Raw genomic sequence first — 72,089 nt, forward strand, 5'->3', positions numbered from 1 at the left:
TTAAAATTTTCCGACAACATCGTTAAACTCAAAATAATTTTAGGATCACAATGTCACTAACTATACGCAAAACAGACGCTTTTTAAAACTAAATATTTGGGGTACTTTTCATACACGTTGATTTTGCGTTAAATTTTTAAAAGTCGACAATTTCATAGCGAAATGCGATGCACATATATTGTTAATTTAAAATAACATTTAAATCTTTCACGGGTTATACTTTTTAGTTCGACTCGAGTTGCGCTTCAACGACATCATCGTTAGCTACGAAATAATTTTACAAACTAAACGCAATAAAATACATTGAAAATTGCCGGCGCGAAGCGAGAGTTCGAAAACTAGTTGAGATGAATCTATATAATTGCCACGATTGGTATTTTAGATATCACGTCACATTCTATAGTGTCAATAATGTCAACAGGCGTCCCTATAATCCTTGTTTTGCATCACCAGTAGTCCACCTAAGAAATTTTCGTTAGTTATCTTCGTTAAGTTGTGATGAAATGACTTAAATACCCATCTGTCTTCTTTCTAGAAAACAAACCACCCACCTCACCTTGTTATCCTTAAACCCTAAACTACACATTTCGTTTTCTCAAACCCTAATAATTTCAAACAAGAAAAACCCTAAAATTATCACAATTAGCATCATCAATCAACAAGCCTTTCATATCATTAGATAGATTTAATTTAATGCTTCATGTTGGATTTAATTTAATCTTCTCGTAATATCGTAATCAAGATTCAAAATGATGCGTCCTTTAACTTCTTCAGCCTTAAAAAGGTTAAATAAATCAATCGCTATACGAAAACAATTACTAAAAAACCCTGGCTGTGCAGATTCGACCCGGATCCATATCCGTCAAGTTCTTAACGCTTTTAGGGCTTCCAATGATGACGGTTAGTAAATTCACATCATTTTTATTTCAAGTATTTCTTTTGTATTATATTTATTAGTTACATATATACATATATATACATAAAGTATTAATCTTTGTAATAATATGTGTATATATATGTATATCAGTGTACACATTTGATGCCACCCTTTCAAAAGATGACCGTATTGAAGTTCACAAGCTGTGTGTAAAAATGGGCTTAAAATCTGCAAGTAAAGGGTGAGTTTTATTTATTATATTATTTTAATTTTATTTCAAAATATAATTACGAAAGCCTTTGCTTTATTTGAATTTACGATTAATTGTTATTGTCGGTGGGTGCATGGATTGTTGAATCAAGAACAGTTCTTTTTAATAAAAATGAGTTTGTTTAGGTCTAAGAAAGGGAATGCGAGACGGGTTTCGGTTTACAAGCGTAAAGGGAAATCGAATAATAACAAAGTGAAGAAGAACAACATTACTTCTTTTACTTTTTCGGAAGAGGGAAAAGTAGTTTTAAAGGACTTTTTTTCTGTGTATCCGCCTTGTGATCATGTGGAGGCTGAAAACGTTGCATCTGCGTCTAAAAAGAGTAACAATAACAAAGGAAAAAAGACGGATAATATGCTTTGTAAACCTTCAATGAAAAAGGATGATATTGTGAAGAAGATTGAGTCAGATGTTGCCCGAATGGAATCCAATTCCAAGTTGAAACAGGTTTTTTACGATGCTTTTAAGGTTATATGAAGGAGATTAGGATACAAGATACTGTCTTTTTAGTTTTTAACACGTATTATTGCTCTGCAGATCGCAAAAGATAGGGCTAAACTTCCGATTGCATCTTTTAAGGATGTTATTACATCAACAATAGAATCTCATCAGGTTTCACTCTCTACTTGTGTATTGTATTGTTATATCTATATTGTGTTGGATCTAAAAATGAAATAAGAGGAATATGAGAGGCTAATCTCAGCCAAATACATTGTTGTCTGCGGATACCTTATAATATTTGTATACTAAAATATATGTAAAAGAAATAAATACAAAATATTTGTATACTTAAATATATGTAAGTATATGACAGTTATCATTTGTGTACCATGCAACAGGTAGTTCTCATAAAGGGTGAAACTGGATGTGGAAAGACTACACAGGTTGTCATTCTTTTCTCTGTTCACAATTTACGTAAAATGATTAAATGCACTACATGTTTCTTTTAAGTTTATTATATATATAGGTATATAAATAAGTTTGGATTTAGGTGCCTCAATACTTGATGGATTATATGTGGAGTAAAGGTGAAGCATGTAAGATAGTCTGCACCCAGCCTCGGAGGATCTCTGCAATTTCAGGTATTTATCACTAAAGGTTTGGAACCTTGTTATATTAGTAACCCTATAGTTTATGTAGTATATCGTGTTTCTTATATTTTCTCTGTATCTTTGTATATTCATGATATCCATGGTTGCAAATAACGCTAATCAGAGAGCAATTAGTCAGGACCTGAGGGAGTAATCGGCAAATCGGGGATTAATCGGATGTTGACAGTTTAATTTTGACCGATTTTGACCAATTGACCTCTACTTTGACCGGTTATTTCAATTAGTCTGATTAATCCCGATTTATGGTGACCGATATTAATCCGATTAATCTCCCATTTATGGTGAACGATTAATCGCAACTTTGACCGATTAATCCTCATTGACCGTGGGTTGACCAATTTTGACCTCTTAAAACGAGTAATTGTCTAGTAATCTCGAGTTCTGCAACACCGATAATTTCTTAATGTGTAGTTGCTGAAAGAATATCCCAAGAAAGAGGTGAAACTATTGGAGAGAGTGTCGGATACAAGGTATATATGTTATCTGTTGTCGTACTTTGTCTTTATTGTTTGTTTATTATTCTTACGTCTTCTATGGTTAAAAACCGTAGATTAGGTTGGAGAGCAAAGGTGGAAGACATTCGTCTATTGTATTTTGTACAAACGGGGTCTTGTTGAGGGTCTTAGTAAAGGCGGGTAATGGTAGGTCCAAAAGAGAAGCCTCTACCAAAACGGCGAAGTATTCATTTCCTGACATCACACATATCATCGTGGTATGCATCTAGCTTAAGTATGGTCTGCAAATATCGTATTAATAATAATTATCAATATATCTACTTTATATGCTAGTATACAAAGTGCTATTTTTAATTTTTGTAAGATAATGTGTTTTTTTCTTGGCATATAAAGATAATGCATATGATTGCAAATTTATGCAAAGTCCTATGATTTTGAGGAATTACAAAATTTTGCAGGATGAAATTCACGAAAGAGACCGATTTTCCGATTTTATGCTTACAATTGTCAGGTACTTTTTCCTTCAAAGTTGGAACCTTAGTTTTGCACATAATCACTATATATATAATATGGGTTTTCTTTTGTAGAGATATGCTTCCTTTATATCCTCATCTTCGTGTGGTTAGTACAACTCATGATCTTTTATTTTTATTTATGTATATATATGTACTTCTCGGGTCACCTTTTTTTTTCTTTGAAGATTTTCAAGAAATAAGTAACGTTATTATTATTTGAAAGGTATTGATGAGTGCGACACTTGATGCTGAGCGGTTTTCTCAATACTTTGGAGGCTGTCCAATCATAAGTGTTCCCGGGTTCACTTATAATGTAACTTGTTTTCCATACCCTGAATCATTTTATTATAAATATATAGTATAAGTATACAAGTTTCGCTTATGACTTTTTGCATTCGCGTTTTAGGTGAAAAGTCATTATTTGGAAGATGTACTTTCGCTTATAAATTCTAAGTCAACAAAAGCTTGTCATCTTGATTGCACTACAAAAATTAACGCCGATGAGGACTCTGAATTAACCGAGGATCATAAACGTTCCTTTGACGAGGCTATTAGTATAGCCTGGTCAAACGACGAGATAGATTCTCTCTTGGAATTAATTTCAACTGCTGAAGGAACGGGTATTGTTAACTTTCAGCATTCGGTGACTGGTGTCACACCGTTAATGGTCTTTGCTCGAAAAGGAAAAGTGGGTGATTTGTGCATGCTCCTGTCGTTTGGTGCCAACTGTCATTTACAAGATAACGAAGGAAAAACGGCGCTTGCGTGGGCTGAACACGAGAACCAGAAAGAAGCTTGTGAGGTATTAAGAAAACATATAAACAAAAGTACTGTAGATCCAGAAGAAGAGAAGAGAGTACTAGATAAATATTTAAAAGATGTTAATCCCGAATTTACTGACATTATCCTCATAGAGAAATTACTGAGAAAAATATGTACCGAATCTGAAGAAGGGGCGATTTTGGTATTTCTCGCGGGGTGGGATGATATAAATAAAGCCCGAGACAGATTAAGTAAAAGTAGTTTATTTAAAGATTCTTATAAGTTTTTGATATTACCGCTTCATTCAATGGTCCCGTCGATAGAACAAAAGAAAGTATTCCAAAGGCCACCAAAGGGTTGCAGGAAAATTATTCTTTCGACAAATATAGCGGAAACTGCAGTCACAATCGACGACGTTGTTTTTGTTATCGATAGTGGAAGGATGAAAGAAAAAAGTTATGACCCGTATAACAAGGTGTCGACTCTTCAATCATCTTGGATTTCGAAAGCGAGTGCGAAACAGCGAGAAGGACGAGCGGGGCGGTGCCAGGCCGGCGTTTGTTACCATCTTTATTCGAAACTTCGAGCTGTTTCGTTGCCTGAATTTCAAGTGCCCGAGATTAAGAGAACACCTATTGAAGAACTATGTTTGCAGGTATTCATCGTTTCTAGCATGATCACTTTTAATAGCATATGATAGATAACCCATTTACTTTTGAATGGGTCAATTTGGGTTGTGTTTGATATCAAACGGGTCAAATGTTTGAAAGTCTTCCAAGGTCTATTTTTGATACGTACTGTATAAACTGTTTTCATCCATAGATTCAGATTATCTTCGTAAGTAGAATTAACACATTAATGATTTCATACAAAAGATCAGTAAGTGGAAAGAAAAATGTTTTTACTCAACACAACCTTGCTCGCTTTGACCCGTTACCATGCTCTCCCATATTATCTTTCAGTGTTGCAGAACTCGGAATTACTTGGCGAGCACTCGTTTTTTGCAACTCGGGGAGTAGTCGCCAAGAATTCAGTCAAACTTGGACAAACTCAGTCAAAAGTTAGGATTACTCTGAAAATCGGTTAATATCCGGCTTACACGGAAAATCGGTCAAAACTAATTCAGAATCGGTCAAAGTCACACATGGTCAACATCCGAGTATTCCCCCGAGTTGCCGAGTACTCCCTAAAAATTCTTGAACGAGTACTCTCGAGTAGCGATTTTTGCAACCTTGTTATCATTTGTAATGTGTATTATGTTTCTCTGATAGGTGAAGCTTCTTGACCCAAGTTGCAAAATAGAAAATTTCTTGAAAAAATCTTTAGATCCGCCGGTTCCTGAAGCCATGCATAACGCGATTACCGTTCTTCAAGATATTGGGGCGTTGTCAGCCGACGAGGAACTTACGGAGCTTGGGGAAAAACTCGGTTCAATCCCGGTGCATCCGTTAACAAGCAAGATGCTTCTTTTTGCTATATCGATGAACTGTCTTGACCCAGCTTTGACTTTAGCTTGTGCTAATGACTACAGAGACCCGTTTACCCTTCCAATGTTACCCGATGACAAAAAGAAAGCGTTCAACGCTAAATACGAGTTGGCTTCGTTATACGGTGGCCACGGTGATCAATTAGCCGTAATAGCAGCGTTTGAATGTTGGGAAAGTGCCCGAAAAAGGGGCCACGAAGCGTATTTCTGTTCTCAATATTTCGTGTCTCGAGGCGTCATGACGATGCTATGTGGATTGCGTAAGCAACTTTTAGTTGAACTTCAGAGGAACGGGTTTATCCCGGAAGGTTCGACCCGTTTTAATGAAAATGCACGTGATATTGGTATAATTCATGCTGTTCTTGTTGCGGGTTTGTATCCTAAAATAGGAAGGTTACAATTCCCTAAAAAGAATGGACATAAGTTTATTATAGAAACTGCTAACAATCATAAAGTATGCTTACACCCTCAGTCGGTTAATTCTAAGTTAGCGTTTAAGAAAAAAGACGTACTTCCTTTGGTTATATACGATGAGATAACACGTGGAGATTCAGGTTTGCTTATTAAGAATTGTAGTATTGTGGGCCCGCTTCCTTTATTATTACTTGCTACCGAGATTGCTGTGTCCTCTATTAATGATGATAACGTTGATGATGATGAGGAGGAAGGGGAAGCAAAGATGAAACGTGAAGATAAAGTGATGTCATCTCCCGAGAATGTAGTCAAAGTGATTGCAGATAGGTGGCTTTCGTTTAAGTCAACAGCTCTCGATGTTGCGCAAATTTACTGTTTGAGAGAAAGGTTATCTGCTTCAATCATGTTCAAGGTACATATTCTTGAGGTATTAATGATAATTAATTATTAATTATATTAAATGATGTAATTTTGGATAGTAAGTTTTCTACTAGCTGCTCAAAATGCTACTCGCCCTGTCCCAAAATAACTGTCAAAAGTCTTTCTTTTTCAATTTTTGTTTGTGTTATATAATATTTACTTAAAAGTTATACCAATGAAAATACATTTAGAACTCAATTCATTCATATAAACTTAATCAAATATTATATAGCACAAATAAAAATCTTTAAAGTCAAAGTTGAAAAACAGACATCAAACGTCAAAATGGGACAGTATGATTTAAAAGTTAAAAAGTTGTCTTTTACGGTTTGCTTTGTCTTTTACGGTCATTAAGGTGAAGAATGAAGATAGCAATTTTTATTTTTATTTTGCATAGGTTAATTATTATTATTTTTGCTGAAATTAACGAAAACTCTTATAGAAACGAGGTCGTTTTTTATAGGAAAACGCCCTCAACAGGGAATACAAAAGGACCTAGGAAAACGGGAAAACTCGCACCTAGAAAGTAACCATCTAAACAGAAACTATCTATAAACGACCCTTTTAACTTCCTGAAAAAACTACGAACAACCTAATCAAACAAAAACCCGAGAATAACATGAAAATACAAGGAACATACTAATCTTGCATAGGTAATGATATTAATATATGTAGGGAATAAATATGGATGCTAATTAACAAAAAAACTGTTACAGTAAATTGTTATTGCTATGTTTATGTATTTTTCAGATTACACACCCGGGAGAAGATCTTCCCGAACTTCTGAAAGCCTCCATACATGCAATCTCGAATGGATTATCTTATGATGGCCTCTCTGGGATCAACGCACCACCACTTGAACCAGTGACTTCTACTGTTAAAGAAACCGATATTGGTGAACCTAAAAGTGATGCAAACAAAGGGCAGATCGGGAATTCAATTAAGTTTCTTAGATCACTTTTAGGGTCACAAGATCAAATTTCACAGGGGAATGGACACTCCCATAAACGGAAGCGTGCAAACAGAGGTTAAAAGTAGTGGTCAATAGGAAGATGTATTACATGATGTGAATTGCTTAGATTATTCTAAAATGGGGGTTCCATTAGTGTCAATTGTATCATTTCTTATGTTTTTGGTACAATCTCATTTTACTTTACTTTTTATAGGATATAAGATTTGCAAGTTGAACTTGTTCACATATTTTGGAACATACTGCTGTTTATCTGCATATAAACATTCTAAGAATGTAGTCGGTCATCACGACCTAAAATCCAAGGCATATTGTATGACTGTGTGCGTATGATGGAATGAGCCCACTTGTTCGGTGTTTTGCATTTATGGAAGCATTTTACAACTAATCGACCCTGGTTTTGCTGCGATGGATTGACACTTTGGACTTCAAACTACAAAGGTAGTCTAAACCTTAAAGTACTTCATGGCCATTGTTGATAGTCCTTCATATTTGCAAATATAAGTTGTTTTATGATAAACATTAATTATAATTTTTCATGTTTAATAGTAGTAATTTATTATTTTTGCTTCGTTAATGACAATATATGAAATTCATTATTGGATGTAGTCGATTACAATACTTTGCTGATCTTTCTAGTTTTTCTCCTTTAACAGTAGATAGCTTTATCTAATGATGAAATAAAACTAATGATTGTACATCACGGGACTTTTTACCACTGCAATTGACTACAATATGTATAGGGGTGTATGTCTTTGCGTTTAGAACTTGATTATTTTTTATTATCACGTTTCAAATCGTAAATAATGAGTTTATAGTATTTGGTAAGTTAAACAAAAATTGATTATTTGCGATTTGAGAAACTCAAAATGTGAAAATGAAAATGAAAAAACAAGTGACCCTTTACTGTAGCAAAATGTGATTACCCGATTATTGCGTTTTACTTGTTAATATGACATAACAGATAATCAAATTTACCAAACACTTAATTGACTGATTATTAAATTATTTCGTTGTCAAATACCGAACACTATTAGTTTATAACACGTTTTAATACAGCTGATTAGTTGATTCTAATTATCTTAAAAACATAATCAATTTTCAAAACACTTCCGTAATTTACTCTCTTTTTTCCATAAAAACAAGTTAGGCATATATTAAAATAAATAATACTTTCAACCTCAATTTTCATCTGCAAACATTTTATGATCTACGGTTTTCATCGAGTTTTTATATAAAAAAAATCGAGTTTTTATATAAAAAAAAAAGTATCTGTCTCATAAGTTATCCAATCAATTAACTTCTTTAATTAACTTCTTTAAATATAATATATAATTTACATTTATATTAAAATCTTATAATCAGCGCGATTTTCATGAGTTTTACCATATATACGCAAAAGACACAAATCTTATATAACTATAATCATGAAATATGCCCATTGAACAATCTCAAATGCATCAATGTAGTATTAGAAATCCTGAGGGTACAAAACTGATACTTGACTATGGGGTAAAAATATACCCAAATAATCAAAGTACTTAAAAATGGTCTAAATAGGATTATATCATATATTTAGTTTAACCAACTCTCCCCTAACCAGTTTTCTAAGACGAAGAAGCTCAGTGCTCGTTCTGTATGTTACCTTAGTTAAATCACAGTTCATCATGTTCGCTTGACTCGTCATTTGTCTCCTCTTTTTTGGAGTCACTGATGTCATCTTGAGATGAACCTGAAGTTTTTGGTTCGTCAGTTGGATTCTCAGTTTCATTCTTTTTGGCAGGCTTTTCAACTTTCGGTTTTGGCTTTGGTATTCTGTTTGTGCTTGCAACCTGGTAACAATAATAATACTCACTTCTCAGCACATGAAACAAGAAGATTATATGTTGACCATTTTGACCCATGTTCAGATAGGTCACATAAAAAATAGCTAAACAAAATAGACAGTGCCAACTGGGTTGGCGGTTAAGAAGTCGTTCAAAAATCAAAATGTTTTTTTTTAATGGATAAAACCTACAAAAGCCTATTAAAAAATAATAGAATAGATAATAACTAAAAAAATGATTTAAAAAAAAAAAAAAAAATTTAGAACATGCCTTGTCTTGAAGATCGAGTAGCTTGCTGATAACTTCTTGAGATGTAAACGCTGGAGTGCTGGACGCAGATATCCTGTAGATGGAATTTTATAAGTAGGGACTTTAGGACCCATATTTATTTCATTATATTTTTATTTTTTTAAGACCCTTATAAATCCATGTTTCGGTGGTCTGTTAAATAAATAGCAATGTAGCACAATCAGTAAATAAAATGTAAAACTCACTTTTGTTGCTCAGCCTCCTTATCATTTAACCACTTTTTAAAATCTTCGGCCCCACGTTGTACCTGAAAAAAAAAACGAGCACGATGTTTTAACATACATTCCTCAGATAACGCATAGTGATCTAATCTTAAAATGATTATAAATAACAAAACACCAATGGTTAAGAAATGAAAGCAATCTCACCTTATCAATTTTCTCCTTTGAAATCCATGGTTTTTTTGACTCCCACTCACTAACAATCTGCACATATAAATTTCCACATTAATTAACATCTCATAATTAGAAGTATTCACTTCTATATCGCGACATACAACTAGATTCCATAAGTTCATTTAATTAACCTCTACAAGGTCATGTGTTTTGTAACCAAAAATCATAACACAAGCATAGCGTTTCACAGCTTGAAACAATATGATTGGAAGATATTTACCTCTTTCAGCTCAGTAAAATACTTTGTAGCACTTTGTAATGCTTCTGGCCTTGCTGTGAGTTCCTTGTATCTACAGTAGATGTTTATGAGAGTTAGTTTTACAATGTGACAGTCACTTTCTTATGTCAAAAAAAGTGATTCAATACAAACCTGAAAAAGATAGGGTCGCCAATAGCTTTCAGTTGATCTAAGCGTTCTTGAAATTGGGTAGCTGATGCATCTTCACCATCAGTGTACAACCAGTCTTGTACCTAAGTAAATGTAAGTTGTTGTCAGACAACGATGAACGTTATGCCGACAACCAAAGACAACACATTCAACAGTCTTGAGAGAGAAATTAATTAGCGTTTTGTATCATGACCCTAAACTGTTGCTTTTGTCAAAGTTGCAAAAATAGCTACTCGGGGAGTAGTCGGTCGGGACCTTTTAGGGAGTACTCGGCAACTTGGGAGTAATCGACAACTTGGGAGTAATCGACAACTCGGAACTCGGGAGTACTCGGATGTTGGCCAAGTTTGACTTTGACCGATTTTGACAAATTTTGAGTGATTTTTCGAGTAATTCCAAGTTTTGACTGATATTCCAAGTAATCCCAAGTTTTGGCCGAGTTTGACCGAGTTTTGACAGAGTTTGACCAAGTACTCCCCGAGTTGCAAAAACCGAGTATTCCCCGAGAACTGCCGAGTAATTCCGAGTTCTACAGCACTGGTTTTTGTTGTAGTCTAGAATAAATATACTGTATACACACATACAAAATATACACACACATAATGAGTAAGAGAGAAAGAAAGAACCTCATCAAGCTTTTCAACAAATGATTGTCGTTGCTCACTAGAAGAAACTGTTTGCAATTCTTCCAAATAATCAAGCTGCAATACCGCAAAATGAAATTGGCAAAAAAAAAAAAAAAAAAAAAAAAAAAAAAAAAAATTTAAAAACACGACTTCAGAGCACATTGCAAGCACCACACCGTCATAAAAAAGCGAAAAAGCGAACCTTTTCTCTTGTCGCATATATGTAGCCTTCAAGATCATTCTTTAACTCTGCAGTCCTCCTTCTTTCTGCATCCTTTGCGTCTAGTGCATCCAATCTGAGCTTACCTTCATAAAGAGAATCTTCTGAAAGAGGTGCAACGGACCCGACGCTCTTTTCAGATATCTGCAGCAGTTAATAAAATACCCAAAATGAATGAGAAATGCAACAACGATATAAGGCTAATTTGTCAATAGAGTTTAATGAAATTAAACCTTTAGAGGAATTCTGAAAGTCCGCTTCTTTAGTTTCTTTTCTGTAACAACTTCTACAGTATTTTGCTCATTTGTGGTGGAGTTAACCGAGTTGCTAGTTGAATCATCTGAATTGGGAGTATTGTTAACTTCTTCTGCATTTGGAGAATCGGTTTCAACTGTTAAGTTAACGGGAGCAGAATTATTCTCTAAAGTCTGATTCTTTTTTGGGACTTCGACCCATTCAGAAATTTCAATGACAGCATCTGCTCGATCCAAAGAAAGTATGCCGCTTCTACTAAGAGAGAAATGAAGATTCGCTTTTACAGGGGACGAAAGGTTGCGTGACATGTACCTGAAGAGTTAAAGTGTAACTACTTTAAAAAAAAAAAAAAAAAAAAAGGATAACTGAGTGTTAGCATGAGATCGAAACTGAGTTTACGGTACTTACTTTTCACTAGCATCAGCGAGACCAGAGACTGAATACTTTGCAAATGCACGTGAAGTAACACCAGGGGGCAATAGGTCTTCACTCTCATATAAAAGTGAAACATCGAAATCCTTGTTGTGAGTGATTGACCTAAACATCTGTTAAAATATGATTATTCTCATGAACAATTATTGGCAGCTTTGTTGAAAAAACAGGACTATCTGATCAACTTTACCTTGATTGGTAACTTTTTCAACCGTGGAACAAGTAATTGTGTGGTGGTATCATCTTTAACGAGTCCAGGACCATCTAGATCCATCATGAATCCATACATAGAACCATCAATCATACCAAGTTTACGATTCAATTTGATTCCATCACTGAGATTTGCAGCATGTAATGAAGCACCTAAAACTGTGGCCTCATCTGCATCCAAATGTCTGTCAATATCGCTCCTTCCAAGAAATTCTTGAAGCTTAGCCTGTAAAAAAGTTTACATTAGTTTAAGTGGTTGAAAATATAATCCCATACTATAACACATAACATATTTTATTAAAAATAGAATAAGACTAACAAGGTATATAAAGGTCTGCAACATTTTTAGCATGCGCGTAATAGAATGTAAGAGAAATAGCAAAAGACCTGCAACTTTGGTACTCGAGTTCCCCCTCCGATTAACTCGAAGGCATATATTTCATCAACCTTCAAACCTGAGTCTTTAAGCAACTCTTTGACAGGGATTACAGCTCGTACCCACAGATCTTCACACAACTCCTCAAACTTCTGTCGAGTTATTGTGCTCCTGCAACAGGTTGAATATGAATCATAAGAAAGATGTTATATTCAGAAAATTGCAATAATTGGCTAACTGTATCAATAAACCGGAAGCTTTATCCTTTAATTATTGTTATTACTCATGCAGATCTCATACCATAATTTGCTAAAACCATTTTAGAACATAAATAGTTGATATTCTATCTCTAGTCCTCGTTTAGGCTCACCCCTTGTGATCACTTAAGTCAGCTATTTGTACGGTTGTACCCGAATGTTAATTTGCTATTTTGCTTTTATTATCTGACTAATTTAATTAAATTTTAGAATGAAAAACTATCTCAAATGTTGAACAGAAAGAAACATGTAATATCTAATCTAAGGAAACAGGGGCAGATTACGTATGTACCTAAAATCACGATCATCCAAAAGTGACTCAACTGAAATAGGCGCTGCAGTATTAGCACTAAGAATCTCCTTGGTACGTTTAACCTGCTTCTTCAATTTGGCTATTGCCTTAGGATATTTTCGAACATCAACACCATTCCCAACCTGTTTGTTGAACTCATCTGCAAAGTATTCGACCAACCGTAATTCCATATTTTGACCACCAAGCTCTGGATCCCATTTAACATCTTTTACCTGCATCACATGCGTATTTTCTAGAATAATTATATTGTCATTGATGTTTTTCAATTTTTTGAACGGCGGAATTATACCAATGTGATATAACTTTTTATTTTTTATTTTTTTATTTTTTACAAAGGACACATTAAATAGATAGCTTTCTCAATAGAGAAACTCTCAGTTGGAGAAGACTCATATACGCTAGAGGTTTATTACTTTCCATATCGGGAGTATCAGAAGGGTATACTCTAGGTTCTAACTGTTGCTTCAAGACTTCACTCTCAATATATTTAAGATTTCAATTTAACACAACTTTTGACCATATCGACAAATCCATTTTAGATTACATTTCGTAGTCATAAATCTAAGGCAAGTTTATTACTTTCTATCTCGGGAGTGTCAGTAAGGTATTCTGTAGGTTCTAACCGTTGCTTCAGGACTTCATTTTCATTAAGTTTTCAATTTAATTAAACTTTTGACCCTATCGACAAATCAATCTTAGATTACATCTCGTAGCCATAAATCTAAGGCAGGTTTATTACTTTCCATCTTGTGAGTGTCAGTAGGGTATTGACGTAAACGAATGCTTGCAAGACCAGCAAAGCCCTACTTATTAGAAGGGGACTTTTTTTGGCACCTTAAAAAATCCCTTTACCTAGGGGATCAAGTGGTAGTTAGTCAATGCTCTCTAGGTTCTAACTGCTGCTTCAGGACTTCACTCTCAGTACATTTAAGTTTTCATATTAATACAACTTTTAACTCCATAGACAAATCAATCTTAGATTACATCTCGTAGTCATAAATCTAACGAAAGTAAAATATTTTCTATTACGGGAGTGTCAGTAGGGTATTCTCTAGGTTCTAACCGTTGCTTCAAGAGTTCACTCTCAGTATGTTAAAGTTTTCGGTTTAATACAACTTTTGATCCTATCAACAAATCAATCTAAGATTACATCTCGTAGTCATAAATATAAGGCAGGTGGTGAACAGATAATACTATCATCAAATGATTGTAGTTGGGCATACTTTATTACTCATATATAATCAACTTTTACCAATCATATACCAAACAATCCGTAGCAAGAACAAAAAACATAATGTAGCTTAATGTTTAAAACCAAAACCCTACTCTCTATCACTATATCATAAATATCAGCATATAAAACAATAGCACTATATACCAAGCCTAACACATGACATCTACTACTTATATAGCATACAGACATGGTAATCTCCTATCTATTTCCATTTCCATAACTGATAAAAATATTAAAACTTGTCATCGATCGATAAATATCATTCATGGAGTTGTGAATTTACAGAAAAGGCAACATTATATCACAAGAGATCATCATAATAGCGAAAGTTAGTACCTGAAACTGATTGACAGAAACAGTCTTACCATACTCCTTCGCATTATAAGCCGAAAAGTAAACAAGAGCCGCGTAAGTACTACTCGATCCCATATCATAAAAAATAACATGTCTAGACCCATTCGAAAAATCCTTATCAATCCCATACTGAAGTGCAGCACCAGAATGCTCATTAACAAGCGAAAGCGCATTCAATCCAGCCAATTGCGCAGCCTGAAGCAAACCTTTCCGCTCCGCCTGCCCAAAATACGGTGGCACAGTAATCACAGCATCCTTCACCACCATCTTACTATGAAACTCCGCTAATTTCATCCCATAACCTAATATCATTGCACTCAATTCCTCAACCGAATAAACTGTAACACCATCATCAATCTTAATCCCAACACCACCTCTAGAATCATCCACCACATTATAAGGCAGATACATAGACTCTAAAAACTTATTAACATAATTAATAGGCTTTCCAATTAGATCACGAACTTGTGAATAAACCTTATCAGGATAACGTGCAACAAGTCCGGCTGCTTCTTCACCGATCAAACGATCATTCAAATGAAACGCAACTAACGCCGGCGATTTACGTTTCGACATTTCATTTATTGCGATTGATATCGGTGCTTGACCGGGTTTTAGATTCACTACGGCGACTTTTATCCATTCAGAACCTAGATCAATGCTCGATACCGCTGATTGTGATGGAATTGAATTTAATAACAGTAAGCACACAAATAAACCTAGTCTGAACCGCATTATAGAACTGGCGGAGTCAGTTATTGAATGACTTAAATTCCACCAAATTCCGTAAAACCCTAACTAAATCGAATGTGATATTGAAATTTGGGGATATTGTTTTGGAGATGTATTTAAAAAGGTTTTAGCTGTAAGAGCAATATATATAAATACAAATTGTAATTGTAATAGCACGAGGACTGATCTAATTTTTGGGAATGGTATGAAGTTTGACCTACGTGGTCAGTGGTATTGGCTACCAATTATAAAACGCCACGTGAGATAATTGACACATGGAGGTTTAATATGCACTTGGTGTGTTGTTACTTTATTTAGTGTAATTTTGACCTTTATATTATTAGAAACTAGCCTTGAGCCCGTGCGTTGTACGACGACTCTTAATCAAATTAAGTGTAAACGTAAAAATGTTATGCCAAAAGAATCATAAACACAAATGATAGTGGTTATTGTGATGAATAAAAACTACTGTGATGATCGTTGTGCAACATAGATAGTAGAAAAAAAAAATTAATCAAAGAAGTTAAGCCATATTAATTTTATTCTCACCTGTATTGAAAGCAAAACAATATGATATTAAGCTTTATCCTAATGAAGCAAATTTAGTAAATAAATAAGATAGGACATTAACATAAATAACTAAGGTAATTCAGTAAGTATAAAACAAAGTAAAATGCAGTCTCTTCCTTAATTATATGGACAACTACACCATGTCTTTGTCGTGGCCCAGTATGTCTTCCGAAGCCCAACAACGACATATTTTTGTCTGATTTGAGGCCCATCGATAAATGCAGCCAATGTTAACTGGTGTAGCGCACAAGGATTATATATATAAACAAAGAAAAAGATCAAAGTAATATGAACAATCAATTGGCAGTGTATACAAATTAGAATATATGGATTTGTAGTAATAGGCATATCTATATTGAATCGTCTTATAACTATTTTAATAATTGAGCCGTTCCGGAATTCAAAAGGGTCCGAAAGTATCATTCTTAACCGAAACAATAAACACTCATTTATATAACACCAAAACTTGCAAACTTACATAACTCGATAGATTAAACATGTTGATGCTAACAATCACCCATTTTGACGCTAATAAACCCAAATGGGTCAAATGCCCAGATAGTCATCAAAACCACCTCTTATTGTTTAGACTATACTTTTACTCCTAAAATTGTCACAAATCAAATATATATACCATATTAAGCACATTTACTGATAGAAACATATTATATTATCATATCAATATAATACCATCTAAAATACTTCCACATTTTTGTATACCCCATACAATAACAATCATATGCAATAAGCTATTAAAACAATAATAGTGTAAGAATAATTTTATACCAAAACTGTAACAAATTACGTAGTAGAACAATAGTTTACATATCAACTGAAGTAGAATTGCAATCTGTATCGCTTCTTGGAAATATATAGTGAATCAAAAACGCTTTTCAAGTTTACATGATAAATGGATCAAGAATTAACAAATGAACAATGTCAACAAACTTTTTTGACTGCATTCACTTTCTAATAATGTAGTACTTGTTAAAAGCATAAGCTAAAAACATAGGTGATAGTGTCATGCCTTTCTCATGGAAGAGAGTAGCCTTGTGTATTGATTGTTTAGCATTGAAACCTTAGGATACAGAGTTGATAGCCTTAGCATTGAAACTCATAAGAACAATCAAAACGTACACAAATAAATAACTACAGCTATAGAAAAAGCTCAAAAACACACTTAATTTACTGTTGAATATGAACATTTAGATGACAATCGATAGACTAATTGTAATGAGTAAAAAAACCATCACATAAACTATAAATTGCTATTAAATGCATGATGTCATCTAAAGGAACATATGGTGGTAATCAAATCATAAACTTAGAAAAAAATATTTAAAAATAAAATGCAAACTAAAGAATTAACAACAAACATAAGATAAAGGAGCAAAAAATATCAGTTGAAAAATTAATATCAATATAACGACATAGTAAAAAGTAACTAAGAAAAACATACCATCCGAACTTAGTCCATTAGCGTAATTAGACGAACTTGAAATCTCAGGATCATCATTGCACACTCTTTCATTGTGAATCGAAGATTGAGCTAATGGTAGACATATTAGACCTGCAATGTTTACACACCATTGCTTCAAACAGTTGCTGAAATTAATATTGTCTATGTAATGACACAAATCTAAAAGAAGAACAACAATAACCATAAGCATTCAGTTGAATTTTTTTTTAATGCCTATCAAAAACCAACTGACCCATCCATGTCGCCACCTCTACAAACATAGATTGATAGATTTATATTGTCACAGATCATTGGCAATTTGTCATCTTAGTTAGCTGTTTTATTTGTTCCATCAAAATGTTATAAATACTCAACATTTATGTAGAAACATATATTGTAATACTCATGTATAAGCATAGAGTTTAAACACCGATCTAAGCATTGATAAAAAAACGAAGTAAACATATTAGTTATTGAAATGACATAAACTCTTTCATACCGGAATTCTATCGGGATATACTTTTATCTACTAACATTTAATGTTCTGACCAAACCCGATTTGGCCTATTACCGCCCTATCCAGCCATTATGACCCCTTTTTCATAAACATGAAGAGAGCTAATGATACAAAAACAAAGCGTGCAAACCTAAAAGGCGGTTGACAAAAGGTTCAACATCAAAAACTTTAAACACATATGTAATTGTTAAAATAACAAATATTGACTAAAGATTAAAGCGACCTGCAAATTCGTAATTTTTGGTATCTCAATGTAACATCCCGCATTTTTTCCATTAAATTATTTTAACGCCCGTCTTTTTTTTAATAATATCTTTCGTTATCTAAATTCGTGTCCTTCGTTAACTAACATTCGTGATATTTCCGTTATTTAATTATAACATCTCCTGTTGATTCGCGTATTTAAAATAATTCGTTTGGCTAATTCACGCACCCGCTTTAAAACTCGAGGGACCAAAGTTGGCTAGTGGGCGAACTAGTTGACTAGGTCAACTAGTCAACCCACCACCTCATCCATTCATTTTCTTCAACCTCCCACTTCTCTCTACTACTTCCATTTTTGAGCTCTCAAACTCCGAATCCTAAATTCATCATCTAAATTCAATTTAACAAGCAAACATCAAAACAAATTACATATTCGTGATCATCTCTTCATCCTCTACATTTTGGTACCAATTTCATCTCGTTTGGGTAACATTTCTAAAACACTAAATTTCTCTAAATTCGTTTTATATACTTGAAATGGTGTTAGTTAGTGTCTATGGCTCGTGTATAACATGAATATATGATTTGTTTGCTCGATTTGTTATTTTGAGCAACTAGTTTGAACATTTGAAATGGGTTTGCTTAATCTTGCATTTTGGATGAGTTAATGTTGTTAACTTGTTAAAGTTCATGTTTTAATTATGTTACGAGTATCACTAGCTTCGTTTTGATGCGTAGGTTGATTAAGAAAACTTCAAAAACATGAATATTGATTTTTGTGGATTTTGGTTAGGGTTTGATAGACTTAAAACGAGCTTTTGATGTTTCGAATGCCATGAAAAGTTATTAGTAAGTGTTTAGTTGTAATGTATGTTTCATTACCTTCAAAACGGCATATCATACATGTAAATTGGTTGCCCGAATCATGAAATGCGTTTTACAAACTTGAAACTTTGATTATGAACGTTCATTGAACATTTGATGAGAATTTGATTATTTTAAATGCATGTTTTGATTGATAATATGTACTTAGTTGTGTTCCTTGTCAAAAGAGCTTTCCAACGATATAAGATACGTATTCTAAGTGTTTACGGTTTGTATTTTATGCTAAATTGAGTTTTGGAAAAGACTTGAACAATTGAGACTGACCAGGTACCAGCACCCGTTATTCGCCGCGGCACGGCCAGCCTTTATCGCGGCGCGACAATAGGCATGGTTTGATTCTGACTTGCTTGTCCAATATACGAAAAATGTGTGGCATGCTATAGACCTCCGATTCACATGTAACTTGTTCTAACATGCTTATATATGAATAATTAGCACGGAAAAATAGTTCAGGACCTGACCCGAATGTGTTGACTTTTTGTTGACTTTGACTTGACCGAGTTTGACTTTTAGTTAAACTTAACCAAACATTTATGCAATCGTTCTAATCTTCTTTTATACTTGATTCTTGCATGAAACTTGACAACGTGATTCACATGCTATACATTCGAGTCGTAACGAGCCATAGGACTAATTGAACACATTTCGACCGACCTTGTTTGTGTCTTACCCAGTATTGATACAACTTACTTGTTTAGGTCAAGGCTAAGCAACTTTCATGCACACATTTACTTTGTGAAGTACTTTTATACTCGTACACTCGAGGTGAGATCATAGTCCCACCTTTTCAATTACTTTTATACTTTTAAATCGTGGGCTGAGAAACATATACATTACATAATTATATACATTTCACATGTATATATACTTTTCATACTTTTATACTTGAACACGAATATAGAAGCAAAGATACATACGAGTTAGAACAAAAATCCTCAAGTCCAATTACCATTAGTTACACTTGTAGGGTGTGAGCGAGAACTTATGTTGTGTGGCCATACGGGTTTGACAAACCCTCATCTGACGGATGAAACGTATTTTTGGGGTATAGTGTAGGTTCTAACACTATTATGCAGAGGTAAGATTCAGTTAAGTTTTGGTAATTGGGTGCTCGTGATACATACAACATCCTGTGGGATGTATACGCTTGATATTCACTTTATACTAAATCTTATGGTTTACAAACAACATCTTTTGAGATGTTTACGCTTTGATACAAACACATCTTTAGAGATGTATACGCTTTGATACTAAACCTTGTGATTCAAAAACATACTTTTACAAATACACTTATGATCTCACCAACATTTTTCGTTGACAGTTTTCTACATGTTTTCTCAGGTTCATACTTGGCTAATTGATACATGCTTCCGCGTACACTTATACTTTCTTGGAGTCAAGCATACATGCATACACCCTGATTACTTGCTTGGAGTCAAGCATGCATACATACTTACGCTATTTATAGCAACCGTGATTTTCAACTAATTATGTCGCAAGTTATTTCATTTATACTTTATACTTTTGTAAACTTAAACTTGTTGTCGAACCGTTTGGTAATTTAAACTTGGCAAGTCTTGTACGTTTCAAATGAATGCGACATAATTTTGGTCAAACGTGTCTCATATAGGGACTACGACCATGTAACGGGACCTAAGTTAGCGGCGCCATCAAATGACGATTTTGTCAGGTCGCTACAGATGGTATCAGAGCATTGGTTGTAGGGAACTAGGATGTGCATTAGTGTGTCTGACAGAGTCGTTAGGATGCATTAGTGAATCTAAACTATAACCGGATAGTAGGCCATTGTATTCTGACATACATTTGCTATAGATAGCACCTATTTGATTACTTGTGCATTATACTTGAATCATTCTTAGGCAAACTCTTTAATGGTACCCAACCTTCATCATACGAATTCGTATTCTGCCACTTTTTGGTAACACACATGAATTCAAGATTCATACGCGTAAGGATGACGACGAGTTCATTAGTCATACTAGTTCGGGAACTCTGTCTCCCAGATTGTTTTTCGCCACCGTCTCAACTTACTATCAGTGTCACACCGGTGTTCCTTATTATCTACCACTTCTTGTTACTACCATCACTACTCTAGGTGAGTATCGTCATCACTATTTATCACTACGGTTACGTACTATTCGTTATCATGATTCGTTACACTTCTTGTATCAGAATACATTATTGTTTGACTTGAACTGCATTGACGTGAACAATCATTTATACACTTCCCTCGGGGAACGCTTCTTTAGTGTTGCACTAATTCTTTCGATTCAATACGAGTCATGTTAGAGGCGTCGTTACACTTTGTTCATTTTAAAACTTCACGATTTCACAAACTTGAATCTATGGAGTGATGTGGGAATGGAGGTATGAGTTAGCGTAATATAACGACACTCGATCAACGTGGTTATATTACGGTAAGTCATACCAAAGTTCTAATGACTCGTGATGGTGATTGGACTCGATCAACCTAATCACCACCATGTGCCATGTACATGACTTTATTTTTCTTGTTTGAACATCCGAAAACTCCGAGAATACTGATAACAACCATTCCAGGGACACACCTTCGATTATTGTCAAACCATATCCATGCTTCCGAATGAATGACAAATTCTTTCAACTTCAAACATACGTTATACGTGTATACCATCTCGTTTTCGCACAGTTTCATCGACGAACTACAATATACTTGTTATGCTCACATCGAGACGGAAGCTTCTCTCGCATCACACTCGTACTTCCGTTTAAGAAAATCTTTATTCTAAATTCTCAATGGAGGGAGAGACTCCTCACGTTATACTAGTATTCGCCTCAAGGGTGAATAGTCCTAACGAACGTTTTTAGAAACCGATAAATCTTCCGCGGCGCAAAATTCTTGACAAACAGAAACTTGTTCCAACAAACGTTTTCAAGTCCTAACAAACTTTTTCAAATATACCTTAAAGAAATGTACCTCGTTTCGGATCGAGATTCTCATTTCACTTCTAGATTTCGGAGTGCCTTACAAAAAGCCTCGGGACCACGTTTAAACATGAGTACCGCGTATCATCCACAAACAGACGGACCAAGCAAACACATGATTCAAACCTTGGAAACCATAATACGAGTTTGCATTATCAACTTCAAATTTACTTGAGAAAAGTTTTTGCCTTTAACCAAATTATCTTACAACGATGGTTATCATTCAAGTCTTAACGTCACACCTTTTGAAATCTTATATGACCGGAAACGTCATTCTCCTTTTGTAGAACCAAGTAAATGATAATCAAGTCACCGAACCCGGACTCATTCATGGAGTAACCGTTAAGATCGTTCCAATCCGAGAAAGGCTCGAGACGGCCCGTAGTCAACAAAGGAGCTATGCCAATGTTAGACGTAAACCTTTCGAATTCCATGTGGGAAACCGCGTAACGTTAAAAGTCGCACCTTGAAAAGGTGTAGTCCATTTCGGAAACATAGAAAGCTAAATCCGCGATATTTTGATCCTTTTGAAATCTTGGGGCGTTTTGGTAACCGTTGCTTACCGCTTCGATCTTCCGACGCAATCGAGTCCCGTTCATCCTACATTCCACGTGTCAAACTTGAAAAAGTGTCTTGCCGAACAAGAACTTGTTATTCCTTTCGATGAGATTACTATCGATGACAAACTTCACTTCCTAGGGAGACCGGTTGAAATTATGGATAGTGAAACCAAACTTTAAAACGACGTAAAATCCCGACTGTCAAAGTTCGTTGAAATGCCCAAGGAAGTACCTTCACTCATTCGTAGAACTTGAAACGAAAAGGTTTCGAGGAAGAAACAACGACTACTACTTCCAACTAAATTTCGAGACGAAATTTCTTTTAAGGTGTAGGTAATGTAACAACCCGCATTTTTTCCATTAAATTATTTTAACGCCCGTCTTTTTTTTAATAATATCTTTCGTTATCTAAATTCTTGTCCTTCGTTAACTAACATTCGTGATATTTCCGTTATTTAATTATAACATCTCCCGTTGATTCGCGTATTTAAAATAATTCGTTTGGCTAATTCACGCACCCACTTTAAAACTCGAGGGACCAAAGTTGGCTAGTGGGCAAACTAGTTGACTAGGTCAACTAGTCAACCCACCACCTCATCCATTCATTTTCTTCAACCTCCCACTTCTCTCTACTACTTCCATTTTTGAGCTCTCAAACTCCAAATCCTAAATTCATCATCTAAATTCAATCTAACAACCAAACATCAAAACAAATTACATATTCGTGATCATCTCTTCATCCTCTACATTTTGGTACCAATTTCATCTCGTTTGGGTAACATTTCTAAAACACTAAATTTCTCTAAATTCATTTTATATACTTGAAATGGTGTTAGTTAGTGTCTATGGCTCGTGTATAACATGAATATATGATTTTTTGCTCGATTTATTGTTTTGAGTAACTAGTTTGAACATTTGAAATGGGTTTGCTTAATCTTGCATTTTGGATGAGTTAATGTTGTTAACTTGTTAAAGTTCATGTTTTAATTGTGTTACTAGTATCACTAGCTTCGTTTTGATGCGTAGGTTGATTAAGAAAACTTCAAAAACATGAATATTGATTTTTGTGGATTTTGGTTAGGGTTTGATAGACTTAAAACGAGCTTTTGATGTTTCGAATGCCATGAAATGTTATTAGTAAGTGTTTAGTTGTAATGTATGTTTCATTACCTTCAGAACGGCATATCATACATGTAAATTGGTTGCCCGAATCATGAAATGCGTTTTACAAACTTGAAACTTTGATTATGAACGTTCATTGAACATTTGACGAGAATTTAATTATTTTAAATGCATGTTTTTATTGATAATATGTACTTAGTTGTGTTCCTTGTCAAAAGAGCTTTCCAACGATATAAGATACGCATTCTAAGTGTTTACGGTTTGTATTTTGTGCTAAATTGAGTTTTGGAAAAGACTTGAACAATTGAGACTGACCAGGTACCAGCACCCGTTATTCGCCGCGGCGCGGCCAGCCTTTGTCGCGGCGTGACAATAGGCATGGTTTGATTCTGACTTGCTTGACCAATATACGAAAAATGTGTGGCATGATATGGACCTCCGATTCACATGTAACTTGTTCTAACATGCTTATATATGAATAATTAGCATAGAAAAATAGTTCGGGACCTGACCCGAACGTGTTGACTTTTTGTTGACTTTGACTTGACCGAGTTTGACTTTTAGTTAAACTTAACCAAACGTTTATGCAATCGTTCTAATCTTCTTTTATACTTGATTCTTGCATGAAACTTGACAACGTGATTCACATGCTATACATTCGAGTCGTAACGAGCCATAGGACTAATTGAACACATTTCGACCGACCTTGTTTGTGTCTTACCCGGTATTGATACAACTTACTTGTTTAGGCCAAGGCTAAGCAACTTTCATGCACACATTTACTTTGTGAAGTACTTTTATACTCGTACACTCGAGGTGAGATCATAGTCCCACCTTTTCAATTACTTTTATACTTTTAAATCGTGGGCTGAGAAACATATACATTACATACTTATATACATTTCACATGTATATATACTTTTCATACTTTTATACTTGAACACGAATACAGAAGCAAAGATACATATGAGTTAGAACAAAAATCCTCAAGTCCAATTACCATTAGTTACACTTGTAGGGTGTGAGCGAGAACTTATGTATTGTGGCCATACGGGTTTGACGAACCCTCATCTGACGGATGAAACATATTTTCGGGATATAGTGTAGGTTCTAACACTATTATGCAGAGGTAAGATTCAGTTAAGTTTTGGTAATTGGGTGCTCGTGATACATACAACATCCTGTGGGATGTATACGCTTGATATTCACTTTATACTAAAGCTTATGGTTTACAAACAACATCTTTTGAGATGTATACGCTTTGATACAAACACATCTTTAGAGATGTATACGCTTTGATACTAAACCTTGTGATTCAAAAACATACTTTTACCAATACACTTATGATCTCACCAACGTTTTTCGTTGACAGTTTTCTACATGTTTTCTCAGGTTCATACTTGGCTAATTGATACATGCTTCCGCGTACACTTATACTTGCTTGGAGTCAAGCATACGTGCATACACTCTGATTACTTGGTTGGAGTCAAGCATGCATACATACTTACGCTATTTATAGCAACCGTGATTTTCAACTAATTATGTCGCAAGTTATTTCATTTATACTGTATACTTTTGTAAACTTAAACTTGTTGTCGAACCGTTTGGTAATTTAAACTTGGCAAGTCTTGTACGTTTCAAATGAATGCGACATAATTTTGGTTAAACGTGTCTCATATAGGGACTACGACCACGTAATGGGACCTAAGTTAGCGGCGCCGTCAAATGACGATTTTGTCGGGTCGCTACACTCAATATCTTCTTCCTGTTACTGAACACTTAACAACTAAAACCCCAATATCTTCATTAGTTAAATTCCTATAAAGAGCCCGTTACCTACGCTCCCCAAACCTGCCATTAATCGCAACTTGTAATATGAATGAGCCATCAATACTGAAAATAATTATGTGTGGTAGAAAACCTTTGACAAGTGAATATAATGGTTTATATATGTGCATATACCTTTAACAAAAAGACCACAGTTACAGATGGCAACAAATCAGAGAACTTGGTGTTTTTTTGCTTATTTGCAACTATGCTCCATTGAACATCATATACTTTTAGCATACAACTTTATGTTACATACACCTCATGAGATACATATCAGAAAAACAACAACATAGTGGATAAACTGACCCTAATGGTAAGCATTTGTTATACATGCTCTCATCAGGTCCAGCATACAACATTGTCATTTGTTAGCATCTATCAAACCATTCGACATCATTAAAATTATCCATATCTTCTTTTATTAGTCAGGACATTTTAGTGATTAAACTATCACATTTATAAAGTAATATTAACACATGGATAAATAAGCAATCTTTTAAATCCTGATACACTATGTGTACTCATATCACAAATGATGATCGAGATGGTGGTAACATGAATTGTAACATAAACCAAGAATCACATAATATCCATAATATCAGTATAGAACTAAAAATTGTTCAACAAAATACATCAAATAAGTAACATGATTTCAAGAAATCTAAATTGACCTTAAAGTACACAAATACCACTCTATTATTGATGATGACTACAAGTTGCAGATCAACCACTCTAACATTTCTCTTGCATTCAAATAAAATTACAATAAGTTGAAATTCAAAAAAAAAATTGAAGAGGACACTGAATATAAAAAAACAAACACAAGAAACTAACCAATGGTGTTTACCTCTTTGCGACCAAAGATGATTAAGGTTGATTATCCGGCATAAAACCACCACTACCACCGAGGCAGTAAAAGCACCACCATCAAAAGCTAGAGTAAAAGATTTCAAATCAAATTAAAAATCAACAGACCATCATATCAGTTTCATAAAAGTTTCAAATCGAATTAAAATACCAATCATAGATATTTTAATTGTTAAAAAAAAACGTATAAAAATTGGAAGCACAAGGTAAGAAATCGGAATACCTTCATATCAGTTCTCATCTACACATTTATGATCCGCAATCCAAATGGCAACATCATTTAACCATAAAGAATTACCAGATTGGTAATCCCTATTCCGAAATCCATAAATCTGATATCAAAAACATAAGCAGTCACCTGTAAATCTTGATTGTTGAACGGTATTTAAGTAAATCAGCGAGAAAATAAATACGTGTTACATAAATCGGGTCACTGACTCACCAAATCCGAAATTGATTTTGGCAAATCGTAAATTTAAACCGGCGATGAACAACAATAATTACGATTTGTGTGACCATGGTACACCGATAACTAATAGTGAGAAGCAAACAGAAAACTATCGATTGAATGAGTGGTGATTTTTGGTGGAACCCTAATTTTTCCAGTCGCCTAATTTTTGGTGGAACCCTAATTCTAGTCGGCATATATTTTTTCCGGCGAGTTCGAAGAAACCAACGATAATATACAAAATTTGTATGGTTATGTAGAGAGAAACGTTACGGTTTTATTGGTGTTAGTGGCATCGCTTAATATGCCGGAATTAAGGCATAATCGACGATGGGAAGGAATTGGGTGTTAGAAGTTTTTGAGGAGAGATGCTGTAAAGTTTGATTGTTTGTTTTTAATTATTCTTTTTTTCTTAATAAATGGTAAACAAATTAGTTGAAAGGGACACGTGTCTTAATATGGGAATTAAGAGGTATTTTCAGTAGGTATTCTTAAAATTACACGTGGAAAATGGTAGGTAGGAACATTGTCAGACTGACATGTCAGATGTAAGCTTTACGCTTTGTAAAAGGTAGAGATTCATTTTATCAATTTGTTTTTAGTTAATTTAGAATTAGGATTGGCATAAAATTACAATTCACTCGATCGTAGTTCAAGTTAAAAGTTTACATACGGACATCGAATTCCAAGTGAGTTAAAGTCATTACCTCAACGTTTCGGTGATCTCAACTTGTCTGATCGTTATGACAAACGAATATATTGGTGTATGCTTAATTAAAAAAATTTTGAGAAGGTTCTTCGTATATAATGTACAGCGATCCTGAAGATTTTATTGCCCAAGGTGAAACGTTCTGGAGTTGCTTCCACTAATTTAATAAACAAATACTTGAATAGAACCTAAGCAAGTTAAAAGTATAAAACATTTACGTAGTTAGCTTCAAAGGATGTATTAAATAGCATTATTATTAAATAGTCATTAACATAGCGTTATTGAGGTGATTCTTCCAACTAAAAAGTTGTGAATTCAAGTTTATAAACGAAACTTGTATGTGTACTTGGAAAAAATTACGTGATATGAGTGTTTACCTTTTAAAGAAATAGTATTATTGTATATTTATAACTAAGTTTTAGATAAGTTTTCTATGTTAAAAAATAAATTAACTTTTTATAAATTTAATTTAAATAAAATCTAGCTTAAGACCTGCGAATTCGTGAATTTTGTCAATGGATTTTTATCATATATATACCCTTATTAAGGTATAAAAACTCATATATACCCACATAAACAATATATTATCATAAAAGCCCATTATAAACCCATAAACTCATCTTATTTACCCATTAAATGAATAATACCCATTAAATGAATAGTATGTGTATATCAAATAAACCTATTAAAAAAAAGAACACCATTACGTTATGTTCTTTACAGGGCGGCAATTCCTCCCGCCAATTATCTTCTCACGCGCCATGTTTCCCTCATGCAACAAACTATACATGGTGTTTACAAACAGTCCTTGATCTACTTGATGCCATTAGAGATAAGTTTATGGTACGATTTTATAAAAAAAAGGAAGATTGTGGAGAAGTGGAAAGGCACGTTAGTTCCAATGGCTAAAATTTATATTAATAATATAGGTTGGGTTATGATTATTATAATAACTTTATACTTCGGATGTGTATATGTGTTTGTATATGTATTGATTAATTTTCTTATTTTTCGTAGAACTTAGGTGAATATGAGATTCATAGAAGTATCGATGATCAAGCTGAAGTTAAATTCAAAGGAAGACAATGGGAGGTTAAATTAAATGAGCGAACATGCAAGTATCGATTTTGGCGAGTTAATGATCTTCCATGTATACATGCAACAACTTTTATTTTTAGAATAAGGGATAATAATTGAGATAAATATGTTGATAGATATTTTACAATTGAGAAATTCAAAGAAGCTTATGCTCTAGAAATTGCTCCAATGCCAGAAAAAGATAGATGGGTGCACAAAGAAACAAGGGAGAAGATATACCCTCCAATAATCAAGCGTCCACCTGGACGTCCCAAAAAAGAGAATTGTACCATCTAATGAGCCTAAAAGAAGACAACGATGTGCAAGATGTGGCCAATATGGTCATCGTGATAAGACGTGCAAAAATCCGGCTCAAGAAGGGTATGATCCATATCAACCATCTTCAAGTAAAAGGTATGTCAATTTCTCATTCCTTTTATTTACATTTTGAAAAGACAAACCTTGAACTATATGCAATGCTTATTATGATCTTGTTGTTATAGGAGATGTAAAAAGTGTTGGAAAATCGTGTATACTTTTAACAATTCAGATTAACGCAGCGGATATTAAAATAATAATCTTTTATTATTTTATGAACAAAATTTTACAAGATTAAATAATCACATATTTAATAAAACATGCACACGATTAAACCTTCCCATCGATCCAGTTACACCACTAATAATTGTCAAAATATGTAATTCACAAAGTGAGTAAACGATATACCTTTCTTGAAGAAACTGATTGAAGGAGAGAAACCTACGATCAAAAATATGCTCGTCTCTTAGGATGGTCCACACTACACTTCAAACAACTGTCAATGGATGCTAGTCCAAACCCAAGCAACAAATTAATCAACCTTTGATTAATTGTGTTTAACAACTTTATACACTCCATATATAATTTGTGTGGTAATTAGTAATGTAGCAAAGATGACCAATAGAAGAAGTAAAGGAGCCATGAAAGACATTTTTGGTTATGTGTGTTTTTTTTTTTTACCAAATGAAAATGATTAGTTAGTTGTCCTTTTATATCCACTAGCAAAAGCAAGTTCATTATTATATGTGGTATAGACAACTAGCAAAAGCAAGTTAATTATTGTATGTCAAATTTTTCATTCATGATTCACGAACTTTGTATATCATTAAAATAAACCATCAAATCAATTCACAAGTTCAATATGGTGATTTGAATATATCTTTTTTTTAAAGTTGTTTGTTTTATTTCTTGTATCAAGACAAAAATAAACCAACAACCAAATCAAGGAAATCAATTAATATTAATCATTTAATTAACAATTTAATTATTTTAATTTGTTTCGCTACTTGAGTAATATATATACATCATATATATATTTCATTTGACATCTAAGTATATATGTGTGTGACCCCGAAGGCTCAAATGAACTTAGCCATATAGTTATACGTTGTACCTTGCACATTAATCCTACAGACTCCCACTTGTGCATTGTACAACAACAAATAACTATACAAACAATGGATACCGTCTAGCAACAGGCCATTGTCCCTAAATTCATATGAGGGTAGTTTCTCAGAACTGGTTGTAGTAAGTGTTAAATGTCATTCGTCCTTTTGGTTCAGATACTTTAGTTAAACTTGAGATATGGATCATCGGTCATTCTCATTTGTTTAACAATTTTATTTCTCGATCTTAGAACTGAATTAGATCACCAAATTAATTAAGTATCATCTTAATTACATCTGGGTGCGGCCACACAAATATCTTATTCATTCATCGAGGAGCTCAAAAGTATCTAACTCCAAACATTTTAGAGGAACAAATCCTATATTACATACACGTGTCTATCACGAGCTTTACATTATATCCAATAATGGCCTTTATAACAGCATTATTCTGGACATCATTTAACCTTATCAAAATACAATGCTACACTTATCAAGACGGGCGTGCATCTCAAGTCTAAGGACACAAAAACATAATCACTAAAAGATTTACTACTGACTATGATCCATGTAGTGACATCTCATGGTTGGGTCATTCCAATATCAATGAATACATATGAATTTTGGTCTCAACAAGTTAACTATTCATCATCAATGAATATAACCAAAATTTCACATTAATCTTAATTCATGGTATTCCCATAACATGACCGATTATGGAGATTTTGAATAATCAACAATTATTCATGGATTAAAACATGCTAATATAGAACACAGTGATATAAATGAAAACGATCATATCAATTATATATAAATTCATTAATATAAAACTGCTTAATGTTCCAAAAATATCCAAATACTAAATTACAAATGAAAAAGATCAGCAGCATAACGAAGTACAGTATTACTAGAATGATCATCATGCTTGTTGTGCATCATGGGCTTCATGAACGGATCAACTACATTATCATTTGTATGAACCTTTAAGAATACTAATATCATTCCTCTTAATGACTTAATGAATTTAGTCAAACTTTTGAAGAATGTGCCAGATACTTTTATGTACATGTGATTCTTTCAAAATATATTAACAATCGAACTATCACAGTACATATTATAGAAGATTGAATGTTGTGTACTACTCTGAGTATAACAACAAACTTCCTTATCCAGACAGCTTTATGAGCAGCTTCTCAGTCAACAATGTATTCTGCTTTTGTTGTAGATTGTTCGATAGTGCTCTGCCTAGAGCTCTTCCAATCAACTGTCTTGCCCATCATGATAAAGAAACAACGTGACTGGATCGAGAATCATCTTGATCAGTTTGGAATAAGTATATAACTTAATACTTAACTCTTCTTCCAAACCACCGTAAACAAAGAACATATCATTAGTACTTTGCAAATACTAAAGAATATTCTTAACAACAATCCAATGTACTTCACCTGAATTATGTTGACAATGACTCGTCAAACTCAAAGCTAACGAAACATCGAGTATAGTACATATCATGGCATACATAATGGATCATATAGCCGAAGCATATGTGATACATTTCATTTGTCTCATCTCATCTGCTGTGATAGGACTTTTGAGACTTTCTCAAGGTTATGCCCTTTTACATTGGCAAAGCTCTATGCTTGGAGTTTTGCATGCTAAATCTCTGCAAGATAATGTATGTACTTTGATTCAAACCAATAAGCCAATTGGATCTATTGTATAGATCCTCATTCCAATAATATAAGTAGCTTCATCAAGATCTTTCATGGCAAAATATTTTCCAAGCCAAGATTTGACATCTTGCAAGTTAGAATGTCATTTCCAATAAGTAGTATGTCATCAACATACAAGATCAAGAAGACAACTTTGCTCCCACTAGCTCTAATGTAAATTCAAGGCTTATCTTGGTTTTAAGAAAAATTAAACACTTTGATTTTCTCATTAAACTTAAGATTCTAGCTCCTGGATGCTTGCTTTAATCCATAAATGGATTTTAGAAGCTTGCATACTTTATTAGGATGCTTAGGATTCATAAATCCTTTCGGCTGAACCATATATACGTCCTCGCTTAGGTCGCCATTTAGGAAAGCGGTTTTGACATCCATTAGCCATATTTTATTATCATGAAAAGTAACCATGGCAATAAGTATCCTAATTGTTTTAAGGCTCGCGACTGGTGAAAAACTTTCATCATAACCTTTTGTCACCAATTGAGCTTTAAAAGTGTTTACATTACCGTCCATATCAGTCTTCCTTTGAAGACCTATTTTTACCTCATTGTCTTACAATTGGGTAGAAGATCAATCAAGTCTTATACTTGATTATCCTTTATGGACTGCATATCTGTATTCATAGAATCTAGTCATTTTCAGATTCAGGATCTGATATGGCCTCACGCAGCTAGAGGGTTCATCATAATCCCTTAGTTGAGGTTTATCTGAATTAATCAGATAATTAAACCTCATAAGCCGATGGGTTCTACTAGATCTATAAAGTGCAGGTGTAACACGTTCTGGCTCACCAACAGTGCGCTCAGTTTCAACGTGTGGATCGCTAGTGCTTACTGAAGGTATGTTACTTTAAAGTACTTGAATTTCTTCAAGATCTACTTTACTCCCACCGACTTCTTGTAAGATAAGATCTCTTTCCAGGAATTCAGTAGACCGAGCAGAAAACACGTTGTCTTCAGCTTGGTAGTAAAAGTAGTAACCCATTGTTTCCTTTATGTATAGTAAAAAGTAACATTAGATAGTTCTGGGTTCTAATTTGTTTGAAGTGTCATGCTTCACGTACCCTTTACAACCCCAGACTTTCAGATAAGACAACTTGGGATTCTTCCCATGCCATAACTCATATGGTGTCTTTTCTACCTTCATAGTTGGAATCACATTGAGTATGCTTGCAGCAGACTCTCATGCATATCCCTAAAAGACGGTAACAGAGAAATCAGACTCATCATAAATCAAACTATATCAAGTAAAGTTCGATTCCTCTTACTCAGATACACCATCGTATTGTGGTGTGTAAGATAGAGTGAACTATGAGACAATCCCATAATTCTTTAGGTGATCCAAAAACTCTTGACTCATAAACTCACTTACTCCATCGGAGTGAAGTGCTTTAATGGTCTTTCTAAGCTGATTATCTACTTCATTTTGGAATACTTTTGAATGTTAAAATAGCTTTATATTTATGTTTCAGCAAGTGAACATAATCATAACTACTGTACTCATCAGTAAATGTAATGAAGTAAAATTAACTAAATCTATACATTGTTCTTAAAGGGCTACATACAACAGTATGTATTAGTCCTAAAAGATCTTTAGCTCTTTTACCTAAATCAGAGAAAGAAACATTTGTCATCTTTTCACATAAACATGACTCGCATACATCAAATGACTCAGAGTCAATTGATTCCAAAAGTCCATTAGATTGGAGTTTTAAAATGCATTGTTTGTTTATATGACCAATATGACAATGTCATAGATAGGTCTTATTCAAGTATTGCTTGAAGACTTTGGCGATGTAGGTATACACAGAATTCTCATTTGAAATTACACTATGCATATCAATTTCAAATATACCATCACGTGGATAGGTATTAAGATAAATATATTATCCTTAGAAACTGAAATACCTAAGTGTGTAAATGCAAGTTCAATACTAACATCTTTCAAACTATGTCGCTCGCAGTATTGAGAGCATAATGCTATTATTCCAACAAAACAATAAGACCACTTAGAGAAGTAAGTTCAGAGGTACCAATAGCTTTAACAAAAGCTTGATCCCCCTTGCCTACTTGCAAATCCAGTGTGTCTTTCTTCAGTCTATTACTTCTTCTCATTCCCTTCATATTGTTACAGGTGTGAAGGCCACAACCAGTTAACAAAGATCTAGGAATCACTAGAAGAAGTATATAACTATATATGGAATATACCTGATTTGCTAGTCTCACCAGCGTTGCCTTTTTTCAGCTCAGATTGGAAGATAGGACAACTTCCTTCTCCAATTGCCAACCTTTCCACAATAGAAACATTCGGCGTCTTTTGTTGGGCTTTCCTTCTTGGAAGGTGGAATATTTTTTCTAGCAAATGATTTGTCATTTTCCTTCCACAAAGTATTCGGCTTATTCTCTTTCACCCTTCAATCCTATTTCTTCCTGATCATCGAACAACATTCGATAATCATGTTGTTGAGCAGCAGCAACTGCCACAACAGGAAGAAAGGATATGAGTTCTAAACTTTATTCAACTTCCAATTATGTTTGAGAACAATTCTGAGGTTGCAGTGCCAGTCTAGGAAGTTTGAACATTAAGTTTATCCTTCTCCAACAAAGAAGGAAGTGTTTTTTGGGTTTACATTTTGATTATTTGACATCTAAAACAGATATAAGATTCAATTTAGTATTTTCGATATTGAGCTTTAATAAATTAACTATCCAAGTTTTTATAATATTTTTTTAAAAACAATTAATTTACGAAAGCCTAAGATCCACATAGAGGTTCCATAGCCACATCTGTTGATCAACTAGCAGTTATGGAGTCTATTGGTAGGTAGCGGGTATCACTTGCATTACAAGTACAACTCTTAGATCTTTATGGGACCTAGAGATATATGTAGTCCAATAAATCACTATTATCTAATGGCATGTTTGTCCCATCATTGCCTCGAACTCAGGTCTCACCGTGAATACGATTAAGTCGTCCAATTTGGAAACAGTGGAAATTCACGCTAGTCTCACTAGATCAAAAAATCCACCTCGTGGCTATAATTCAGCCTAGTCTCACTAGATCAGAAAAATAACGAGGAGTGTTTACAAGCTCATTGGATGGCATGACTTAAATTTGACGGGTATTTTGGAAAAAGTTTGTGTCAACGAATAATGCATGCACACAAGATTCGCTACACTATTAGTTAAAAAACATTTTAACCAATTGTATATGTCGATTATGCTTGTGATCTAATTTGTTATTTAATTTATAGGATATAAAAATAACAAATACACAAACGTGTATCGTTTTAAAACAGTTTTAAAAGATGTCGTCCATATATATTATTTGACTTTCAAAATCATTTAACATTAAACTCGTTAGAGTTTAACTTATTTTAAAATCATCAATTTTAATCTTTGAAACTCGTTTAGAGTTTTATTTAATGTTTCCATCAAAAATATATGTAATTTAAGTCTCAAAATTATTTAACTTTAAACTCGTTAGAGTTTAACCTTTTAAAATCATCAATTTTAATATTTGAAACTCGTTACTGGTTTTATTTAATGTTTTCATCAAAAATATTTAGCATATATTATAATCAACAATTAAATATAAATGCGTAAAATAAAACACAATTATGCATCACACACACATAGCCTAGTCCAAAAATCCTATTCTTGATCTCATGAGCTGACATGGGATCAAGAGGTCAAACTAAGGGTAATATCGTAGCTCCCACTTGATTCAATAACCAAGTGAAAACTTGACAAACGTCATCGTTGTCAAATTGACCTGTTCGCCATCTTCTAAGTCAAACTTCACGTTGCATCTTTATCTTTAATCTTCATCTTATTACATTTATTTAAAATTGAAAAATATAACTAATCTAATACTTTTACAATTTAGAATAAACTTAAATACAATACTATGAAAATGAAAAATAAATATAATACAACTTTGGCTTCAAAATGGCCTTTCTAATAAAATAAATAATCTACATGATATAATATTGCCGTAATCAACAATCACAACAATCATACATAGGTTGGGGCATTATGGGCTATGTGTGCAATCACAATTTTAATAACTACATTATTAAAACCTACATATGGCTTGTCCATGGTTACAATGCATGTGTACAACCATGGAATAGAACAATCAACAATTATAATAAATATTCAAGCCATAATAATTAAATCTACACTTTAAAATCGTGATATTCTTTCAATCATATTTGTGCGTCATGAGGTTAAGTCTAAATCAACCGCGTTGACTTTAAAAACCAAAAAGGTTTCGACTTTTACCAATTCACCACAAAGCTAAATCTAAAGAAAATCACGCGACAATTAAGATGGTGTAAAAGCGGCTCGGATACCACTGTTGGAAAATCGTGTGTACTTTTAACAATTCAGATTAACGCAGCGGATATTAAAATAATAATCTTTTATTATTTTATGAACAAAATTTTACAAGATTAAATAATCACATATTTAATAAAACATGCACACGATTAAACCTTCCCATCGATCCAGTTACACCACTAATAATTGTCAAAATATGTAATTCACAAAGTGAGTAAACGATATACCTTTCTTGAAGAAACTGATTGAAGGAGAGAAACCTACGATCAAAAATATGCTCGTCTCTTAGGATAGTCCACACTACACTTCAAACAACCGTCAATGGATGCTAGTCCAAACCCAAGCAACAAATTAATCAACCTTTGATTAATCGTGTTTAGCAACTTTAAATACTCCATATATAATTTGTGTGGTAATTAGTAATGTAGCAAAGATGACCAATAGAAGAAGTAAAGGAGCCATGAAAGACATTTTTGGTTATGTGTGTTTTTTTTTTACCAAATGAAAATGATTAGTTAGTTGTCCTTTTATATCCACTAGCAAAAGCAAGTTCATTATTATATGTGGTATAGAGAACTAGCAAAAGCAAGTTAATTATTGTATGTCAAATTTTTCTTTCATGATTCACGGACTTTGTATATCATTAAAATAAACCATCAAATCAATTCACAAGTTCAATATGGTGATTTGAATATATCTTTTTTTTAAAGTTGTTTGTTTTATTTCTTGTATCAAGACAAAAATAAACCAACAACCAAATCAAGGAAATCAATTAATATTAATCATTTAATTAACAATTTAATTATTTTAATTTGTTTCGCTACTTGAGTAATATATATACATCATATATATATTTCATTTGACATCTAAGTGTATATGTGTGTGACCCCGAAGGCTCAAATGAACTTAGCCATATAGTTATACGTTGTACCTTGGACATTAATCCTACAAAAAGAATGCAGCAACTCATGAAAACATCTCATCATGAAGACATATTAGTTGAACTAAAAGACTTGTGATCGAAGAAGTTCATCGTTCAAGTTGTGGCCTTCCTACTAATTTTATTGAGCCTTGTAGATAATTTATTTTTATGAAAAATAATCCGTAGTCAGTTGGTCAAATTATTGGGTTTAGGGATAAAAATAGTTTATATCATTTGATGTACTTGAATATTGATTTTCTCAAATGCATACATTCGTTTACAGAGTATTATATATAATCATAATGTGTATTGATTTACCATCAACATGTTAGTAGTGGATGTGTGAAGGTTATTAATAACGATAATAGTATACATGTAGCAGAGTATCACAAAATATTAGAAAATGATATTTTATTTATTAGATTGTTATTTTAATAAATGGGTAAATATGATTAGTTTAAGTATTTAAAATGGGTAGATATATTATTATCAATAAAAGTGGGTAAATATGTTATTTTTATTTGTTAAAAAAGGGCATATATGATAACATATTGTTTAGGTGGGTATATATGAGTTTTTATATCTTAATAAAGTTATATATGATAAAAACTCTTTGTCAATAAATTTTTTAAATATAATAAGTTATGTGTTAGATCATGTAAAAATTCACCACCAATCAATTCTGTATAATAAATAAATGAAGGCAAAAAATGTGATTAAACAAAGTATTATATATAAATTAACTATAATGCAAACATTAAATATAATAAAGTTGAACTATGTAAAAAATATAATTCGTAACACCAAGTTAGATATATTGTTGTACTATTATAAAATGATAGTAGACTCAGGCATCAAGTTCAATGGCTAAGCATGTAAGTTCGACTTTAAGCCAACAATGAGGCAACTCATGAGCCTGAGTAGATGCATGAGTCATATCGCCTTAAATGCTTGTAAATACATTGAACCCACCCATTCTCCCTTAAAGTTTGAGTTCAACTCCAAGTTTTTAAGTTAAACTATAATCAGATGTGCATCTTATCATAGGTTCGATTCTATAAATTTAAATATTACCGTTTTGACAGACGAAACTTACTAAGTAGTAGTTGCCCAGCCAATTTGAATAGCATGGCACCCTGTAAGACAAGAAATCCATATCACAGACATTTACACCTACAAGAAACTTTTAATGCATATTGATAGTTGGGTTTGGTACAATCGTTTTTGCATTACAAAAGAGTTTAATACATTTACATTACAAAAGGTTGGTCCTAAACATTCTTGGGCAACTAAACTCTCAGAACACAAAAACACATGAGATATTATCTTTCTGATCATGAAAAATATGAGTTACAAAGTTTATAGACAATGATCTGATTAGAGCATTATATCTTCTGAAAGGTTTCAGTCTCTTTGCTTCTTCATCATCAATAAAAACAACTTCCGTAAAATGATACTCCGTACATGGGTAGAAACCTAATTGGAACATAGTCGCCAAAGTGTGTACACTCCTACCATCAAACAACAAACATGAAATTCTATGATTAACAGTCTTATAACCGTGTATCGTGCACTGCTACCGAATACTGCCCTACATACCATATAATGCATCACCAGATCATTCATAATATGATCTCGTCTTTTGTACAAAGAAGGAATTAGTCTACCTTTTCTCACTATAATTTTAACCGACAACGAAAATATTCACTAATTTAGCTGTCCATTTTGAAGGACTGGAAATGAAACAAATCAGTTGTAGGGTACACTGGCACAACTTTAGAGATATATAGAATTAATATTTACATATACATGTACACATATGACATATGTAAGTATATTATCTAAATGATATTAAACCTGATGCTCTATGAAAAGTTAAAACCAGTCTAAAAATGTGCGACGGGCGACCTTGGGTGGATTTCAAGGTCACGGAATAACTTTCTGTGCAATGTTGTAGTCCCCCAAATCGAACTCCTGACCTCTAACAACCACTACCACGTCAGCTATAACACAATGTTGATACATATACATACATAGATAACGAGCTTTGTTTCTGCTGCAACTCTTGCTCCTATAACCGAAGATTGTTGTGTTGGTTTCCTGATTTTTTGATTGAACACCAACACCTTAAAACAATTGTCGTTGCTAATCAACCCACAACCCAAAAAGCCACCAACTGCACCTCTGATGTTTCTGCTGTTCGAGCAGTCCCCAAGACCACCCAACAATCAAATATTGCTGCTACTTGTTGCCGAGATCACTGTTACTGCTATTCCTTATTTGTTGTGCTGCTGTTCGGACGATTTCAACACACCTTTAGTCGGTTCCTTTTTCGCTAGCAACCCAAAACTCTAAGTTTCAATTTATACTTATTATCATAATGAATTATGATTAAGATTGGGGTTAAAAGATGATGAATATGGATATAATATGAAAGGACCCGTTCATATACATTATAAACGATTCACAATAGTTGATTACATCGCGAGGTATTTGACCTCTATATGATACATTTTACAAACATTGCATTCGTTTTTAAAAGACAAACTTTCTTTACAACGAAAGTTGACGGCATGCACACCATTTCATAATACATCCAACTATAATTGACATAATAATAATCTTGATGAACTCAATGACTCGAATGCAACGTCTTTCAAAATATGCCATGAATGACTCCAAGTAATATCCTTAAAATGAGCTAATGCACAGCGGAAGATTTCTTTAATACCTGAGAATAAACATGCTTTAAAGTGTCAACCAAAAGGTTGGTGAGTTCATAGGTTTATCATAACAATCATTTCAATATATTAATAGACCACAAGATTTCCGTTTATAAATATATGTACACTCGCAAGTGTATAAAAGTATTCTATAAGTTGTAGGTACCCGGTAACAAGCCTTAACGTTCATGTTTTACCCTCTGAAGTACACCAGATCAGGTGTGTTTAAAATAACCTCGAAGTATTAAAGCATCCCATAGTCAGGATGGGGTTTGTCAGGCCCAATAGATCTATCTTTAGGATTCGCGTCTACCGTACATAGACAAGTAGTTTAATGTTACCAAGCTAAGGGTATATTTCTGGTTTAAACCCACGTAGAATTAGTTTTAGTACTTGTGCCTATTTCGTAAAACATTTATAAAAACAGCGCATGTATTCTCAGTCCCAAAAATATATATAAAAGGGAGCAAATGAAACTCACCATACTGTATTTCGTAGTAAAAATACATATAACGTCATTTAATAAGTGCAAGGTTGGCCTCGGATTCATGAACCTATATTAATTATATATATTTATATGTTGGTCAATATTTGTCTAACAATTTTTGGTCAAGTCATAGTGTACCACAATCCTAATGCTCGAGACTAATATGCAAAAGTCAACAAAAGTCAACTTGACCCAAAATGACTTCTAAAATTTATACGTGTTTATTATATAACTTAACTATAGTCGTTTTATATATTTAAATATATTTATTAGATTTTATAATAATAAAAGTCATTTATTAATAAAAATTTATATTAACGTTTATATATGATAAAATATACTTTTATATATCTTAAGTAGTAAAATTTATAAAGTTCACTTAATATCGTAAAACTATAGTGGTAAGTATTATTAATGTAATTATATTACGCGTGGTAAAAAATATCTTTGTATCTCCTATTTATTTGATAAAATAATATTGATCATAATAATAATAAGTAAAAGTTGTATTATTTTGTAATAATAATTATTATTATTCTATAAAAAATAACAATATTTATATTTACTAAAAATGTTATTATGATAAAATGATAATACTAACATAATAGTAATAATGATATTTTATAATAACAATGATATTTCTATTAAAATAATAACGACGATAGTAATAATAATCATTTTAACAATAATACTAAAATTCAGTTGACTATAACTTCAAATCCGTTCATCGAAACCATTCGATATCTAAATGAAAAGTTCTTAATTTTTCGCTAGCTTTCCAATGACATGCATATCATATACCCTATCTCAGTAGCATATGTATCTAATTCAGGATTCAACAAACCTATCTAAGGACAATATCGAATGTACAAGCATGCATAATCCTATATACTCGAGCACTAGTCAGGGATACACTATTGATATATAAAAGTTAAGTTATGAGTGCTCACGTATCAATATTGAGATTCAATATTGCAGAAAAGTACGTAGACGCAACGGAGATGATAAACACTAGATTGACCTCACGAGCATACCCATGAACCATACCCATCACCTCCATAGCTATAACCCATAATTTCCTTAGCTTCGACTCATTAAAAAAACTATTTTGAAATCACTCGGACATCACTCCGTCGTAATATTTTATGTATACTAATAATATCTTGAAATAATACAGAGCAAATATATATATATATATATATATATATATATGTAAATCGATTGAGAGAGTTTAGAGAAATATATTTTCAAGTTTCTATGAAATAATGAAACCTATTGAATTCTATTTGTAATAGATTTTTGAATTATTAAAGTGAATTATTAAAGTATGAATTATTAAAGTGAATTATTAAAGTATGAATTATTAAAGTGAATTATTAAAGTATGAATTATTAAAGTGAATTATTAAAGTATGAATTATTAAAGTGAATTATTAAAGTTAAAGTAAAGTAAAAATAAAGTAAAGGTAAAGTTAAAGTATAGTAAAAGTATAAAAACTATGTATGTATAATACGCGTATAAATATATATAATATTAATTTAAATCGTTATATATATTTAATGAAATAAAATATAAATATAGTTATATTTATTATACTGGTTAAGTAATGAGTTGTCAAAAGTGATTCTAGATATTTATAAAAGTTATATACGTTTTAATAATAAAGTTCTTTTTAAACTGAAAACGTTTTTGTACGTTTGAAAATAGATTAATAGAATATTATGGAAACCAATTCTCCACTAGCTTTTGTCTAACTTTCGTAAATGACACTTTTTATTTTTATTTATAAATAGCTTTACAAATTATTCCGAATATCGTTAAGAGGAATAGATTTTCTCAAATCATAGTAGACCTCTCAACAGAGACTTGTAATCATAATTCAATGTTTCTGATAATTCAATCATTTAATATATATATTTTTTTAATTTTGTTGATAATCATATTGAAACAAATACATTCATATAAAGCATTATACATTTAAATACTTTGTTAACATTTTCAATTTATAACATATACATACATATTCATATATGTTCATTTAATGGTTCGTGAATCATTGGAATTTGGTCGAGGTTTAAATGAATGTATAAACATAGTTTAAAATCCTTGAGATTTAACTTAACAAACATTGCTTATCGTGTCAGAATAATATAAAGATAAAGTTTAAATTTAGTCGGAAATTTCCGGGTCGTCACAGTACCTACCCGTTAAAGAAATTTTGTCCCCGAAATTTGATAGAGGTCGTTATGGCTAACAATGAGAATGTTATTATGACGTTTATGAAGTTTTATCATGTCTAAGAAGTATGGATAAAATAATTCGATTACTCGAAGCGTATGAGGGAAGTTATCGTAAATGAAGGAAATAAGATTATAGTGATTCGTCATATCTTTTGACGTCATCACAATTGATCTCTGAATTTAAAGAAAATCTTTGTAATCTATGTTGGATTTGATGCTTCGGTGATTAAGGAGATTATGATTCTCTTCGAATTAATACGATAATCCATCTTGATTTCTCTGTCGAGTATTTCACTATAAATCCACCTCCTTCGTTTCCTTACAACTCACACCTTCTATTCTTTCTCCCTCAACTCATATTTTAAAGTATTTGTCAATATGCTTCATCCAGTACTGATTCTCGATATACTCCTCACTTTCATATCTGTCGTTCTTCTTTTTCATCTGTCTCCGGAAGAATCTATTTACTTCTACTATACTCTCGGTTTTATAGTGTTTTTAGTTCTTTCGTGTCTTTATATTGCTATATGCATCGATATATACGGTTTATAATTTTTGGGTGGTTGTTGGGTTTTATATCTTCCCTTATATTTCAAAGCCCCTGCTTTTGTCTTCTATAATCATTGACATCTACAGTTAATGCTCCCTTCTATTTGCTGCGATTTATACTCCAATTTCTATTTTGGAGTTTTGTCCTTTCGTTTCTTCTTCTTGCGATTAAGCAACGTTTGTAATGGTCCAGTATTCACAGATATGAATTTCAGAATGAACATAGTTAATGTTCTAAGAAGGAAATGGTAATGGCATGATCTTGATTTGTTAATTTACCAGAATACCCTGAAAAGACCGAATCATCAAGAAAATATATTCTTGATATTTTTAGAGATTAAATAGAATACAAGAGTTGTGTAACATGAAACATGATGAAGGCATGGTCTGTGAATCGTCATGTCCCATTAGAAACTTAGCATGACTTACTGTAATATAATCACGTTGATCAAGTGTCATTATATTATACTAACTCATGCTTCAGTTCCCAACACTACTTCAAAACATTCATAATTTAAACTCGAAAGTTTATAGAATATAGAAACTAATAGTTTCTTATATGATGTAACACTGATAGCGCAAAGAAATAAATGACTTCAGATAAGATTAGTTGTGAAAATATCTTCAGAAATATCGCGAATATTTATAATGAAAGATACGATAATATCTTAGAATTTCTAATATTGATGGATGATGATGAAGATTTGTCTGTAAAGGTTTAGAATAAAGAGTAAGGTATTCGTTAATGACTTTAGCAGGCACTGAATCATTTGGATTCTTTGAAGGTAGATTTAGTCTTTGTGATTTGTCCACAGCCTCCTTCATAGTCTGTTCAATCCGTTTTCCAGTTTCAAACCTTCTCTTTTTCTCAGCTTTACCACCTTACTATTCTTTGTCATCAAACTTTTTACTGTTAAGATCGTTTACAGTTTTTGATGCTTCGTCAGCATTTCAAGAACTAGTTTGCAGTTCAAAATATTTTTCAGAACTTCACATTCAAATTATGTAAGTCCAGGAGATAGACGTTTTACGTACACATATAACTGTTGGCGTAGACATGCTGCGAGATTTCAAAATACTGGTTACTGTTTTCCGATGATTCATATGACAATTCTCGTTACAAGATGCGAATGACTAAATATGTGATTTCAATAAATATAATGATTTTTCGAAAAGTCAAAGATAATTGAAGTTGTTGGTAAGTTTATTGCTAAGGTGGCGAGATATGAAAGGTCCCCAGTAACGATGACGAAAGGGCAACGTATCTATTGAGGTTATAATAAGACTAGTCCGACTGAAAACTCGAAGTTGACTTGCTGGAGCTGTGACAAAACTGTCTACTTTGAAAAGGAATTGAAAAGTCATTTTAGCTAATAAATGCCAAAGGGTCTGACACGGATACGCGTCGAACTATGACTTTGGCTTCGAGAGCATTTTAGGTACATAAATGTGGGTAATATGTGGTTGGATCATCATCTAGATTGTTCATTGTTTGAAGTGTCTTCGAAAACTTCGGAGAGTTTGAACACAATTTGTAATCATTAATATACATATGATGTTCTAACACAGTTTTGAAGTCAAAGTATAGCTTTGAAAGATGTAGGAATCTAAGAGTGATGTCTTCTGTTAAATCGTGACTTGGATTTTGATTTGTCAAAATCAGAATACGTAATCAAATTTGGGTGAGAAAGGTTGTTTTGATTTCTATACAAGAATGTATATTGTTGTGAGATTTTGGGAGTATAGTTGATGATTTGCTTAATCAGATTCGAAAATTGTAACATATTAATTGTGAATTTATATATCTCTCGGGTATTACCTACCCGTTAAATTTTTTTTTTTCACAATTAATATTTTGTACAACAGAATTTTATTACAGTCTTTATGAAAATATATATGTGCATATTTTCTTCAGATGTAACATAGATTTAATGAGTTAATATTAAATTAAACTCATTTGATTTACGGTTGAAACTAGAACTGAATAATTCCTAAAGACTTTAGAAATTACATAACTTTTACGGAGTATTTATTCAATAAAATTGAAATTATGAATTAATACTTCGTTATTTGTTGGTGTTTGTAACCCTTGCACCATATTCTCTAAAGCCACTACTCGAGCGCGAAGCTCGTTGACTTCTTCTATTACACCGGGGTGATTGTCGGTTCGGACGAGCGTTTAAATAAAATCTAGAATTTGATGTAGTATATAATCGTGACGAGATACTCTGGAAATGAGAGAGAAAATGGTGTTTCGGACCGGTTCGCCGGTAAGTGCTTCAGGTTCATCGTCAAGAGGGCAATGTGGTGGATGGAAGGGATCACCTTCTTCTTGTCTCCAATTATTGAGGAGGCTACGAACCTATCCCCAATTCATCCAGAATAGATGATGGCTAATTGGTTGATCCATTCCGGTCACACTGCTTTCGGAGCTTGAGTGGGATTCCATATCGGAATTCGAGGGACTTGAACTAATGACGAATTCCATTTCTTTCGATTGAATAAAGGATTTTTCGATATGAAATGATTTTTCGGATATCGGTTGGTATTCTAATTACATAGAATATCTATATATATAGCGCAAAAGATTTTGTAGATTACGGAGGAAATTACGTGATATGTCAGGCAAAGTTTACAGTAACAGATACGCTAAGATATAGATTAGCAGATACGCTAATATATGAATTTTATCTGTACACTATTCATGCAATCAATGCAGTAAGACGTGTCTAGACTAAGAATGATAAGCAGACAATTTCCGACAAAAATGATAAGCAAAACTTTTGACATGCAGACACGGTCGAAGTCCAGGCTCACTAATGCATCCTAACGACTATCAGTTAGACACACTAATGCAGACCTGGTTCGCTAAGACCACCGCTCTGATACCAACTGAAAGGACCCGTTCATATACATTATAAATGATTCACAATAGTTGATTACATCGCGAGGTATTTGACCTCTATATGATACATTTTACAAACATTGCATTCGTTTTTAAAAGACAAACTTTCTTTACAATGAAAGTTGACGGCATGCACACCATTTCATAATACATCCAACTATAATTGACATAATAATAATCTTGATGAACTCAATGACTCGAATGCAACGTCTTTCAAAATATGCCATGAATGACTCCAAGTAATATCCTTAAAATGAGCTAATGCACAGCGGAAGATTTCTTTAATACCTGAGAATAAACATGCTTTAAAGTGTCAACCAAAAGGTTGGTGAGTTCATAGGTTTATCATAACAATCATTTCAATATATTAATAGACCACAAGATTTCCGTTTATAAATATATGTACACTCGCAAGTGTATAAAAGTATTCTATAAGTTGTAGGCACCCGGTAACAAGCCTTAACGTTCATGTTTTACCCTCTGAAGTACACCAGATCAGGTGTGTTTAAAATAACCTCGAAGTACTAAAGCATCCCATAGTCAGGATGGGGTTTGTCAGGCCCAATAGATCTATCTTTAGGATTCGTGCCTACCGTACATAGACAAGTAGTTTAATGTTACCAAGCTAAGGGTATATTTCTGGTTTAAACCCACGTAGAATTAGTTTTAGTACTTGTGCCTATTTCGTAAAACATTTATAAAAACAGCACATGTATTCTCAGTCCCAAAAATATATATAAAAGGGAGCAAATGAAACTCACCATACTGTATTTCGTAGTAAAAATACATATAACGTCATTTAACAAGTGCAAGGTTGGCCTCGGATTCATGAACCTATATTAATTATATATATTTATATGATGGTCAATATTTGTCTAACAATTTTTGGTCAAGTCATAGTGTACCACAATCCTAATGCTAGAGACTAATATGCAAAAGTCAATAAAAGTCAACTTGACCCAAAATGACTTCTAAAATTTATACGTGTTTATTATATAACTTAACTATAGTCTTTTTATATATTTAAATATATTTATTAGATTTTATAATAATAAAAGTCATTTATTAATAAAAATTTATATTAACGTTTATATATGATAAAATATACTTTTATATATCTTAAGTAGTAAAATTTATAAAGTTCACTTAATATCGTAAAACTATAGTGGTAAGTATTATTAATGTAATTATATTATGCGTGGTGAAAAATATCTTTGTATCCCCTATTTATTTGATAAAATAATATTGATCATAATAATAATAAGTAAAAGTTGTATTATTTTGTAATAATAATTATTATTATTCTATAAAAAATAACAATATTTATATTTACTAAAAATGTTATTATGATAAAATGATAATACTAACATAATAGTAATAATGATATTTTATAATAACAATGATATTTCTATTAAAATAATAACGACGATAGTAATAATAATCATTTTAACAATAATACTAAAATTCAGTTGACTATAACTTCAAATCCGTTCATCGAAACCATTCGATATCTAAATGAAAAGTTCTTAATTTTTCGCTAGCTTTTCAATGACATGCATATCATATACCCTATCTCAGTAGCATATGTATCTAATTCAGGATTCAACAAACCTATCTAAGGACAATATCGAATGTACAAGCATGCATAATCCTATATACTCGAGCACTAGTCAGGGATACACTATTGATATATAAAAGTTAAGTTATGAGTGCTCACGTATCAATATTGAGATTCAATATTGCAGGAAAGTACGTAGACGCAATGGAGATGATAAACACTAGATTGACCTCACGAGCATACCCATGAACCATACCCATCACCTCCATAGCTATAACCCATAATTTCCTTAGCTTCGACTCATTAAAAAAACTATTTTGAAATCACTCGAACATCACTCCGTCGTAATATTTTATGTATACTAATAATATCTTGAAATAATACAGAGCAAATATATATATATATATATATATATATATATATATATATATATATATATATATATATATATATATATATATATATATATATATATGTAAATCGATTGAGAGAGTTTAGAGAAATATATTTTCAAGTTTCTATGAAATAATGAAACTTATTGAATTCTATTTATAATAGATTTTTGAATTATTAAAGTGAATTATTAAAGTATGAATTATTAAAGTGAATTATTAAAGTATGAATTATTAAAGTGAATTATTAAAGTATGAATTATTAAAGTGAATTATTAAAGTATGAATTATTAAAGTGAATTATTAAAGTATGAATTATTAAAGTGAATTATTAAAGTTAAAATAAAGTAAAAGTAAAGTAAAGGTAAAGTTAAAGTATAGTAAAAGTATAAAAACTATGTATGTATAATACGCGTATAAATATATATAATATTAATTTAAATCGTTATATATATTTAATGAAATAAAATATAAATATCGTTATATTTATTATACTGGTTAAGTAATGCGTTGTCAAAAGTGATTCTAGATATTTATAAAAGTTATATACGTTTTAATAATAAAGTTATTTTTAAACTGAAAACGTTTTTGTACGTTTGAAAATAGATTAATAGAATATTATGGAAACCAATTCTCCACTAGCTTTTGTCTAACTTTTGTAAATGACACTTTTTATTTTTATTTATAAATAGCTTTACAAATTATTCTGAATATCGTTAAGAGGAATAGATTTTCTCAAATCATAGTAGACCTCTCAACAGAGACTTGTAATCATAATTCAATGTTTCTGATAATTCAATCATTTAATATATATATTTTTTTAATTTTGTCGATAATCATATTGAAACAAATACATTCATATAAAGCATTATACATTTAAATACTTTGTTAACATTTTCAATTTATAACATATACACATATACATACATATTCATATATGTTCATTTAATGGTTCGTGAATCATTGGAATTTGGTCGAGGTTTAAATGAATGTATAAACATAGTTTAAAATCCTTGAGATTTAACTTAACAAACATTGCTTATCGTGTCAGAATAATATAAAGATAAAGTTTAAATTTAGTCGGAAATTTCCGGGTCGTCACATAATAAACATGAATATTGATCAAAAATAAAACTATTCACAGAACTAGATTTAGGTTGAGTGCAAGTTGGGAGTTGATATGGCCAAAACGGACGATTATGTTTTAGTGTGCAGTGTCGTCAGGCCGCACGCCGTCGGTCGAGGTCTCCCAGCGGGGATATACCCGTGTTTTACATTTATAAGGTCAGGGCCTAAATCTACTACTCCTTAGGGTGAGTAAGGGAAGTATGACCTAGGTTCGTTTTTAAGGAAGTCTACATAATCGAACCTAAAACCTGACAAAAATAACTAACAAGGAGTAGTTGTGTTTTTATTTTGGGTTTTCTAATTTTCTAAAGGATAAAATATATACAGATAGGTTAAATTTGTATTTCATATAAGGTTAAAGATGTACACGCTATGTTTTCGTTAGTTACATTGCTGAGTTGTGTAATGATGGCTCATGGATTGTTGATAATCCTTTACCCGTTATATTGGTCCTACCGCTCCTGTCAGAGGACTGACATGTCACTGGGCATAATGTATGCGATAGGCTTGATGATTCTGAATGGGCAGCAACACCTCTTCCCTTGACGCCAGAGTAACACAGCTACTTGTTAACACTAGACGGCTCTTTTATTATGAGCGACCCGATAAGGCAGTGTATTAATCTATCCACTTGGCCCAAACTTTCTTAAACATAAGATAAAGTAGAGGGTATCCCTTATCCGAGAGACATGATATGTTTAAAATGCTTTCATTAACGATTGGTTTATAAAGATCAGTTAGGTTCTTATTTAAAAAAAATCAACCATAAAGGAACATCATGGCCAGACAGTAGTCTCCATGTAAATGTTCGGTTATCCTAACGGTTTCAATCCTTTATGGGTTTAAACAAACAGTTCCTATTACTAAAGAATCCCTCAGACGGAGTGCAATGTCTGAGACCGCGTTATGGTGCAATGTACTCTTCAACAGTGAGGTCTTTTCCATGGCCATACATAGCAGAGGTATAGAGTACTACAACCGTCGTGCCTCCTCGATATACATACTATGTTTACATGCGTAGTAACTACTCTAGCCTGAGGCCAGCCTTGTACTCCTAGTATCAATTAGGGTTTCCATTACGAAAGAACCTCTGTCGGAATCCGTAGGGTAGGTTGCCTTACTCCAACCGTTGTGCCTCTGACAAACGCCCTATGTATCCGGCAGAAGTGTCTTACCAAGGGGTAACACAGATAGTGTACTCTGAATCGGGGTTCGCGACTTCCTAATCACAGAGCCGATAACCACGTTCTATTAGTCGAAAAAGCGATTGAGTTTAATCATAATCGGAAAGGATCTCAACAATATCTCATTACACAATTTGTATATTCAGACAACGTAACAACTACATCACAGCATGCACAAAATATAACTAGTTGCTAATCATGGCAATAATATCATCTATCAAAGTAGTAAAAGACATTATAACGAGATAGAGTCAAGATAAAAGTACCAGTATATTAATCGAGTTCTGAAAGTACAAAAGTGACAACTTCGACTCTAGACAGCTTCTTAGTACAATCTTCAGCATTCACCTCCGGGTACTTAATTTTCCGCTCGGAGGTGAGAAGGCCTCGAAAGACTATTCTCGAACTAGACTAGAAAACTAACTAAATTTGAGAGTGAATTGAAGAGTGGAGAGTGGAGAGTGTGTTGAAATGGATACAAATGAGCTTTATTTATACTAAATTCTGGCCTGGCAGGCCGTCCAAAATCATGGCAGGCTGTCCAAAATTGTAGCTGGCCATTTAATCAGCCCGTCCAATTGGTTGTTGGGTCGTTTGATTTGGTGGTAGCTCGTTTAATTAGCCCGTTTAACTGGCAAGCCGGTTATTTTATGGCAGGCCATCCACATAGTGTGGCAGTCAATTTTCTTCTTCAACTGGCAGGCCGTTTATTTTGGGGTTTTCCAGGTTTTTGCCTTTTCGCTTTAGATTCTTCGTTTTAAGTCCGTTTTCTCTGATTCTTTATGCATTGCCTTCGTAATTATCAAATGTACCAATCTAAGCAAATCGAGGTGTATTTTGGCAATAAATTATATTACTTTATTAAATATGGGCATGATATCGGGGGTAAAAACATGACTTTTTAGCCGATATCAAAATATCCCACACTTAGGCTTTGCTTGTCCTCAAGCAAATTTCTTGTTTCTAACTTCAAGAAATCTTCCAAAGTTTCCTTTTAACTAACTAAGCGGTTTGCTTTTTATCATAAGAGTGTAACATAAAATAATCATTTTGTTAGGGTTTGAAGCTATCTCTACAAGCATGAGAGGAGGTTACATGACTTTTGGCTATCTCTCACGGGTCACTCATTCACCCAAGTGTATGGGGTTCCCTATAGATCTAGAATTTTGCTCGCTCATAGCCAGTCATATTTGTACCTTTTGTCATAGGCTTGTTCGAGACTCAAATCCTTTGCGTGCTAGGTATGATGGCGGTGATACCCATATCTTCTAGCTCATTTGTCAAAAAGGGTTAATGAAGGTGTTTGGAGTGGAATTTTGGCTTTTGGTGGTGGAAAAGGTAAAAAGGGTAGAATAATTTTTTTAAAGACTTATTGATATGTTTGAAAAATGGATAGATAGGAGTGCAACTAATTTTGTGAAGCACTTGAGTTCTTTTGAACTTCTTTCTAGGAGTTTCTCCTTTGAATTGGGCTCTTGAAACTCCAGCGGCTTTCATTTTGAGTTTTATAAATTCTGCTTCTTTCTTCAGAATTTTGAATCGAGATGTATCATAACTATATATATATATATATATATATATATATATATATATATATATATATATATATATATATATATATATATATATATATATATATATATTTCAAGATACCATCTCGAGGAGCTTCCGCTAGTAGTTTTTCCAAGATTTTTGCCATAATCTTTTAGTGAATATTTTTGGAATTTCGTACGAGGTGATTTTCATTTTCTGGGTAGAGTAGGTGGTGAAGGTGGGTGATAAAGGAAAATGAATGAAGGGGTGAGAGTGGTTTCTTAACAAACGGCTAGCTCTTCTGGTATATACCTATATCACACTTTGCTGCTCGGAAATGTAAATCAGGAGCAAGCTCTGATTCCCAGCACAAACATCGGCACACTCAACGGAAAATAGTGAAGCATGAAAGATGAATGCTTTTCATGGTCTTATTTGGGTGCCTCACCATAATCGATTTAGGTCGAATATGTCAAGTCATGCAATGCTCTTTTAGAGAATCGGTTCGCCCCAACAAGATTCTTATTTTAGATAACCCTTACTTTTATTTACAAACGTTTTAGTTTTTTCAAAAGTACTTTTTCGTAAAGGCTTTCTTTTTGGTTAAAAATTTTGAAATTTGGGTTAAAAACACAGAATCTTGATAACAAACTTAATACGATAAACATTACATCGCTAGTCCACACTTAGACGAACATTGTCCCTAATGTTCCTACTACGGAATCCCACACTTAGGGGTTTTTAATAAAGATTTTTAGGAAACATTTGTCATAGTGGTTATTTGGGATGGAATCCCACACTTAGTGATAAGCAAGGATGTGATTTATTTTTCTAGAAAATAGAGCTAAAGTGGTAAAAACAAGAAAAGAGTACCCTTTGTCGGCTGCTGAGAAAGTGGATTAAGAAGTTGGCTGGATTTGAAGAGGCAGAAGGCTTCGGCAATCTCTTGGCTCTTAATCTCTGATAGGCTCTTTGTCATCTTCATTTCTTTATTTTCTTCTACTCTACTTTATTCATGGGTTGCCTCCCAAGAAGCGCTTTTGTTTAACGTCGTTGGCTTGACCAATACTCTGTCTACCACAATAAAGTAGACAAATCCCTCTTGATGATGTCTTCGTTAAGCTAGGGGTGAACATATCTCGGCGGGTAGATCCTGAGAAAACGACGGACCAAAAAGTGGAGAAGGTCTGGAATATCTCGTGTCGATCTTCTGAAGGATAGGTAGTGGGCAGTCATAGCTCTGGATAAGTCCTGAAATTCGACGAGGATGTACTCCACAGCCCTACTGATGGTCCCATGTACGTCAGTCATAGATGCGGTACTGGTGGTGATAGTTTCTCGTCTCGGATGCTCATGTCTGAGGTCTTCAAGTAATGCCAGGAAATGTATCATCATGATCTCAAAATCTTCAGAATGGGGATTGATAATGCTAAAAACGAACATCTATTTCATAGCATTATCCCTCAAGAAAGACAAGCTTTTAGTTGCAATTGTTCTATTTACAAGTAATATTCGTTTAAATAATAAAAGGTGAAGATAAAAGACAGATTCGACGAATTGAAGACGCAAACGACCAAAAAGCTCAAAATTACAAAGTACAATCAAAGTGGTTCCAATTATTGATGAGAAACGTCTCAAAATTACAAGAGTACAAGATACGAAACGCAAAGTACAAGATATTAAATTGTACGCAAGGACGTTCGAAAAACCGGAACCGGGACCGGAGTCAACTCTCAACGCTCGACGCAACGGACTAAAAATTTCAAGTCAACTATGCACATAAATATAAAATAATATTTTAATAATCCTTAAAATTATTTATATATTATATTTATTTATTAAATCCGTCGGCAAGAAAGAAAACAAAGTAACCTGAGCTGAAAAAAGTGGCCATGCGATCGCATGGCCTGAAAGCACATTTTCCATGCGATTGCATGGAAGTAGGTGACAGGCCACATGCTATAAATTTCGCGGTTTTGGCTCAGTTTATATATATACATATATCTTTTTCTCTTCCATCATTTAACGTGTATATATATATATATATATATATATATATATATATATATATATATATATTATATTTTAATTTTAATTTTAAATTCTAATAATAAGGGTATGTTAGCGAATGTTGTAAGGGTGTAAGTCGAAATTCTGTCCGTGTAACGCTACGCTATTTTTAATCATTGTAAGTTATGTTTAACCTTTTTAATTTAATGTCTCGTAGCTAAATTATTATTATGATTATTTAAGACGAAGTAATCATGATGTTGGGCTAAATATTAAAGACGGGGTAATTGGGCTTTGTACCATAATTGGGGTTTGGACAAAAGAACGACACTTGTGGAAATTAGACTATGGGCTATTAATGGGCTTTATATTTGTTTAATTAAATGATAGTTTGTTAATTTAATATAAAGATTTACAATTGGACGTACCTATAAATAACCATATACACTCGATCGGACACAATGGGCGGGATATTTATAAGTACTAATAATCGTTCATTTAACCGGACACGGGAATGAATGAATAGTTAATGGACTTATTAAAACTGGGGTGAATTATATACAAGGACACTTGGTATAATTATAGTTTAAGTCCCCAATTAGTTGGAATATTTGACTTCGGATATAAGGATAATTTGACGAGGACACTCGCACTTTATATTTATGAATAATGGACTGTTATGGACAAAAACCAGACGGACATATTGAATGATCCAGGACAAAGGACAATTAACCCATGGTAATAAACTAAAATCAACACGTCAAACATCATGATTACGGAAGTTTAAATAAGCATAATTTATATATTTCATATTTAATTGCACTTTTAATTATCGCACTTTTATTTATTGTCATTTTATTTAATTACATTTTTAATTATCGTACTCTTTAGTTATCGCAATTTTATTTTATCGCACTTTTATTTATCGCAATTTCATTATCGTTATTTACTTTACGCTTTAAATTAAGTTATATTTATTTTTAATATTTTACATTAGGTTTTAACTGCGATTAAAGTTTTAAAATCGACAAACCGGTCATTAAACGGTAAAAACCCCCTTTATAATAATAATACTACTTATATATATTTTTGTATTTTTACAATTATAAGTTAAAACTAATATAGCGTTAAACTTGGCTAGAGTTCCCTGTGGACGAACCGGACTTACTAAAAACTACACTACTGTACGATTAGGTACACTGCCTATAAGTGTTGTAGCAAGGTTTAGGTATATCCATTCTATAAATAAATAAATATCTTGTGTAAAATTGTATCGTATTTAATAGTATTTCCTTGTAAAAATTAATACTATTTCGTATACACCTCTACGCACATCAAGTATTTTTGGCGCCGCTGCCGGGGAAAGTCAAACGCCGGAAGCAAAACGATATATATAAAAAAAAAAAGATTTTTAGTTTACTTTTGTAAAAATACGTTTTTGTAAAAATACGTTTTAATACAAAAATATAAAAAGAAAAAAAAATCTATATATTTGTTGTTAAGAGTTATTAAAAATTTATAAAAGTATTTTTATATTAGTTTTTAAAATTAAATTTTTATTTAAGTTATTTATATTTTATTTAATCTAAAACAGAAAAAAAAATATAATAAAAACATTCGGCCTGGTACTGTAGCAGCCCATATACTGGCCCGAAACCCTAGCTCATGCGACCGCATGAGCCAGAAGGCAAAAATTCATGCGATCGCATGAACATACCTGACACGCCACAGTTGACTGATTCCTGTAATAATTACGGTGTAATAATTATAATTATTATTTAATTAAAACCCTAATTAGGGTTATGTATTTAATTATTTAATTTTAAGTTTTAATTAATTTGTTTTATTTAGTTTAATTAGTTTTAATAAATTATAAAATTAATACTTTTATAAAATAAATAATATAAAAATAATATATTTTTATAAAAATTGTACTTTTTACAACTTTAAGATTATTTTTATTTTTGTTTTAGCGTAATATTTGTATTTTTCACTCGTATTTAGTTTTAAGTCATAGTTTTTGCCATAGTTATTTTTATTTCTAGATTTTTAGGCTTTACCGTAAAATCCCTTAAGTGCTTTTTCTTTAGACTAAAATTTAGGTGCTTTAGAATTTTGCGACGCCGTTTTTAATATTTTAGTACCTTTTTAAGTTATTGCCATTTTGGGATATAGTATTTTTTTTAAGCTTTAATATTTTTAGACGTAACTTTTAATTCTTAGTTTTTAGTTCCTTTTTAAGTTTCGACGCGCTACTTTCTTATTTTTATTTTTCGACGCCTATTATTTTTCGACCTTTTATTTTTCGACATTTTTTTCGACGCGCTCTTTTTCTTTCTTATTTCGCGACACTCTAGTTTTTAGGACTTAGAATTTTCTATTTCTTCTCTAAAATTTCTTTAAATTTCAACGAAAAGTTATTTTAAGTGGTTAAATTGATAGACATCCAAATTTTCTGCTTCGTAGTAATAGTTGGATTTGTTAGTGGCTGAGTTGTGAGCTACCGATTTAAAGGGTTCTGGCTCCCTGCTACATCTTTTGGCTATTCGAAACGTGGGTAAAAGCAGAAAAGTCTGTTAATTTGATAACTTTAATAATTTTTATCTTTTATAACTAATAGGATATTTAGTGAATGCACCGAGCAAAACGTTCACCACCTTTTGTACGTTCACCACCTATAACTCGATCAAGACATCTAGCAAATATTGTCGCCGTTGATTTTTCTTTAGAATCTTCATCCAGTCAACCAAGTACTCCAATTTAAATTTCCGATAATCCATTTTTTGAACCCGACCTCACAATTGAGAATCCGGAGGATATTCAGGGACAATTCAGAGATCCTGAACCATTAATCTTTCCTCCGGAACCACCAATCATTCAAACGGAGATTGTAGAGGAACCAACCATTAAATCAGAATCCTCTAGTGATTCAGATTCAACAAATTCAATCATGAAAAATCTGGAACCTCTAAGTATAGAAGACCGAATGAGAGCTAAACGCACTGGCCAAGGTCACGCAATTACTCAACTTGATATTAATGCGCCAGATTATGAAATTAAAGGACAAATCCTACACATAGTGACAAATCAATGCCAATTTAGTGGTGCGCCGAAGGAAGATCCAAACAAACATCTTCGTACCTTTAATAGGATCTGTACTCTATTTAAAATAATAGAAGTGGAGGATGAACAGATATATCTCATGTTATTTCCCTGGACTTTAAAGGGAGAAGCCAAAGATTGGTTAGAATCGTTACTTGAAGGGGCGATTGATACATGGGACGTTTTAGTTGAAAAATTTCTTAAACAATTCTTTCCGGCATCTAAAGCCGTGAGACTTCAAGGAGAGTGGAGAGTGTGTTGAAATGGATACAAATGAGCTTTATTTATACTAAATTCTGGCCTGGCAGGCCGTCCAAAATCATGGCAGGCTGTCCAAAATTGTAGCTGGCCATTTAATCAGCCCGTCCAATTGGTTGTTGGGTCGTTTGATTTGGTGGTAGCTCGTTTAATTAGCCCGTTTAACTGGCAAGCCGGTTATTTTATGGCAGGCCATCCACATAGTGTGGCAGTCAATTTTCTTCTTCAACTGGCAGGCCGTTTATTTTGGGGTTTTCCAGGTTTTTGCCTTTTCGCTTTAGATTCTTCGTTTTAAGTCCGTTTTCTCTGATTCTTTATGCATTGCCTTCGTAATTATCAAATGTACCAATCTAAGCAAATCGAGGTGTATTTTGGCAATAAATTATATTACTTTATTAAATATGGGCATGATATCGGGGGTAAAAACATGACTTTTTAGCCGATATCAAAATATCCCACACTTAGGCTTTGCTTGTCCTCAAGCAAATTTCTTGTTTCTAACTTCAAGAAATCTTCCAAAGTTTCCTTTTAACTAACTAAGCGGTTTGCTTTTTATCATAAGAGTGTAACATAAAATAATCATTTTGTTAGGGTTTGAAGCTATCTCTACAAGCATGAGAGGAGGTTACATGACTTTTGGCTATCTCTCACGGGTCACTCATTCACTCAAGTGTATGGGGTTCCCTATAGATCTAGAATTTTGCTCGCTCATAGCCAGTCATATTTGTACCTTTTGTCATAGGCTTGTTCGAGACTCAAATCCTTTGCGTGCTAGGTATGATGGCGGTGATACCCATATCTTCTAGCTCATTTGTCAAAAAGGGTTAATGAAGGTGTTTGGAGTGGAATTTTGGCTTTTGGTGGTGGAAAAGGTAAAAAGGGTAGAATAATTTTTTTAAAGACTTATTGATATGTTTGAAAAATGGATAGATAGGAGTGCAACTAATTTTGTGAAGCACTTGAGTTCTTTTGAACTTCTTTCTAGGAGTTTCTCCTTTGAATTGGGCTCTTGAAACTCCAGCGGCTTTCATTTTGAGTTTTATAAATTCTGCTTCTTTCTTCAGAATTTTGAATCGAGATGTATCATAACTATATATATATATATATATATATATATATATATATATATATATATATATATATATATATATATATATATATATATATATATATATATATATATATATATATATTTCAAGATACCATCTCGAGGAGCTTCCGCTAGTAGTTTTTCCAAGATTTTTACCATAATCTTTTAGTGAATATTTTTGGAATTTCGTACGAGGTGATTTTCATTTTCTGGGTAGAGTAGGTGGTGAAGGTGGGTGATAAAGGAAAATGAATGAAGGGGTGAGAGTGGTTTCTTAACAAACGGCTAGCTCTTCTGGTATATACCTATATCACACTTTGCTGCTCGGAAATGTAAATCAGGAGCAAGCTCTGATTCCCAGCACAAACATCGGCACACTCAACGGAAAATAGTGAAGCATGAAAGATGAATGCTTTTCATGGTCTTATTTGGGTGCCTCACCATAATCGATTTAGGTCGAATATGTCAAGTCATGCAATGCTCTTTTAGAGAATCGGTTCGCCCCAACAAGATTCTTATTTTAGATAACCCTTACTTTTATTTACAAACGTTTTAGTTTTTTCAAAAGTACTTTTTCGTAAAGGCTTTCTTTTTGGTTAAAAATTTTGAAATTTGGGTTAAAAACACAGAATCTTGATAACAAACTTAATACGATAAACATTACATCGCTAGTCCACACTTAGACGAACATTGTCCCTAATGTTCCTACTACGGAATCCCACACTTAGGGGTTTTTAATAAAGATTTTTAGGAAACATTTGTCATAGTGGTTATTTGGGATGGAATCCCACACTTAGTGATAAGCAAGGATGTGATTTATTTTTCTAGAAAATAGAGCTAAAGTGGTAAAAACAAGAAAAGAGTACCCTTTGTCGGCTGCTGAGAAAGTGGATTAAGAAGTTGGCTGGATTTGAAGAGGCAGAAGGCTTCGGCAATCTCTTGGCTCTTAATCTCTGATAGGCTCTTTGTCATCTTCATTTCTTTATTTTCTTCTACTCTACTTTATTCATGGGTTGCCTCCCAAGAAGCGCTTTTGTTTAACGTCGTTGGCTTGACCAATACTCTGTCTACCACAATAAAGTAGACAAATCCCTCTTGATGATGTCTTCGTTAAGCTAGGGGTGAACATATCTCGGCGGGTAGATCCTGAGAAAACGACGGACCAAAAAGTGGAGAAGGTCTGGAATATCTCGTGTCGATCTTCTGAAGGATAGGTAGTGGGCAGTCATAGCTCTGGATAAGTCCTGAAATTCGACGAGGATGTACTCCACAGCCCTACTGATGGTCCCATGTACGTCAGTCATAGATGCGGTACTGGTGGTGATAGTTTCTCATCTCGGATGCTCATGTCTGAGGTCTTCAAGTAATGCCAGGAAATGTATCATCATGATCTCAAAATCTTCAGAATGGGGATTGATAATGCTAAAAACGAACATCTATTTCATAGCATTATCCCTCAAGAAAGACAAGCTTTTAGTTGCAATTGTTCTATTTACAAGTAATATTCGTTTAAATAATAAAAGGTGAAGACAAAAGACAGATTCGACGAATTGAAGACGCAAACAACCAAAAAGCTCAAAAGTACAAAGTACAATCAAAGTGGTTCCAATTATTGATGAGAAACGTCTCAAAATTACAAGAATACAAGATATGAAACGCAAAGTACAAGATATTAAATTGTACGCAAGGACGCTCGATGCAACGGATTAAAAATTACAAGTCAACTATGCACATAAATATAAAATAATATTTAAATAATTCTTAAAATTATTTATATATTATATTTATTTATTAAATCCGTCGGCAAGAAAGAAAACAAAGTAACCTGAGCTGAAAAAAGTGGCCATGCGATCGCATGGCCTGGAAGCACATTTTCCATGCGATTGCATGGAAGTAGGTGACAGGCCACATGCTATAAATTTCGCGGTTTTGGCTCAGTTTATATATATACATATATCTTTTTCTCTTCCATCATTTAACGTGTGTATATATATATATATATATATATATATATATATATATATATATATATATATATTATATTTTAATTTTAATTTTAAATTCTAATAATAAGGGTATGTTAGCGAATGTTGTAAGGGTGTAAGTCGAAATTCTGTCCGTGTAACGCTACGCTATTTTTAATCATTGTAAGTTATGTTTAACCTTTTTAATTTAATGTCTCGTAGCTAAATTATTATTATGATTATTTAAGACGAAGTAATCATGATGTTGGGCTAAATATTAAAGACGGGGTAATTGGGCTTTGTACCATAATTGGGGTTTGGACAAAAGAACGACACTTGTGGAAATTAGACTATGGGCTATTAATGGGCTTTATATTTGTTTAATTAAATGATAGTTTGTTAGTTTAATATAAAGATTTACAATTGGACGTACCTATAAATAACCATATACACTCGATCGGACACGATGGGCGGGATATTTATAAGTACTAATAATCGTTCATTTAACCGGACACGGGAATGAATTAATAGTTAATGGACTTATTAAAACAGGGGTGAATTATATACAAGGACACTTGGTATAATTATAGTTTAAGTCCCCAATTAGTTGGAATATTTGACTTCGGATATAAGGATAATTTGACGAGGACACTCGCACTTTATATTTATGAATAATGGACTGTTATGGACAAAAACCAGACGGACATATTGAATGATCCAGGACAAAGGACAATTAACCCATGGTAATAAACTAAAATCAACACGTCAAACATCATGATTACGGAAGTTTAAATAAGCATAATTTATATATTTCATATTTAATTGCACTTTTAATTATCGCACTTTTATTTATTGTCATTTTATTTAATTGCATTTTTAATTATCGTACTCTTTAGTTATCGCAATTTTATTTTATCGCACTTTTATTTATCGCAATTTCATTATCGTTATTTACTTTACGCTTTAAATTAAGTTATATTTATTTTTAATATTTTACATTAGGTTTTAACTGCGATTAAAGTTTTAAAATCGACAAACCGGTCATTAAACGGTAAAAACCCCCTTTATAATAATAATACTACTTATATATATTTTTGTATTTTTACAATTATAAGTTAAAACTAATATAGCGTTAAACTTGGCTAGAGTTCCCTGTGGACGAACCGGACTTACTAAAAACTACACTACTGTACGATTAGGTACACTGCCTATAAGTGTTGTAGCAAGGTTTAGGTATATCCATTCTATAAATAAATAAATATCTTGTGTAAAATTGTATCGTATTTAATAGTATTTCCTTGTAAAAATTAATACTATTTCGTATACACCTCTACGCACATCAAGTATTTTTGGCGCCGCTGCCGGGGAAAGTCAAACGCCGGAAGCAAAACGATATATATAAAAAAAAAAGATTTTTAGTTTACTTTTGTAAAAATACGTTTTTCTAAAAATACGTTTTAATACAAAAATATAAAAAGAAAAAAAAATCTATATATTTGTTGTTAAGAGTTATTAAAAATTTATAAAAGTATTTTTATATTAGTTTTTAAAATTAAATTTTTATTTAAGTTATTTATATTTTATTTAATCTAAAACAGAAAAAAAAATATAATAAAAACATTCGGCCTGGTACTGTAGCAGCCCATATACTGGCCCGAAACCCTAGCTCATGCGACCGCATGAGCCCGAAGGCAAAAATTCATGCGATCGCATGAACATACCTGACACGCCACAGTTGACTGATTCCTGTAATAATTACGGTGTAATAATTATAATTATTATTTAATTAAAACCCTAATTAGGGTTATGTATTTAATTATTTAATTTTAAGTTTTAATTAATTTGTTTTATTTAGTTTAATTAGTTTTAATAAATTATAAAATTAATACTTTTATAAAATAAATAATATAAAAATAATATATTTTTATAAAAATTGTACTTTTTACAACTTTAAGATTATTTTTATTTTTGTTTTAGCGTAATATTTGTATTTTTCACTCGTATTTAGTTTTAAGTCATAGTTTTTGCCATAGTTATTTTTATTTCTAGATTTTTAGGCTTTACCGTAAAATCCCTTAAGTGCTTTTTCTTTAGACTAAAATTTAGGTGCTTTAGAATTTTGCGACGCCGTTTTTAATATTTTAGTACCTTTTTAAGTTATTGCCATTTTGGGATATAGTATTTTTTTTAAGCTTTAATATTTTTAGACGTAACTTTTAATTCTTAGTTTTTAGTTCCTTTTTAAGTTTCGACGCGCTACTTTATTATTTTTATTTTTCGACGCCTATTATTTTTCGACCTTTTATTTTTCGACATTTTTTTCGACGCGCTCTTTTTCTTTCTTATTTCGCGACACTCTAGTTTTTAGGACTTAGAATTTTCTATTTCTTCTCTAAAATTTCTTTAAATTTCAACGAAAAGTTATTTTAAGTGGTTAAATTGATAGACATCCAAATTTTCTGCTTCGTAGTAATAGTTAGATTTGTTAGTGGCTGAGTTGTGAGCTTCCGATTTAAAGGGTTCTGGCTCCCTGCTACATCTTTTGGCTATTCGAAACGTGGGCAAAAGCAGAAAAGTCTGTTAATTTGATAACTTTAATAATTTTTATCTTTTATAACTAATAGGATATTTAGTGAATGCACCGAGCAAAACGTTCACCACCTTTTGTACGTTCACCACCTATAACTCGATCAAGACATCTAGCAAATATTGTCGCCGTTGATTTTTCTTTAGAATATTCATCCAGTCAACCAAGTACTCCAATTTAAATTTCCGATAATCCATTTTTTGAACCCGACCTCACAATTGAGAATCCGGAGGATATTCAGGGACAATTCAGAGATCCTGAACCATTAATCTTTCCTCCGGAACCACCAATCATTCAAACGGAGATTGTAGAGGAACCAACCATTAAATCAGAATCCTCTAGTGATTCAGATTCAACAAATTCAATCATGAAAAATCTGGAACCTCTAAGTATAGAAGACCGAATGAGAGCTAAACGCACTGGCCAAGGTCACGCAATTACTCAACTTGATATTAATGCGCCAGATTATGAAATTAAAGGACAAATCCTACACATAGTGACAAATCAATGCCAATTTAGTGGTGCGCCGAAGGAAGATCCAAACAAACATCTTCGTACCTTTAATAGGATCTGTACTCTATTTAAAATAAGAGAAGTGGAGGATGAACAGATATATCTCATGTTATTTCCCTGGACTTTAAAGGGAGAAGCCAAAGATTGGTTAGAATCGTTACCTGAAGGGGCGATTGATACATGGGACGTTTTAGTTGAAAAATTTCTTAAACAATTCTTTCCGGCATCTAAAGCCGTGAGACTTCAAGGAGAAATTGTTACGTTCACACAAAAGCCAAATGAAACTCTATATGAGGCGTGGACAAGATTTGGAAATTTATTAAGAGGATGTCCACAACATGGTTTAGACACCTGTCAAATAGTACAAATATTCTACCAAGGATGCGACATCCCAACAAGGAAAGACATAGATATAGCAGCTGGTGGTTCCATTATGAAGAAAACCACAACTGACGCTTACAAAATTATTGATAACACTGCTTCCCACTCACATGAGTGGCACCAAGAAAAAGATATCGTTAGATCATCTAAAGCAGCTAGAGCCGATTCTAGCCATGACTTAGATTCCATTTCTGCAAAGATAGATGCCGTCGAGAGACGAATGGAAAAGATGACTAAAGATATTCACTCAATACGAATTAGCTGTGAGCAGTGTGGAGGACCACATTTGACAAAAGATTGTCTCAGTATTGAACTAACAATGGAACAAAGAGAGAATGTTTCATACATCAACCAAAGGCCTGAAAATAATTATCAGAATAATTATCAACCTCCAAGGCCAATCTACAATCAAAACCAGAATTATAACCGAAATGTTCCATATAACAACCAACAAGGTCCAAGCAATCAACAAATATCCAATAATACTTACAATCAGCAAAGACCTAATTTTCAAAATAAACCACCATAAACCGATGATAAAAAGCCAAATTTAGAAGATATGATGTCAAAGCTAGTTGAAACTCAAACGCAATTTTTCACATCTCAGAAACAAACCAATGAACAAAATGCTCAAGCATTTAGAAATCAACAAACTTCTATTTAAAATTTGGAACAAGAAGTAAGTAACCTAGCAAGGTTGATAGGTGAAAGAAAACCGGGAAGTCTACCTAGCGATACAAATGCTAACCCCCGGAATGAAACAGCTAAAGCCATTACCATAAGAAGTGGTGTTACACTTAAACCACCTGAAATGCCTGTAATTTCTGATGAAGCTATTCCTACTCCAGAAGAACTACAATCTGAACAAGATAAGGAAAAAGAACCGGTAGTTAAAAAGGTTAATGAAGATAACACAGTTAAGGCTAAACCTTATGTTAAACCATACCAACCACCACTTCCTTACCCGAGTAAAATGAGAAAAGAAAGACTTGAAGCCGAGCAATCCAAATTCTTGGATATGTTTAAACAGATAAATGTCAATCTTCCTTTCATTGATGTGATTTCAGGAATGCCTAGATATGCTAAATTCTTGAAAGATCTAATCACAAATAGAAAGAAAATGGAAGAACTCTCGGCTGTTACAATGAATGCTAATTGTTCTGCAGTGCTGTTGAATAAGATACCAAAAAAATTATCAGATCCAGGAAGTTTCTCAATTCCATGTTTTCTGGGTAGTCTTAGTTCAATAGAAGCATTGGCAGACTTAGGTGCTAGTATAAATTTAATGCCGTATTCACTATACGCTAAACTAGACCTTGGAGAATTGAAACCAACACGAATAAGTATACAACTAGCAGATACATCAGTAAAATATCCTAGAGGGATAATGGAAAACATGCTAGTTAAAGTTGGTACCTTAGTATTTCTAGTAGATTTTGTTATTCTGGATATGGAAGAAGATTCTCGAGTTCCTCTTATATTAGGAAGACCATTCTTAAACACGGCTAAAGCAATAATAGACGTGTTTGGTAAGAAATTGACCCTAAGTATAGAGGATGAGAGTGTTACCTTTTCTGTTGATAGAGCAATGCAACAACCGGAATCTGCAGATGATACATGTTATTATATTCAAACTATAGAATCACATGCAGAATTATTAGAAGAATTTCCAGAATTACAAGGAACAGGAGAATGTTCTTTAGGAGAAGGAACTGAACCAATTGATAAAAGTGAAATGTTAGCTACACTTATGGCTAATGGATATGAACCAACAACAGAAGAAATTCAAATGCTAAAAGAAGAAAACAGATATCGAAATAAATCATCGATAGAAGAACCACCGACATTAGAGTGAAAGCCACTTCCAAACCATTTGGAATATGCTTATTTACATGGTGAATCTGAATTACCTGTAATAATATCATCTTCTCTTACTGAAAATAAAAAATCTCAACTCACTTCTGTGCTAAAAGCTCATAAAGCAGCTATTGCATGGAAAATTCATGATATTAAAGGAATAAGTCCTTCGTATTGCACACATAAAATCCTTATGGAAGAAGGTCATAAAACGTATGTGCAACGCCAACGAAGACTAAATCCGAATATGCAAGATGTTGTTAAGAAAGAAATTATTAAACTGCTAGATGCAGGTTTAATTTATCCAATTTCTGATAGTCCATGGGTAAGCCCAGTTCAATGCGTACCTAAGAAGGGTGGCATGACTGTCATCACAAATGAGAAAAATGAGCTTATTCCTACTAGGACTGTAACAGGATGGCGTGTTTGTATTGATTATAGAAAATTAAATAATGCCACCAGAAAAGATCACTTTCCCTTACCTTTTATTGATCAAATGTTGGAAAGATTAGCCGGAAATAGTTACTATTGTTTTCTTGATGGTTTTTTCGGATATTTTCAAATTCCAATAGCACCCGAGGACCAAGAGAAAACCATATTCACATGCCCTTATGGTACTTTTGCTTACAAACGCATGCCATTTGAACTTTGCAACGCCCCTGCAACCTTTCAAAGGTGCATGATGGCGATTTTTCACGACATGATAGAAGAATGCATGGAAGTTTTCATGGATGACTTTTCAGTCTTCGGTGATACATTTGAATCATGTCTAGTTAATCTTGAACGAATGCTTATTAGATGCGAACAATCAAATCTAGTTCTTAATTGAGAGAAATGCCATTTCATGGTTAAAGAAGGCATCGTTCTTGGACATAAAATTTTAAAGGAAGGAATTGAAGTGGATAGAGCTAAAGTAGATGTAATTGCTAAACTTCCACATCCCACCAATGTTAGAGGAGTTAGGAGTTTTCTAGGGCATGCCGGTTTTTACCGACGTTTCATAAAAGATTTTTCTAAAATTGCCACTCCTATGAATAAACTCCTAGAAAAGGATGCTCCATTCATCTTTTCAGATGAATGTATCAAATCTTTTAATATTCTTAAAGAAAAACACACTAATGCGCTGATTATGATAACTCCAAATTGGAATCTACCGTTTGAACTTATGTGCGATGCAAGTGATTTTGCAATGGGAGCCGTTTTAGGACAAAGGATTGAAAAACGATTTCAACCTATTTATTATGCTAGTAAGACGTTACAAGGAGCACAAACGAATTACACAACTACTGAAAAAGAACTCCTTGCTATTGTCTTTGCTTTTGACAAATTTCGTTCATATCTCGTTCTAGCAAAAACGGTGGTCTATACCGACCATTCTGCTCTTAGATACCTATTTTCGAAACAAGATGCTAAACCATGATTAATCCGTTGGATCTTACTCTTACAAGAGTTCGATATTGAAATCTGAGATAAAATGGGAGCAGAAAATCTCGCCGCTGATCATCTTTCTCGTCTTGAAAATCCCGAATTAGAAGTTCTAAATGAATCGGCCATACAAGACAACTTTCCTGATGAATATCTATTGAAGATAGATTATAATGAAATTCCATGGTTTGCAGATTATGCAAACTACTTAGTATGTGGATTCCTTGAAAAAGGGTTATCGTACCAAAAACAAAAGAAATTCTTTAGTGATATAAAACACTATTTCTGGGAAGATCCATATTTGTTTAAAAGTTGTCCCGATGGAATAATACGCCGATGTGTATTCGGAGATGAAGCTAGTCAAATATTAAACCATTGTCACACAGGACCAACAGGAGGGCATTATGGGCCTCAGCTCACAGCAAGAAAAGTTTACGATGCTGGATTCTATTGGCCTACAATTTTCAAAGACGCACACCTTCTTTGCAAATCCTGTGATGCTTGTCAAAGGGCCGGAAAAATAAGTCAACGTGATGAAATGCCACAAAATGTCATTCAAGTATGTGAAGTATTTGACATTTGGGGTATTGACTTTATGGGTCCATTTCCAAAATCTCATAATAATCTATACATTCTCGTTGCCATTGATTATGTATCTAAATGGGCGGAAGCACAAGCTCTCCCGACTAATGATGCACGAGTTGTAGTCAACTTTTTAAAACATCTTTTTGCAAGGTTCGGAGCACCGAAAGCTTTAATAAGTGATCGGGGTACTTGATAGTGCTCCAAATAAACATATATTTAGTATCAATATCCTTCCAATATGTAAAGTTTTCAGTTACAACTGTTCTATTTCAAGTAATATTCGTTTAAATAAATAAGTGCGAAGACAAAAGGCGAAAACGACGATTTGAAGACGCAAATGACCAAAAAGCTCAAATATACAAGATACAATCCAAGTGGTTCAATTTATTGATGAGAAACGTCTAAAAATGACAAGAGTACAAGTTGCGAAACGCAAAGTACAAGATATTAAATTATACGAAAGGACGTTCGAAAATCCGGAACCGGGACTTGAGCCAACTATCAACGCCCGATGCAACGGACCAAAAATTATGAGTCTACTATGCATAAGAATATAATATAATATTTAAATAATTATATAAATTATTTAGTTATTATATATTTAATTAAATATAACGTCGACAAGCTAGCAGACAAAGCAATTGGGTATGGCCAGGCTGGCCATGCGATCGCATGAGATTAACACTGAGAACTCATGCGATCGCATGAGCCTCAGGATCAGACCACATCTATAAAAGGCAACGAGTTTTGGCCAGAAAAAAACATAATAATAATAATACTCCTCTGTAATATACTATATATATATATATATATATATATATATATATATATATATATATATATATATATAGTATAGTGTAGTTTTATATTAGATTAGTTTTGGGTTATGCAAATGTTATTTTACGGGTTTTAAAGTCGGAGCTCTGTTCGTGTAACACTACGCGATAAATAATCAATGTAAGCTATGTTCTCCTTTTTAAAATTAATGTCTCGTAACTAAGTTATTATTATGCTTATTTAATGCCGAAGTAATCGTGATGTTTGACTAAATATTAAATTTGGGTAATTGGGCTTTGCACCATAATTGGGGTTTGGACAAAAGAACGACACTTGTGGAAATTAGACTATGGGCTATTAATGAGCTTTATATTTGTTTAACTAAATGATAGTTTGTTAATTTTAATATAAGGATTACAATTGGACATACTTATAAATAACCATATACACTCAATCGGACACGATGGGCGGGATATTTATATGTACGAATAATCGTTCATTTAACCGGACACGGGAATGGATTAATAGTCTATGGAATTATTAAAACAGGGGTGAAATTATGTACAAGGACACTTGGCATAATTGATAAAAAAGTATTAAAACCTTGGATTACACGCAGTCGATATCATGGTGTAATTATTAAACAAAGTATTAAGACCTTGTTACAATTTAAGTCCCCAATTAGTTGGAATATTTGACTTCGGATATAAGGATAATTTGACGAGGACACTCGCACTTTATATTTATGACTGATGGACTGTTATGGACAAAAACCAGACGGGCATATTAAATAATCCAGGACAAAGAACAATTAACCCATGGGAATAAACTAAAAATCAACACGTCAAACATCATGATTACGGAAGTTTAAATAAGCATAATATATTTTATTTCATATTTCCTCGTACTTTTATTTATTGTCATTTTAATTATTGTTATTTATTTTATATTGTTAGTTAAATATCGTCATTTACTTTACGCTTCGCTTAAAATATAAAATCGACAAACCGGTCATTAAACGGTAAACCCCCTTTTATATATTATTATATATAATTATATATATTTTGTACAAATATAGTTAATTAAAATATAGTGTGAAATAAGCCAACTCCCTGTGGAACGAACCGGACTTACTAAAAACTATACTACTCTACGATTAGGTACACTGCCTATAGTGTTGTAGCAAGGTTTAGGTATATCCTATCTGTAAATAAATAATTAAAACTTGTGTAATTTGTAACGTATTTCGTAGTAAAAATAATACTATTTCGTACCCCACCTCGCACACATCAAGTTTTTGGCGCCGCTGCCGGGGAGTCGGCGAAACGCAATATTTTTACTTTATTTTTGTATAAATATATTTATATATATTTTTAGAAAAACAATATAAAATTAAAAAAAAACCGAAAACCAGGCCCATGCGATCGCATGAGCCGGCTGTTATAAAATCATGCGGTCGCATGAGGACAGCTGACAGGCCAACCTAGGATTGCATTTAATACGTATTAGGGTTTTAATATATTTATTATTATTATTTAGGGTTTAGTTATTATATTAATTAAGTTTATTTTAGTTTTAATTTATAATATTAAGTTTTATTATTATTATTAAATATATAGATTAATATTTTTATATAATAATAATATAAAAATAATATTTTTATAAAATTTGTATTTTTTTGTATTTTTATAGTTTATTCGTAATATTTGTATTTTTATCGTTCGTAATTAGTTATAAGCTAGTATTTTGCCGTAGTTAATTTTTATTTCTAGATTTTTAGGCTTTGCCGTAAAATCCCTTAAGTGCTTTTTCTTTGAACTAATATTTAGGTGCTTTAGAATTTTGCGACGCTGTTTATAAATTTTAGTACCTTTTAAGTTACGACGCGCTACTTTCTTATTTTTATTTTTCGACGTTTTTCGACGCGCTTCTTTTTCTTTCTTATTTCTTGACACGCTAGTTTTTAGGACATAGATTTTCTATTTCTTCTCTAAAATTCCAAACGAAAAATTATTTTAAGCGGTTAAATTGATAGACATCCAAATTTTCTGGTTCGTAGTAATAGTTGGATTTGTTAGTGGCTGAGTTGTGAGCTTCCGATTTAAAGGGTTCTGGCTCCCTGCTGCATCTATTGGCTATTCGAAACGTGGGCAAAATCAGAAATGTCTATTAATTTGATAACTTATATAATTTTTATTTTTATAACTAATAGGATAATTAAGTAAATGCACCACATTGTAGCTAAAATTTGGTAATAAGCGCATTATGAAAAATCTTGAAAATATCTTGGAAACTCTTTATGACATCCGAAATCAATTTAATCAATACTCTCAAGCGAGTGTTGATGAAAATTCATTCGGTCAATCTTGGATCACGAATGACGAAACAATAACTGGTTGTGAAATCTGTGGAGATTATCATTTAACATGGGAATGTTATTATTACGTTGCTATGGAAAATTATGAACCCATGGAACCTGAATGGAATGATTATGAAGAATACAATTCTAATTGGGATTATTCCCAAGAATATATCCAAACTCAACAACCAGAAGACGAGGAAAATTATATGCCTGAAAATTCTTTAGATTATATGAAAATCAAACTCGAAGAACTTGATGCTCAAAATGAACAAATGAGAGAGTTTGTAAATCGACAAGCTGAAACTCTATCAGATTACACACACCTGTTGATCTGAGGAGTCGTGTGCAAGAAAATCTCATATCATCGAATTTTGATGAATTCGAGAGCTCCGAAATCACCTACTATCCCGATGATACTTTTTATTCAGTCTTACCAATTTCACAACATATCGACACATTAGCCTCTACCAACGAAATCATCGATCCATCAATGGATGAAGAAGAAGTAAGGGTGACAAATTGGTACTCTTGGGAAAACGATAACGTTGAAAATTTTACCCCCGAGACCAAAGTGGAGGAACCGATAAGGACCGTTAATGAAGAAGAATTTGCTTCAATCCAGCCACAACCTTCCAACCCAATATTCTCAATAGACGAGTCATCTACCGAAGATGAACTACGAGCTGTAATAGATAATGACACCTTGGATTTCACCCAATTGGGTAATAGAGGTGAAAACTTTGATCTCGAGAATAAAAGTAAGGAAATGATAGGAATTGTCCACCCTATAATATGTATGTCGGTGTATATCGATCCATTTGACCAAGAACCAGAAAAGAGACAAATCCATTTACTAAAAGCTACACTTAAAAAAGAATTAAGTAGCGACGATCGGGTGAGTCTAAACTTTAAACCCATTGATATATTTTACACCACCCGAGATGTAAATAACTGGCTCACTATTCTAATTCGTGGAACTTATTCTACCGACTTCACATGTCGTCAGCTAAGTGTGGGGAAGTCTAAACCCACTTAACGTTAAATTAGGGGTTCGGGTTAGTGCATAACTCGTTAATAAACATGCATGATGAGTAAGGGTAAAAGACGCATTTGCAAAAATTAGCAAACAGTTCAGAAAAGCAACTGTTTTTGAAGAAAAACATGTGTGATAAAACAAGAAGGAATGAACGATGAGGCGCGCCATCTATCATTCGACGAGCTTTGTAATTACAAATTGGGTATTTTTAATCACTTTTCTACACTTATCACCCTCGTGAATTTATAATTATTGTCCGATTTCATGGAAATGGGGGCATTGCATGATCTCAAGTGTGGGGAAGGGTTATAAATTCTCTCGGGTGTGCACTTAGTTTATTTGCCAAATTTGGTGAAAATTTTAAAAATTTTAAAATAAATGAATTCAAAATCATGTTTATACATATTTATGAACGATGAAAACTAGGTGTTAATACCGAAATTATCGTTACCTCGGAAAGGACATAAATTGAGAAACACCCTAAAACACTTGAATTCATTTAAAATGGAATAAAGGAGAATAAAAAGGCAAAGAAAGAAACTAAGTGTGGGGAGAATGTACCAAGTTATTCAATTAAAAAAA

The 72,089-nt window shown here is 32.9% G+C and overlaps 2 protein-coding genes across 2 annotated transcripts; one reads left to right on the forward strand and one right to left on the reverse strand.

Annotated features, from left to right (window-relative positions):
- The first annotated feature begins 698 nt into the window (after positions 1-698).
- LOC139850720 (DExH-box ATP-dependent RNA helicase DExH6-like) lies at positions 699-7,741 on the forward strand. The gene is made up of 14 exons (XM_071840275.1): positions 699-900; positions 1,028-1,118; positions 1,274-1,595; positions 1,686-1,760; positions 1,988-2,032; positions 2,140-2,230; positions 2,672-2,730; positions 2,811-2,972; positions 3,174-3,226; positions 3,303-3,336; positions 3,454-3,543; positions 3,637-4,647; positions 5,264-6,304; positions 7,063-7,741. Exons 1-14 carry the CDS (start codon positions 750-752, stop codon positions 7,342-7,344), a joined length of 3,507 nt encoding a protein of 1,168 aa, XP_071696376.1. The 5' UTR covers positions 699-749; the 3' UTR covers positions 7,345-7,741.
- A 974-nt stretch (positions 7,742-8,715) lies between these two features.
- On the reverse strand, positions 8,716-15,305 carry LOC139846940 (heat shock 70 kDa protein 17-like). Its single transcript, XM_071836518.1, has 14 exons — positions 14,460-15,305; positions 12,869-13,101; positions 12,331-12,490; positions 11,924-12,169; positions 11,710-11,846; positions 11,280-11,613; positions 11,029-11,190; positions 10,827-10,901; positions 10,183-10,283; positions 10,033-10,102; positions 9,786-9,842; positions 9,603-9,664; positions 9,379-9,451; positions 8,716-9,114 (listed from the first exon to the last, which is right to left on the reverse strand). Exons 1-14 carry the CDS (start codon positions 15,210-15,212, stop codon positions 8,938-8,940), a joined length of 2,640 nt encoding a protein of 879 aa, XP_071692619.1. The 5' UTR covers positions 15,213-15,305; the 3' UTR covers positions 8,716-8,937.
- Between the last annotated feature and the right edge of the window lie 56,784 nt (positions 15,306-72,089).

The sequence above is a fragment of the Rutidosis leptorrhynchoides genome, chromosome 5 (genome assembly GCF_046630445.1).
Source record: "Rutidosis leptorrhynchoides isolate AG116_Rl617_1_P2 chromosome 5, CSIRO_AGI_Rlap_v1, whole genome shotgun sequence".
Taxonomy (NCBI): Eukaryota; Viridiplantae; Streptophyta; class Magnoliopsida; order Asterales; family Asteraceae; genus Rutidosis; species Rutidosis leptorrhynchoides.

Excerpts from the sequence above, each read along its gene's own strand:
- LOC139850720 (XM_071840275.1), top strand. The coding sequence starts at position 750 with ATGATGCGTCCTTTAACTTCTTCAGCCTTAAAAAGGTTAAATAAATCA. Across the intron at positions 3,337-3,453 it reads TATATCCTCATCTTCGTGTG|GTATTGATGAGTGCGACACT; the intron begins GTTAGTACAACT and ends ATTATTTGAAAG. Across the intron at positions 4,648-5,263 it reads TTGAAGAACTATGTTTGCAG|GTGAAGCTTCTTGACCCAAG; the intron begins GTATTCATCGTT and ends TTTCTCTGATAG.
- LOC139846940 (XM_071836518.1), bottom strand. The coding sequence starts at position 15,212 with ATGCGGTTCAGACTAGGTTTATTTGTGTGCTTACTGTTATTAAATTCA. Across the intron at positions 12,170-12,330 it reads CTCGAGTACCAAAGTTGCAG|GCTAAGCTTCAAGAATTTCT; the intron begins GTCTTTTGCTAT and ends ACTTTTTTACAG. Across the intron at positions 10,284-10,826 it reads TTGTTGAAAAGCTTGATGAG|GTACAAGACTGGTTGTACAC; the intron begins GTTCTTTCTTTC and ends ACATTTACTTAG.